We start from the raw sequence: 72,089 nt of genomic DNA, 5'->3' as shown, positions 1-72,089 counted from the left end.
ACGGGCTCCTCTGTGTAGGAGAGATTTCGTTAATAGCCAACCGTCTTCGTTGGCCACCACTTGCACTGTACTTACATGTTGCCTGTTAGTCTCGTTAGTTTTAATAACGGTGCCCTACGGTACGTAAGCAACGGTACTGACGCTGTTCGAGGCAGCGCAGCTGTGCTCCTCATAGTAACCGGAGCGTGATGCCTTTTCTACGCAATGCCTACGAAGTACCTCATTCTATGGTATACGGCAGTCATTGCGAGCACTGGCATCACCGAAGCGTGATGCCTTTTCTACGCAATACCTGCGAAGTACCCCATTCTATGGCAGTCATTGCGAGCACTGGCACCACACCGAAATGTGATGCCTTTTCTGCGCAATGCCTGCGAAGTACCCTATTCTACGGTATAGGCAGTCATTGCGAGCACTGGCTGCTTACTGCTATTATTTGCTGGGCGACCGTCCTGTTCGGCGAGCTGGGGCAAATGATCGCATTTGGTGTGAAGTGCTTGCTTTTATAGCAGCATAGCGCAGCTTTCGTCACCGTAGTGAGGTAAGTTGTGTGCGTAGTCAATGCGGTGAAGTTTAGTACGTATGGTGGAAAGCTCTATGTTGAGGTATGGTGAGGGTATATGATGTACTGTGGAGCGAAGTTGACGTAAATTATTGTAAGGTGGTAAAAGCCACGTTACAAGTTTAAAGAGAGAAAAAATATTACCAGACAATTAGAATTGTAATGTGTATAAATTTTTTTGTGAAAATTTTAAAATTAAATTGAAATAATTTTGAAGACTTAAGTAAGTTTTTTAACATGGAAAACTTATAAATTATTATTACATTATTGCTTACTTATCAGTTTCCAGCTTTTTACGATTAATTTTTTAAACTCTTTCAAAGATGAAAGAGCACAAACATAGAGAAGACCATGGTAACCAACCATTTTGAATCAACTTCGCCGTCATCCATATGATTTCAAATTCGAACGTTAATGGGAATTTTAGACGCAAATCTAAATAGGCATTCGTATAAATAGTTCATATTAATATACTTTGTATCTATTTATAGCGAAAAACAAATATAAAAGTTTATATGAAATTATAGTATCCTGGCTAATATCAACTAAACTCGATCAGGACCCGTCAATCGGCTGTTATTGAAAAAGGTGAGATGCCAGAAGAAAAGCGCTAAAGCGAACTGCCAAAATCAATGCATTGTTGAAAAAAGAGGCAGAAAAAGAAAAAGAAATATAACAGCAAGACGAGTAAGAAATGTACGACGTGCGGCAAGATAGAGCTGAATTAATTTTAATATAAATCGTTTTTCCTTTGTATTCTTGAAATCAATAGTTTTGTTTAATAAACCACATTATTAATTTATTAAGTATAATTAATCTTATTAACATAATTGATCTTGTCCATACTTACATATACTTATGTGCAGGGCCGGATTTAAATTTTTGCCGCTCTTGGGCACTGAAAAAAATGCCGCCCCGTCACTGAAATTTCACTCAAAATTATTTAGATTTGATATTGATATTAACGTATTGCAAATAATTTATTATATGTATAATACATCAGTATAATATAAAAAATATAGCTATAATATATATAACTGTATTACAATAATTTTTTTCACAGGCAAACACCCCTGACTTTTTGAATTGCAAATTGGTCGATTAAATCTTCACAATATAAACATTGAAGTACATCTGATTCGATGCATAGAATGGCTAGCTAAGCTATTGAGTCTATTTCCACTCATTGTAGAACGTAAGTAGTTTTTAACTCTTTTCAAACAAGAAAATAATTGTTCTGCGTTACAGTTTGTTACAGCTAAAGTAATAAATATTCTATATGCAATTTCTAAGTTCGGAAACTCTGTATAAAGGTCGTTTGCACGCAAAAGTTTCAGAATATTGGAAGGTAAATTTTGTTCCATCTTTCTTTTCAGTGCAATAAGCATGAAAGTGCACAAATTCGTCCTCCAATGAGGACTCAAGATCTGAGGAATAAACATTTTGCAAACGTTTAGCTTGGTTACGAATCTCTCTATTATCCAAATTGCGAAATTCAATAATAACTGAGAACTTTTCATGAATCTTTTCATATGCAACACATCTTTTTCGCAATTCAGAATCTAGATTGTCAAGAATGACATTAAAAGTGTTGACTCTAAAGTGGTCTCGACCTGACAGTTGTATATCTCCATCCCGTGGTTCATCAGCATGGATTTCCCTTTCATTTTCTAGAAGCTGTCGTTTTATATTCTTTTATCTCTGAAATATTTAAAGCAGTATTTCATAGATTTCGAATTCATTTCTCGTATCAGCAATAACTTTGATCAAACCACGATAATCGTCGATCACGTCAGCAATGCTACAATCAACTTTCTGCAATCTTTGACTAACAGAATTGAATCGTGAGAGTAAAAAAAGCCAAAGTATCTGCATAAATGCTGTGTTAAGTCGCTCCAATTGAATTCGTAAACCTTTAGCTTTTTGTATTGTAATTGCATTTTCTTCCATATTTTCTTCAATAATAATCAAAGTCGTGATTATTTCGTCGAAATGTTGATTAAGTATTTACATGAACAGCTTCATACCGAGCTGACCATCTAGTTGCAGATAAAGATTGTAACGCAATTCTTTTTCCAGAATAAAATTGTAAAACTTGCCAGCGGTACGTCGATGCAGTAAAGAAGTTATATAAAGCTCACTCTGGCGCTCATTCTACTGCATGAACTCCAACTAAATTCATAGAATGAGCAGCACATGGAGCATGTTCTGCAAGATCATTAATTTCATGAATTCTTGCCTGAAAACCTGAATAAATTCCTGATACATTGTTAGCGTATTCATATGACTGACTTCGACAGTCGGTGAGATCAAGATCAAAAAACTCGAGAATCGATAATACAGCGACTAGAAAATCTTCAGCTTTATGTCCAGAATGTTGGTCAATGAACATCAGAAAACGTTCAACAGGCGTTCCATCTTTTTGCACGTATCTGATAACAAACGAAAGTTGGTAGACATGAGATGTATCAGGTGTGGAATCTACAATAATCGCATAATATTTCGCTGATTTGACTTCTTGAACTATGATAGAAGATACTTTTTCTGATAAAAGTTGTATGAATTCTTCGTTAATAGTTTTTGATAAGTAACTCGTCCTGCCAGATCCTTTTTTTTCCAAATTTTCGAATATGCTCTTCTAGGAATGGGTCAAAAGAAGCAAGAAATTCAATAAGCATTAAAAATTTTCCATTATTTGGTGACCCAAACTATTCATCACTTCCTCAGAATGGAAGTCCTCGAGAAGCTAAAGCTCTAGTAGCAGCGACTACTCTTCTTAAAACATTTCTCCAATAGGAGATTTCTGTCTCTGTTTGAATGACTAAGTCATGGTCTATTCTATCCTTAGTATTCGATCTTTGCTTAAGGATTAAGGAACGCCTGCATGCTTCCAGTAATTAAATCCGTTTTTGCCTTTAAATGAACAGTCTCCGTCAAAAAGAAGACAAGCTGCACAGAATACAGACCCATTTTCAACAGAGTAAATGAGCCATGGGCGTGGAACTTTGTCACCGTTGATAAGTTTTCTTAAAAATAGTGACTTTCATATATAAAAATTATATGCAGAGTCTTTGACGCATTGTAGATATGCGAATCTGTAAGCGTACATTCCTTAACATCGGAAATAGCATAATTTTTCTCATATAACATTGAAAATGCTCAGTTCTTTTCCTGCCCCTGACGTTAAGTGGTGAAACACGCTCATCCAACACAGTAAATATCCCAAAATTAAAATATCGCTAAATTTTCGACATCGTGAACCTTCTCCATAAATATACGTTTTCCGCTATTACTTTTATAAAATAATTTCGATGTTTCACATCTGGCAGCTGTCAACTGACAGCTCACTTTTTTTTCTACTTTCCAAATTTTGCCGCCCTGGGCACTAGCCCCAACTGCTCCTAGTGCAGTGGTCGGCATGAGAGGATCTGTCACTGTGTTGGTGAAAAAAAAGTAGCCCAGTGAGAAATTGGAATTAAAATTAAGCATATAATCTAAATAATTAATAGTATAATGAAAATTAACAAAATGTCTTTTAAGGATATATATGGAATATTATCTTTAAAAGACTTGGAACATAAAAGGCATTGCATGGCACCAAAGGCATTTAGAATCATAAAATATATCTCGCAGGGCATATTTGGTTTTGCGCTATAGTCTTGCGTGATGTTAATTCGTTGCTGGCTCGACAACAACTTAACGATAGAGCGTAAGCGTACGTGTGAAGTTAGTTTGCAAAATTTTGCTAAGAAATGCCGACCACTGCCCTAGTGTAAATCCACCACTGCTTATGTGGGTGATATAGGCCTACCGAGCACCCAAAATTAACTTCGGTAACGTGCCTTTTGCATACTTCAATGATGGTGTGGAAATTGCAAAATTTCTAAATCTTTTAATAATGCCCAATTTATTGAGAGGGGCATCACTGATGAATACTAATGCGCATTTTTACAGCGCTCTCAACAAACAAAGAGTTTCGTGTCATTTTATCTTTGAAGTAGGCAGCATTGTATAAACTTCAAGTAATCAATCCAAAAATGTCCACTAAGAAATATGTAAGGAATTTATGTATGTTTATGGGTTGTGTATTAATTTTCCTTATTTATACGGTAAGGGTTGCCGACTTATATTCCAATTCCAAAATGACCAAATGAACCAAATATGCTATAGTGTTTTGCCCGAATAAAGAGATTCCCAACTCATCTGTGATTGTAAATGAGAAAATAATTGCTAAACGTCAAAAACTGTCAAAGTTCAAGAGGTTTTGACGTTTAGTAATGGAACGACAACCAGAGGATCGGAATGTAAGAAATTTTATAGATACATATCTTATATATAAAAATGAATCGCAAAATGTGTTGCTTAGCGCATAACTCAACAACGCCTTTACCAATTTGGTCAATTCTTTTTTTAAGTGTTCGTGGAAGTTCAAAGATGGTTTTTACGGCGAGAAAAATTTGAATAGTTGCCGGAAAACCCCTAAAACCGGCCCTTTTCTTTTTCCCATACAAACGAATGAATGTTTGTTTGTTAGCAACGCTAATGCTCGAGAACGGCTGACTAATCTTTATGAAATTTCATCAGAGGTTGTTCACTGTGGATCGAGGAAGGTTTAGAAATAAAAAAAGACGTGTGGCACTCGGGGACTGCCGCGGTAAAGCTATTGCATAGCATATCGCATCAACTTATGCAATTATAATTATTTATTTATTTTATTCATGCAGTATCTATTTTTCTTTGATATTAATTCAAGTTACACTTTTTGAGCGTGGTGGCCGATAAGAAAACAAATTTTTCTATATTTTTCCTAATGAGTCATCCTGTATGCACATACTTCCTTTACGGTAGCGCCTTTGTGGTATGCAACATTTTTCGTCACCGCAATTAGTTTTTCACGCTACACAGCGCCACCTGTGTGCGACATTTTGCACAAAATATTTTTCCACATCAGCCATCAAGTATACATACACTTCCTCTTCAGGTAGCGCCTGCGGGGTATGCAAGATTTTTCGGTATTACGCAACCATGCCCGTCGGAGTGGAGAGCGTGAGGTTTTTTCGTTACGGAATTTTTGGATTCGGTCCCGCGCTCAAGGTCCGTGATAGAAACTATGCAATAGCTTAAAAATAACAAGTAAGGAAGGGCTAAGTTCGGGTTTTACCGAAAATTTTATACTCTCGCATGATAAAGTGATGCTGTAAAATTAATTAGATTACTAGTTCCTGAGACATGGTTTTTGTCCATAAGTGGGCGACGCCATGCCCATTTTCAATTAAAAAAAATATTGGGTGCAGCTTTCTTCTGCCATTTCTTCCGTAAAATTAAGTGTTTCTGACGTTTTTTGTTAGTCGGTTAACGCACTTTTAGTGATTTTCAACATAACCTTTGTATGCAAGGTGGGCGTGGTTATTATCCGATTTCTTCCATTTTTGAACTCTATATAGAAATGCTTGAAGGAAACGACTCTATAAAGTTTGGTTGACATAGCTATAGTAGTTTCCGGAATATGTACAAAAAAACTTAGTAGGGGGCGGGTTCACGCCCACTTTTCCAAAAATATTACGTCCAAATATTTTACAGAAAGTATTTTGCTCATGAGTCACCCTGTATCCAGACACTACCGCCTTTGTGGTATGCCACATTTTGCGGGGCAACAATTTATTTTTTAGTAAAAACCAGCGCCACCTGTGTGCAACATATCACGGAAAATGTTTTTCCTAATGAGTCATCCAGTATGCACTCTTCCTTTATGGTAGCACCTTTATGGTATGCAACATTTTTCGTCACCGCAATTTGTTTTTCACGCCACACAGCGCCACCTGTGTGCGACATTTTGAGCGTTAGGTATTTCCTTTCGAGCTTTCAATCTGAACGGACGTGTATTGATGCGTTCCGTAAAAACTTTCTAAATAAACAAAACTAAAAAATAAACAAATAACAAAAAAGTGCATTAAGTGCAAGTGTTAGGCAATAACGCCGAAAGAGTTAATAAAAACATAAAAAACACAAAAAATTATACCTTTTGTAAACAATAAAAAAAAAAAAAAACAAATACATAAGTGCGAAATAAACAATAAAAGAAACAAATAACATGAGCGCAGCGCAGCCCCACCAACAAGGCCGTAGGCATTCTCTGAATGCCTACTTCAGCTTTGTCGAGCCTGCGAATTCAGCTCCTAACAACAAACAAGGCAACGGTGCGAAGGATGAGTCATCGAAGCGAACAACTGAGCAGCCCCATAAGCAGAGCGCAGAGCAAATTACAAAAGCAGCAGAGAACAGCAACCAACAACGGCCAGCAACAAACGTGTCAACACCAACAACTAAGCAGGTACCAGCAAGCACGCAGGCAGCGAAAAATAACATAACGCAAGGTGAGAATGTACCATTAAAAAAAGGCCAGTCCGTGCTAACTGGCATTGACCGCTACGTTAATATAAAAAGGAAATTAAGTCCTTCAAAGTCAGCGGTCAATTCTAAAAAATTTCAAGTCGGCACACCAAATATAAATACAACGGAAGTTTTAAATGGCAACAGATTTGCCTTACTAAGCAAGAGTTCAGACGACGATGCGAAGGGTACCACCACAGTCGTTAATGCAAAACCCCCTCCAATTTATTTGCGTGAGCGTAGCTCAAATGCACTTGTCTCCAAATTAAGCAATTTAATAGGCACAAACAATTTTCATATTGTGCCCTTGAAAAAAGGAAATATTGATGAAACAAAAATTCAAACGTACACTGAAAAAAGTTTCATGGATATTGTAAAGTACTTGTCAAATAATAACAAAAATTACTACTCATACCAACTGAAGAGCTCAAAAGGCCTAGTTGTTGTCATAAAAGGAATTGAGTCTTCGGTAGACTCTATCGATGTGAAAGACGCACTGGAAGAAGGTGGTTTTAGCATCAAATCAGTAGTAAATATTTTTAATAGGAACAAAGTCCCACAACCAATGTTCAAAATAGAACTGATGCCAAATTGTAACCAACTAAAGAAAAATGAAATACACCCGATTTACAATTTAAAATATCTGCTCCATCGCAGAATTACCGTTGAGGAACCACACAAGAGAAATGGTCCAGTACAATGTACAAACTGCCAAGAGTATGGACACACGAAAGCATACTGCACTCTACGCAGTGTCTGTGTGGTGTGTGGTGATCTACACCCTACTTCTAAATGTACTCTTAAAAAAGAGGATTTAAATAAAAAATGCAGCAATTGTGGGGGAAATCACACTGCTAACTACAGAGGTTGCCCCGTATATAAAGATTTGAAATCGAAGTTGTCACAGGGCATTCAAGCTCGTCGTAACCAAATGTTACAGACACCCCGTAATGAAATAATAGCAACCTCGGAAAAAAGTTCAAATCATTCTACTTCTAACAATAATAATATGCAAGGAAGCTATGCAAATGTGGTGAAAGGCAACACTGTGCAAATGCAACTGCCGCAAAATCCTCCAAATGGAGGTATTGAAACTATGATTATAAATCTTACACAGTGTATGACTCAATTTATGTCTACCATGCAAAACATGATCCAAGATTTAATAAAATCACAAAATCAAATGCTGCAAAATTTATTAAGTAAAAAATGAGCTTACTAAATATCTGTATATGGAATGCTAACGGTGTTAACCAACATAAATTAGAGATTATCAGATTTCTGTCTGAAAGGAATATAGATGTAATGCTTATTTCAGAAACTCATCTAACAAATAAAAATAATTTCAATATACCGGGATTTAGACTATACGTTACAAATCATCCGGATGGAAAAGCGCATGGTGGCACGGCAGTGTTGATTAGAAATCGTTTAAACCACTATGCTCTAGAATCTCATGCTACACCACAGTTACAAGCTACAACAATATTACTAAAAAATCGGGGTTGTGACTTAAACCTTACGGCTATATACTGTCCACCTCGTTTTAAAATTACAGAAATCGAATTTAAAGACTTTTTTGGAACACTAGGTCAAAGATTTCTAGCAGGTGGAGATTATAACGCAAAACACACATACTGGGGCTCACGTCTTATTAATCCGAAAGGACGACAGTTGTACTACACTTTTATGAATAAGCATAATAAACTGGATATAATATCTCCTGGTAAGCCGACATACTGGCCCAGTGATAGAAGAAAAATACCAGACTTAATAGATTTTGCTGTAGCCAAAAATATAGATAGATCGCTTATGACAGCTGACACATGTACTGACTTATCATCTGATCATTCTCCTGTACTAATAAAGTTATACGAACAGCCCATGTTATTTGAGCCGAAAGTTTCTCTAACATCACATAAAACTAACTGGTTGAAATATAGAAAGTATATCAGCACCCACATCAATATTGACTGCAAAATAAATACAGGAAGAGACATTGATGAAAATATAAAAGAAATTAATGACGTAATAACTAATGCAGCTGTATTGGCAACACCAAAAAGAAACAACAAACCAGTTGGTTTTAGAAAGATCACCAATAATGAAATAGAGAAACTTGTAAATGAGAAAAGGCGAGCTTGGCAGGAATGGCAGTTAAATCGATCCCCTTCAACTCTGCTTCAACTGAAATCTGCTGTACGAAAGTTAAAAAAAGCGCTTAAACGCGAAGAGGAACACAACACTGAAAATTATATAAAGAAACTGGGTCCAAATTCTCGCAAGCAAAACTCTCTTTGGAAAGCACAAAAGTCTTTCAAGCCACCAGTAGATTCCAACATGCCTCTAAGACAGTTGAATGGTAATTGGGCACGTAGTGATGAGGATAAGGCAAATTGCTTTGCAAATCACCTAGAAAAGGTATTTCAACCCAATTGCCCAAAGAACAACTTTGAGTTGCCAACCTTGCCCAATACCGAAAAAGAGTCGCATGTGTCTATTAGGACTTCTACTTCTGAAGTTACTAGAATAATAAAAGAGCTTAACCCCAAAAAATCACCTGGGCATGATAATATTACCCCAAAAATGCTAATTGAGTTACCAAATATTGCCGTAAGGGTGCTCTCTTTGCTCTTCAATGCAATTCTTAATCTCGGACACTATCCAAATTCGTGGAAAAAGTCGCAGATCATCTTGATAGACAAACCTGGGAAAGACTTAACACAGCCGTCTTCATACAGACCAATCAGTCTTCTACCCTGTCTTTCTAAGATATTTGAAAAATTGTTACTATCAAAGATGACTCCTTTCCTCCACGAAAATAATATAATACCAACGCACCAATTTGGGTTTCGTGAAAAACATAGCACGATTGAGCAAGTAAATAGAATTACTAACGAAATAAGAAGAGCATTTGAGCACAGAGAGTACTGTTCAGCTATATTTCTAGACGTGGCTCAGGCGTTTGATAAGGTATGGCATGAGGGCCTTTTATACAAGATTAAAAATATTCTACCTTCAGAATTATATAAAACATTTGAATCGTATTTAAAAAATAGAAAATTTACGGTAAAAGTGGGAGATTTCATATCTGATGAAAGACAGATAAGGGCTGGTGTACCCCAGGGCAGTGTTCTAGGCCCAACACTATACATCATATATATAGCAGATCTTCCAACAGCTAACAATGTATTAACTTCTACTTTTGCGGACGACTCAGCTATAGTGAGCCGTAACAAATGCCACATAATAGCATCAAGAATATTAGCCGAGCACTTAAGGTTTGTCGAAGAATTGCTAGCCAACTGGCGTATAAAGTTAAATGAACAAAAGTGTAAGCATGTTACATTTTCGCTTAGACCAAAAATGTGTCCGGCAGTAAAAATTAACAATATTTTAGTACCCCAAGCGAATGAAGTAACTTATCTTGGTATTCACCTAGATAGAAGACTTACGTGGAAAAAACATATATCTAGTAAAATAACTTGCATGAAGATAAGAGCTGCAAATTTAAATTGGCTATTAAACAAAAACTCCAAACTTAGCCTAGACAACAAAGTGCTTTTATATAATGCGGTCATAAAGCCGATTTGGATGTATGGCATTCAACTGTGGGGTACGACCTGTGCAACTAATATAGACATAATACAAAGGTTCCAATCAAAAATGCTTAGATCAATCACGTGTTCACCATGGTACATGCGAAATGAAAATATCCATAAAGACCTTGGAATTTCTATGGTAAGGAAAGAAGTAGAAGACAGCAGAATTAAATATATATCTAAACTCCGTGATCACCCAAACCCTTTGGCTAATGCTTTGGTACATTCCTGCGATCAAACACGCCTTAAAAGAAGAGATATGCCCGCGTACTGAGGAGCAATGTAACACCAAAACAGCTCAATCACTTGCTTGAGCGTGTCTAGTTTTTAAATAGGTTTAAGATTTTATTACTTATTGTTAGGCTTTCAAATCAAAAAGCAGATTCAATAAATAAAAAAGATATTGAAAAAAAAAGGTATTTCCGTTACGGAATTTCTGGATTCGGTCCCCGCGCTCAGAAGCCCGCGATAGAAGCTATGCAATTGCTTAGAGCAGTATGCTCTTCGTGACGAAAAGTCGGAAAATTGGAAAATTACAAATAATAACATACATATTTTTTTAAAATTTTTTTGTTTTGTTTTTCAATAATTTGAATTGTTCAAATTTGTCATTTAATTTTTTTATTCCGGCTATTCGAAAAAAAAATTATTGAAAATTATTCAGTGAAAACGTTATGTGTGTTTCACACAAAGTGATCAATTACAGAATAGGTCGCGTTAATATCGATCGGCGTTCTTTTTTCATCAACTCTCAGGATGCGATGACATACGTGCGGAATTATGGATCGCGATCAATCAGCAAGCGATTGTCACGATGTCACAGCACGACTTTTCAAACAACAGTTACAATGTTTGATGGACTTTATCTTGAACCAACGTATATGTGATGCTGTTAGATACTGGATGAAGTCTGTTGAGTGGCAAAAAAGAGGTTTGCCGAACGCACACACTATTCTTTGGATGGTGGTTACACCAGATCAAATTGATGAAATCATTTCTGCGGAAATTCCTGATCCAGAGAAAGATCCCGTATTATACAAAGTGGTGGAAACCAATATGGTTCGTGGACCTTGCGGACAACACAATTTCACTTCGGTTTGTATGTCTGACAATAAATGCACCACGAGCTTTTCTTTCGGAAACACAAACTGGATATGATGGATATATACTCTATCGGCGTCGCTCACCAGATAACAGTGGCAGAACATTCAGCATTCAATTTAAAAGAGTGAATATAGAAGTTAACAACACATGGATCGTACTATATTCCCCACTGTTGTGTAATTCACATTCAAAACTCATATCAATATTGAGTACTGCAGTTTGGTGAAATCTATAAAATGCGTTTGTAAGTACGTCACCAAAGGAAGCAACACGATACGGTCGATACGTAAACTGCAATAAAGCGCTTTGTAGGATATTTACTTTTGCAATTCATGAACGTTTTCCGACTGTTGTGCGTCTCGCATTTGGTTAGGAGAATGGCCAAAGAGTGTATTTCAACCCGGAGAATACAGTACAGCCAGCAGAAACACCGCCAGCAACAAAATTAATATTTACGAGTTTTTTCTCAACTTTCGTCAGTGATCCGTTGCATTGCTCTATTCATAATTACGTTGATATTATACCTGGAATGCATCGTCGAAGAAATAGTTGCGCAGAAAGCAAGGTCAACCAGTAGATGGGCATCCAGGTGTGTTATCAACTAATGAATTAGGACGAATTTACACAATCTACCCGAAAAACGACGATTGTTTCTACCTTCGGTTGCTATTGATTAATGAGCGCGGTTCAACTTCATTTGAGTCATTGCGTACTATGAATGGTACGGTGTCTGCGAATTTTGGAGAAGTAAACCAGCAATTACAATTGCTAGAAAATGTCAATCACTGGAATGCAAATGAAGTTCGCACACTTTTCGCGATAATCATTTCGACGTATCAGCCTTCAAATCCGCACCTATTATGGGATACGAACAAAAATAACATTGCCGAAGACATTTTACATCGTCTTGAAAATGGGTCAATTCCGGTTGATACTTCCGGTGGTTTGATATCAATTCCATTCGCCGCTTAACAATTCACGAAAGATGAACTCATCACGAAGGTTCGGCCATTGCCAAAATATCGTAACTACGATTCTTTAAGTGCACGCGAAATGTTAACTGCCAAAAATACCGATGTTGTTGACTTAAACAGGAAGATTCAAAGTCAAATTCCGGGAGACGTGTGCTCATACAAATCGATCGATCGTTTTGACAATGAAGACGACGCCGTCAATTATCCAGTGGAATTTCAAAATTTCTTGGAGAGGCTTGGTAGTATGCCACCAATAATTTGCGTCTCAAAGTTGGATCTGTCGTTATTATGTTCCGCAATCTCCGCTATCGAATACAAGGGGGAAGAATACTTGATTCTAATAATTCCTTTGAGTTCTAACGATTTGCCATTTCAGTTGAAACGTATTCCGTTTCCAGTGAAAATTGCATTTGCTATCGAATAGAAGGGGGAAGAATACTTGATTCCAATAATTCCTTTGAGTTCTAACGATTTGCCATTTCAGTTCAAACGTATTCCGTTTCCAGTGGAAATTGCATTTGAGATGACAATCAACAGGAAACAACAGGAAATAGTCGCATAGTGTGTAGCATAAATTTGGAAATTCTCTGTCAGATTTACGTGGCGTACTCACGAGTTGGAAAACCATCTTTTCTGTATATCAGAACAAAAACCAAAAAATTTTGTTTATCAAGCTGCGTTACATTGAAAAAAAAAAAAAAATGCAACGTTAAATTTAACTTTCATTTCGAAACACATAATTCAGCTAGTTTAGACCCCGCTGGCGTTGTCCTGCGTGAAATTATAATACTTCAGTATAATATAAAAAATATAGGTTCTTGTTCTTAAAACAACAAATTTTGCACTGAGCTTGACTAATAATTGTATAACAATAATTTTTTTCACAGGCAAACACGCCTGACTTTTTGAATTGCAAATTGGTCGATTAAATCTTCACAATTTAAAATTTCACTTTGAACAAAATATTAAAATTTCATTGAAGTGCAAGGTATTAGTATGGCCACAACGAAATTGTGTACATGCAAAATGGAGAGCTGTGTTATCTTGTGTACGTGCGCTCATGTAGTAGGATGCACAACGCCATTTTCAGTTCACTGTCGTGCTGCCATGTCGTGTCGCGAGCATTGTGTTCAGCATATAACTCTTTTCAAACAAGAAAACGATCGTTCTGCGCTACAGTTTGTTACAGCTAAAGTAATAAATATTCGATTTGCAATTTCTACGTTCGGAAACTCTGTATAAAGTCGTTTGCACGCAAAAGTTTCAGAATATCGGAAGGTGAATTTTGCTCCATCTTTTTTTAGTGCAATAAGCATGTAAGTGCACAAATTCGTCCTCCAATGAGGACTCAAGATCTGAAGAATAAACATTTTGTAAACGTTAAGCTCGGTTACGAATCTCTCTATTATCCAAATTGCCAAATTCATTGATAACTGGAACTTTTCATATGCAACACATCTTTTTCCCAATTCACAATCTAGTTTGTCAAGAATGACATTAAAAGTGTTGACTCTAAAGGGGTCTTGACCTGACAGTTGTACATCTCCATCCCGTGATTCGTCAGCATGGAATTTTCTCTTTCTTTTTCTAGAAACTGTCGTTTTATATTCTTTTATCTCTGAAATATTTAAAGCAGTTTTTTCATAGACTTTCAATTCATTTCTCGTGTCAGAAACAACTTTGATCAAACCACGATAATCGTCGATCACGTCAGCAATGCTACAATCAACTTTCTGCAATCTTTGACTAACATCATTGAATCGTGAGAGTAAAAAAAGCCAAAGTATCTGCATAAATGCTGTTTCAAGTCGCTCCAATTGAATTCGTAAACCTTTAGCTTCTTGTCTTGTAATTGCATTTTCTTCCATATTTTCTTCAATAATAATCAAAGTCGTGATTATTTCGTCGAAATGTTGATTAAGTACATGAACAGCTTCATAACGAGCTTACCATCTGGTTGCAGATAAAGATTGTAACGTAATTCTTTTTCCAGTATGAAATTGTAAAACTTCCCAGCGGTGCGTCGATGCAGTAAAGAAGTTATATAAAGTTTGTATAGTATTAAAAAAAGAAGCAGCTTCTGGCGCTCATTCTAATGCGTAAATTCCAACTAAATTCATAGAATAAGCAGCACAACGAGCATGTTCAGATCATTAATTTCATGAATTCTTGTCTGTAAACCTGAATAAATTCCTGATACATTGTTAGCGTACTCATATGACTGACTTCGACAGTCGGTGAGATCAAGACCAAAAAACTCGAGAATCGATAATACAGCAACTAGAAAATCTTCAGCTTTATGTCCAGAATGTTGGTCAATGAACTTCAGAAAACGTTCAACAGGCGTTCCATCTTTTTGCACGTATCTGATAACAAACGAAAGTTGGTCGACATGAGATGTATCAGGTGTGGAATCTACAATAATCGTATAATATTTCGCTGATTTGACTTCTTGAACTATGATACTAGATACTTTTTCTGATAAAAGCTGTATAAATTCTTCGTAGATAGTTTTTGATAAGTAACTCGTACTGCCAGATCCTTTATTGCCAAATTTTGGAGTATGCTCTTCTAGGAATGGGTCAAAAGAAGCAAAAAATTCAATCAGCATTACAAAATTTAAATTATTTGGTGACCTAAACTTTTCATCACTTCCTCGGAATGGAAGTCCTCGAGAAGCTAAGGCTTTAGTAGCAGCGACAACTCTTCTTAAAACATTTCTCCAATTGGAGATTTCTGTCTCTGTTTGAATGACTAAGTCATGGTCTATTCTATCCTTAGTATCCGATCTTTGCTTAAGGATTAACATACAATTTATATGATGTTTGGAGTTCTCATGCTCACTAACACGCACGCCTGCATGCTTCCAGTCATTCAATCCGTTTTTGCCAAAATGAACAGTCTCCGTCAAAAAGAAGGCAAGCTAAACAGAATACAGACCCATTTTTAACAGAGTAAATGAGCCATGGGCGTGGAACTTTCTCATCGTTGATAAGTTTTCTTACAAATAGTGACTTTGATATATAAATTATATGCGGAGTCTTTGGCGCATTGTAAATATGCGAATCTGTAAGCGTACATTCCTTAACATCGGAAATAGCATAATTTTTCTCATATAACACTGAAAATGCTCAGTTCTGTTATTTTCCTGCCCCTGACGTTAAGTGGTGAAACACGCTCATAACCGTACATATCCTAAAATTAAAATATCCATAAATTTTCGACAACGTGAACCTTCTCTATAAACATACGTTCCCTGATATTACTTTTATAAAATAATTTCGATGTTTCACATCTGCCAGCTGTTAACTGACAGCTTACTTTTTTTCTACTTTCCAAATTTTGCCGCCCTAGGCACTAGCCCCGACTGCCCCTAGTGTAAATCCACTACTGTAAACACCTAATACCAACACATTAATTTGGCTTCCGTGACCACCATTCAACAATTGAGCAGAATCGTTAATTTCGTTGAAAATACAATCGATAAAAAGAACGTTTGTACGGCGGCCTTATTGGACGTGTCTCAAGTTTTTGACAAAGTTTGGCATACGGGTCTACTACTCAAATTGAAATACATGCTACCCAAACAATTTTGTGAAATAATTGCTTCATTCCTACACGATAGATACTTCCGCATTAAACAAAAGGATGCATATTTAACTTGCAACCGATAAAAGCTGGTGTTCCCCTAGGAAGCGTGTTGGGGCCAATGCTTTATTTGCTTTTTACCAGTGAGCTCCCATCTGATTCTTGTTATATGACAGCGACATTTGCGGATGACACAGCTTTGTTTCAGTATCTAGTCGACGAGTGTAAACAGCACTCAACGCAATTACTAAGTGGGCATCTACGTGGCGCATAAAATTAAACGACACCAAAACAATTCATGTCGGCTTTACTTTGAAAAAGCCGGCAAATTGTCCAATTTATATAAATAACATTCCTATACCACATCAGTGCTAAGTACCTAGGTATCACCTTAGATGCTAAGCTACGCTGGAAAGAGCATGTCAAAAAAAAAGAAGCGAGCTTGATATGAAATTTGGCAAACTTTACTACCTAGTTGGCAGGAAATCCAAATTATCAATGCAAAGCAAACTGTTGCTATATAATCAAGTCCTAAAGCCAGTTTGGGGCTACGGAGCCTAACTATGAGTTTGCTCAAGTCAAAGCTGTATTGCCAGCATTCAGCGCTTTCAAAGTAAGGTACTAAGGACTTTGGTTAATGCTCCTTGGTACATTAGATCTGCTGACCTACACCGCGATCTAGGCGTGAATTCAGTGGTAAGTGAAATCTCCAAAATAGCAAAGTCTCACGAACAGAGGCTTGCACTTTAATGAGGAAGCCTCCAGACTCATCGAAACTGCTGGGCGAGAAATCCGGTTGAAACGCAAGAGGTCTTCTGAACTAGTAAGACAACAGTAGCAGCAAATGCATTTCTTATCATTTAGCTTTTAACTATCTCTCCTAATTAATTAGACTAGAATTGTTGTTAGTATTTAATTTTTATATACTAGGTACAATGTAAAATAATAATAAAAAAAAATTCTAGATATAATTTTGCTAAATACTTAATACTTTTACTTTTAGCAAGTGTGAATTCACATGCTTCATCTTCTAACTGATTTACAGCTCCTACTTCACATGAACTATCCGTCGTTGATATCCAAGCCCAATATCAAGGACACTGATAATGATTCTCCGAGTTAGTAGATCATTTATATAAATCTACCTTTCTGCAATAATCATATTACCTATGTATTGAGGTTAATATTTGAAACATCAAGGTCACTCGCTCGCATTTTAATCTCTCATTAGTTTGTTATAAAATTTATTAAGTTGTTCATTCATTTTTTCAAAATTACTACTAACTTCATCTGTTGTCTTCTTATACCCTGAACAGGGTATATTAAGTTTGTAAGGAAGCGTCGGAGACTCTATAAAGTTTATTAATGAATTATCAGTATGTTGAGCCAAGTCGATTTTGCCATATCCGTCTGTCTGTCTGTCCGTCCGTCTGTCTGCATATATACGAACTAGTCCCTCAGTTTTTAAGATATCGTTTTGAAATTTTGTAAACGTCATTTTCTCTTCAAGAAGCTGCTCATTTGTTGGAACTGTCGATATCGACCACTATTACATATAACTGCCATACAAACTAAATAATCGGAATCAAGTTCTTTTATGGAAAACTCTTGTATTTTACAAGATATATTCACGAAATTTGGTATAGATTATTTTCTAGGGCAACAATGTAATCTCCGAAGAAATTGTCCAGATCGATTAACTATAGCATTTAGCTGCTGTGTGGAAAACTTTCGCATTTGACGTGGTATCTTCACGAAATTTGACATGGTTAATATATTTATGGTAGAGTTAATTATAATTTTGCCAAATGATGGGTGGTCGAAAATATTTCTTTGATTTCATATTTCCTTAGTCATCACCACCCATAATTCCAAATTATATGGGAAATTGAATTAACGTTCGAATGGTGCTCTCCTTTTTCAATTTTGTTCATTCACGAACTATTCATTATTAGCTATAAGACAATTATAGCTGCCCTTTAAAGTTTTACAGGCATCTTCATAATCTTATATATAAAAAAAGTTTGGTTTTTGTCTGTTCGCTATAGCTGACTAAACCGTTGCATGCAACGAAGAATGGTCTGAACCACTTTGAAGGGAATCGAATGAGAATGGTTTGTAAAAAAAATCAGAAAATGTTCATTTTTAACCGACTTAGGAGCGTAAATTCAAAAAACTTCATTACTTACTTATAACAGAGCATGTTGTTTAACATTTAGCTAAGCTGCTACACACTGATATTCTTCTTCTTCTTTACTGGCGTAGACACCACTTACGCGGTTATAGCCGAGTTAACAACAGCGCGCCAGCTATTTCTTCTTTGCCCAACGTGGCGCCAATTGGAAATGCCAAGCGAAGCCAGTTCTTCTCCACCTGGTCTTTCCAACAGAGTGGAGGTCTTCCTCTTCCTCTGCTTCCCCCAGTGGGTATTGCGTCGACTACTTTTAAAGCCGGAGTTTTTTCGTCCATACGAACGACATGTCCTATTCAGCGCAGCCGCTGTCTCTTGATTCATACAGCTCATCGTTCCGTCGAATGCGATATTCGCTGTGGCCAACGCGCAAGAGATCATAAATCTTTCGCAGAACCTTTCTCTCGAAAACTCCTAAGGCTGACTCATCAGATGTTGTCATCGTCATGCCTCTGCCCCATATAGCTGGACGGGAATAATCAGTGACTTATAGAGTTTGGTTTTTGTTCGTCGAGAGAGGACTTTACTTCTCAATTGCCTACTTAGTCCGCAGAAACACCTGTTGGCAAGAGTTATTCTGCGTTTGATTTTGAGACTGACGTTGTTGTTGTTCCAAGATAGGCGAAATTATCTTCAACTTCGAAGTTATGACTGTCAACAGTGCCATTGGTGTCTAGTCGCGAGTGCAACGACTGTTTGTTTGATGACAGGAGATATTTCGTCTTGCCCTCGTTCATTACTATACCCATTTGCTTCGCTGCCTTATCCATTCTAGACAAAGCAAAACTAACGGCGCGATTGTTGAAGCCAATGATATCAATACCATCATCATACGCGAGCAGCTGTACACCATTATAGAAGATTGTATCTGCTTGATTATGTTCTGCAGCTCGAATTCTTTTGTCCAAGAGCAGATTGAAGAAGTCGCAGGAAAAGGAGTCGCCTTAACTGAAACCTCCTTTGGTACAGAAGAGCTCGGAGAGGTCCTTCCCGATTTTGAAGGAGCTTTTGGTATTGCTCAACATCAGCTTATACATCCGTATTAGTTTTGTGGGGATACAAAATTCAGACATCGCGGCATAAAGGTAGCTTCTTTCGTGCTGTCAAAAGAAGCTTTGAAATCGACGGAGAGGTGGTTGATTTTCAAGGTCCAAAGTCACACTGATAAGTTCCAATCAGTTTGTTGACAGTGGGCTTCAATCTTTCACACAATTCGCTCGATAGAGCCGTACATGCAATATATAGGAGACATATTCCATTGTAGTTGGCGCAGATTGAGGGGTCTTCACTTTTGTGGATTGAGCAGGACACACTTAAACTCCTATTGCTGGGCATGCTTTCGTTCGACCATATTTTACAAAGAAGTTGATGGATGCTCCTCATCAATTCTTCGCCGCCGTGTTTGAATAGCTAAGCCGGCAACCTATCGGCTCCCGCCGCTTTGGTGTTCTTCAGACGGGAAATTGCTATTCGAGCCTTTTTATGGTCGGGCAATGGAACGTCTGCTCCATTGTCAACGATTGGGGAATCGGGTTCGCCTCCTCCTGACGTTGTACTTTCACTGCCATTCAGCAGGCTGGAGAAATGTGCACTCCATAATTTAATAAGAATATGTTACGGTCTTGAAACGTTCTGTTAATCGCCGCATTTTTTCGTGTAATTTTCGAGCATTTCTTTTTTCTGTCTGCAAATGCGTCTAGCTTGCCTCTTCAACTTTCGGTATCTATTCCATCCCGCACGTTTTGTAGTTGATCGTTACGTTGCGAGGTAGGCGGTCTGTTTTCTCTCCGCTGCGACACGGTACTCCTCATCGTTCCAGTAGTTCTTTTGCATTCTCTGAAAACCACTTTCGGTTGCAGCTGTGCGTAAGGTACTTGAAATGCCGTTCCACAGTTCCCTAATACCGATTTGTTGACGAGTACTCTCAGAGAGCAGGAGTGCAAGTCGAGAAGGAAATCGTTCGGTTGTCTGTTGTAGTTGCAGCTTCTCGACGTCGAACCTTTCGTGTGTTTGTTGACGTGCATTTGCATACGCACATATAAAACACTGGAGACGTGTCTTCCGTCTATCACAACATGATCGATCTGTTTGGTGGTTTTTCGAACTGGAGACAGGTGGCTTGATGAATTTTTATATGCTAGAATCTAGTACTACAGATTTCGGATCCCGGCGAAGTCGATCAGGCTCAACCCATTTGGGGATGTTTCCTCGTGGAGGCTAAATTTACCGACCGTAGTGCCAAACATACCTTCTTTGCCCACCCTGGTATTATAGTCACCAAGCACGATTTTGATATCGTGGCCGGGGCAACTCTTATAAGTTCGCTCTAGGCGCTCATAGAAGACATTTTTGGTCACATCTTCCTTTTCTTCTGTCAGGGCGTCGGTTCAAATCAGCGATATGTTGAAGAACTTCGCTTTTATGCGGATTATTGCTAGACGTTCATCCACCGGGATGAACGACAGTACTCGACGATGTACTCTCTCTCCCACCACGAATCCCACACCCAATTTACGCTTTCTTATATGGCTGTAGTAAATGCCGCAAGGACCTACTCGCCTCAGTCCTTGTCCCGTCCATTGCATTTCTTGGACGGCGGTAATGTCAGCCTTCACTCTAACAAGGACATCAACCTGCTAAGCAGCGGCATCTGTCTAAGAGACCGGAGATTCTAGGTGCATGCATTTAAATCGTTATTCTAAGTGCATTTGCCATAGTCATCATCAAAAAGGGGGTCTATCATCCGAGGCTGTTTACGCTTTTTCAGTGGTAGTGTTTTTACGTGGCCGGTCCCAAACTCAGCGTACAATCCTGTGGATGAGATATTTCGCCTTCTCGCTTTAGCTCGCTTTCAAACGGATGTTTACTGACTACCCGGAAGATACTTGGTCAAAGACCAGAATTAGTGAAGTGCTTGAGCTACTTGTATATAAAATAATCGTTTCTGGCCACTCCCAAATGAATGGCAATCAGAGAGCTTTCCTCATTTTCGTGAACTTCTACACATGACTCCATCCTCCTGGCGATCCTGCCAGGGCGAGTAAATTCTGAAAGGTTCAAGCAATGTTTACAATACCAAGTGAAACATGTTTCTCTTTGTTTAAATTTTTTGGCATTCAGTTCGAACAGATTTGGCACTTCACGTGGATTTACCGTTACATTTGTGATAAAGCGCGGATAATGAGATAACTTACCTAGATTTCAATATGATGCCCACTGGAAATACGAATTAGATGTGGCCTTTTCCCAAAAATGAAGCTCCTTTTTTTTTTTTGTTGCAATATCTTTTTATTTATTGAATCTGCTTTTTGTTTTGAAAGCCTAACAATTAGTAATAAAATCTTAAACCTATTTAAAACTATACACGCTCAAGCAAATGATTGAGCTGTTTTGGTGATACATTGCTCCTCAGTACGCGGGCATATCTCTTCTTTTAAGGCGTGTTTGATTGCAGGAATGTACCAAAGCATTAGCCAAAGGGTTTGGGTGATCACGGAGTTTACATATATATTTAATTCTGCTGTCTTCTACTTCTTTCCTTACCATAGAAATACCAAGGTCTTTATGGATATTCTCATTACGCATGTACCATGGTGAACACGTGATTGATCTAAGCATTTTTGATTGGAACCTTTGTATTATGTCTATATTAGTTGCACAGGTCGTACCCCACAGTTGAATGCCATACATCCAAATCGGCTTTATGACCGCATTATATAAAAGCACTTTGTTGTCTAGGCTAAGTTTGGAGTTTTTATTTAATAGCCAATTTAAATTTGCAGCTCTTATCTTCATGCAAGTTATTTTACTAGATATATGTTTTTTCCACGTAAGTCTTCTATCTAGGTGAATACCAAGATAGGTTACTTCATTCGCTTGTGGTACTAAAATATTGTTAATTTTTATTGCCGGACACATTTTTGGTCTAAGCGAAAATGTAACATGCTTACACTTTTGTTCATTTACCTTTATACGCCAGTTAGCTAGCCATTCTTCGACAAACTTTAAGTGCTCGGCTAATATTCTTGATGCTATTATGTGGCATTTGTTACGGCTCACTATAGCTGTGTCGTCCGCAAAAGTAGAAGTTAATACATTGTTAGCTGTTGGAAGATCTGCTGTATATATAATGTATAGTGTTGGGCCTAGAACACTGCCCTGGGGTACACCAGCCCTTATCTGTCTTTCATCAGATATGAAATCTCCCACTTTTACCGTAAATTTTCTATTTTTTAAATACGATTCAAATGTTTTATATAATTCTGAAGGTAGAATATTTTTAATCTTGTATAAAAGGCCCTCATGCCATACCTTATCAAACGCCTGAGCCACGTCTAGAAATATAGCTGAACAGTACTCTCTGTGCTCAAATGCTCTTCTTATTTCGTTAGTAATTCTATTTACTTGCTCAATCGTGCTATGTTTTTCACGAAACCCAAATTGGTGCGTTGGTATTATATTATTTTCGTGGAGGAAAGGAGTCATCTTTGATAGTAACAATTTTTCAAATATCTTAGAAAGACAGGGTAGAAGACTGATTGGTCTGTATGAAGACGGCTGTGTTAAGTCTTTCCCAGGTTTGTCTATCAAGATGATCTGCGACTTTTTCCACGAATTTGGATAGTGTCCGAGATTAAGAATTGCATTGAAGAGCAAAGAGAGCACCCTTACGGCAATATTTGGTAACTCAATTAGCATTTTTGGGGTAATATTATCATGCCCAGGTGATTTTTTGGGGTTAAGCTCTTTTATTATTCTAGTAACTTCAGAAGTAGAAGTCCTAATAGACACATGCGACTCTTTTTCGGTATTGGGCAAGGTTGGCAACTCAAAGTTGTTCTTTGGGCAATTGGGTTGAAATACCTTTTCTAGGTGATTTGCAAAGCAATTTGCCTTATCCTCATCACTACGTGCCCAATTACCATTCAACTGTCTTAGAGGCATGTTGGAATCTACTGGTGGCTTGAAAGACTTTTGTGCTTTCCAAAGAGAGTTTTGCTTGCGAGAATTCGGACACAGTTTCTTTATATAATTTTCAGTGTTGTGTTCCTCTTCGCATTTAAGCGCTTTTTTTAACTTTCGTACAGCAGATTTCAGTTGAAGCAGAGTTGAAGGGGATCGATTTAACTGCCATTCCCGCCTAGCTCGCCTTTTCTCATTTACAAGTTTCTCTATTTCATTATTGGTGATCTTTCTAAAACCAACTGGTTTGTTATTTCTTTTTGGTGTTGCCAATACAGCTGCATTAGTTATTACGTCATTAATTTTTCTTATATTTTCATCAATGTCTCTTCCTGTATTTATTTTGCAATCAATATTGATGTGGGTGCTGATATACTTTCTATATTTCAACCAGTTAGTTTTATGTTTTCTCTAACATCACATAAAACTAACTGGTTCAAATATCATGAGCTGTTCGTATAACTTTATTAGTACAGGAGAATGATCAGATGATAAGTCTGTACATGTATCAGCTGTCATAAGCGTTCTATCTATATTTTTGACTACAGCAAAATCTATTAAGTCTGGTATTTTTCTTCTATCACTGGGCCAGTATGTCGGCTTACCAGGAGATATTATATCCAGCTTATTATGCTTATTCATAATAGTGTAGTACAACTGTCGTCCTTTCGGATTAATAAGACGCGAGCCCCAGTACGTGTGTTTTGCGTTATAATCTCCACCTGCTAGAAATTTTTGACCTAGTGTTCCAAAAAAGTCTTTAAATTCGATTTCTGTAATTTTAAAACGAGGTGGACAGTATATAGCAGTAAGGTTTAAGTCACAACCCCGATTTTTGAGTGAAATTGTTGTAGCTTGTAACTGTGGAGCTCCTGGGAAGCAAAACATTTTGTTACCAAATTGTACAACCTGAAACATGAAACAGAGAAATAATTTACATGAGCCAACATATATTTAAAGTTTAGAATTTTGTTAGAAATAAACAAGATAATTTAAAAATGGTTTATACCTGTAACGCAGACTCGCTACCAGGAGAAAACAAATTGTATTATATATAGTACTAGCGGGCCCGGTGCCTGCTTCGCACGGCAAAACAAAATAAGAAAAGAAACACACTTGTTTTTAATAAAGTTGGTTTTGTTCCCTATTATTCAACTTTTAATTCTAGTTTCTTACAATCTTAGAGTATGTATCACTTAAACTATCTTAAAGCTCTTTCTTAGAAACATTTTTGGTTTTGCCATGAGTTGTTGTGTAGATTAAGGCTTGCCAACACGTGAGCACGAAACATATAACTGGCCGTGTGAAAAGCCAGGATATTCTAAATCAATTCCACAGAATTCCAACGAATGCCCTTGCGCTTTATTTATTGTAATAGCAAATGCAAGACGTACTGGAAACTGTAGTCTTTTGAATTCAAAAGGTAAATCTGATGGAATCATTGGAATGCGTGGAATCAATACATCTTCACCTTTAATCTTCCTCTTTAAAATTGTTGCTTCGATCAAATTGTTCATGACTTTTTTAACCGCTAATCTTGTCCCATTGCATAATCGTGGTTGATTTATATTACGAAGCATAATAATGGAAGCACCCACTTTCAATTGTAAACGATGAGGTGGAAATCCGGGTAAATCCAATGAATTCAAAAATTCTGTCGGATAATTAACAGCGCCGTCTTGATTCGTAACCGTGCCAACTGATTGATATGTTACAACCACGCCATGAACATGGGTTAAAATGTCTGCATTCGTTTGACCAACGTCTTTATTTTTAGCGGCCAGTATAGCTCTTTCAGCCAACCAATTATGATTGCGATAATTTTCTGCAATATTTGGAAAAACACTTGACAGCAATTCTTCTTTTGTTGGTGCAATATTACAAAAGTTATCTGGTAAAGTGATTAAGCCAGTTTCACGATCAACAGCAAGTGGACCATTGCCTATTGCCAACAGTTCCCTTGAAAATGTGTCGGCCGTTGGATCGTTTTGAATTTGTACTCGCACATTTTTAGTCAAATTGAGTATTTTTACATGTCCCCATAAATAAGATGACTTTAAACATGCTTTTAATTCATCTGCTGGTGTTGAACGGGGAATCACAGGCAATGTCTAACGAAAATCACCAGCCAACAGAATCAAAGCGCCACCACATATCTGTTGATCATTACTACGCAAGTCTTGCAATGTCCTGTATAACGCTTCCACTGATTTCTTATGGGCCATTGTACATTCATTCCACACTTTTAATTTGCATTGTTGCAGACTTTGTCCATTCCCGAATTTTTGGAAACATTACAGGTGGGATTTTCATTTACATTCATATTCAGTGGTAATTTAAGTGCAGAATGGGCTGTCCGACCACCATCTAATAACGTCGCTGCTATTCCAGATGATGCAAGTGCCAATGCTATATTACTCTGTGATCTTATATTCGATAATAGCAAGGAAATCAGAAATGTTTTGCCAGTTCCTCCTGGAGCGTCTAAAAAAACATTCCTCCAGTTTCGTTTCGTACTGATTCCATTATGGTATCAGATGCGTGTCTCTGTTCTGGATTCAATTTACGCAAATTCAAGTTTATAAATGTGGTCAACTCATTCAAATCATATTGTTTTTCACGATTTATTTCTTGATTGAATGCATCATGCATTGGTCGATTTGGAGCTGCCAAACCCAATTGTGTCAATGCTTTATTTGCAATTACCAAACAAATATCTTCAATGATAATCAATGCCTCATTAAACATTTCAAGTGTAATCATTAAATTGTTATTTCCTGCAATTCGGCGCATTCGATGCAAAATGTCTTCAGTCATAAAATCCTTAAAATTTTCCCATAATTTCAGTGGATCAGATTGAAAACATGTTGCAATAATAATAGCAAATAATGTTCGTATTTGATGAGAAGATTAAGTGTCGCATCCCAGTGATTATCATCTTCCAGTAAATGCAATTCCTGACATGCTTGACGAAAAGTGTGACACCGTTACCTCTTTTCAAACTCAAAAAAGATGTAGGCCCACGAACATGAATCAATAGACGCAAATAAAAACATTCAGCATGACTGGGATGCACTGTGTAGAGACGTCCAATGACTGCACTTTCAAAAGTGCCAACCTTGAACTGGTCTTCCTTGCTTACGTCTGTTCCATTTCTTTCCAGATGCATTCCAAGTGTACTTGTGAATAAAGCAATGTTTTAGCAAATTGATCATTTTGACACAATTCGAAACAATTGATGGTGGTCGCTCTACAAATTGCTGTGCAGTATCAACTGCGAAATATACACGTTGTCCCTTTTGCAAATGTACTGACAAATGAATAACTGTCGGATTTCGATCATGAATTGGGAACGATAATATTCTCCAAACTGCCTCATTGCTACGGATATACCTTCCCATTTGATATTGTGTTATTTCATCATTTCGGTTCTCTGCAACACCAAACACAGCCATTTCGCTGCCTTTATTTACATACTTGCAGATATATTAAATCGATTTAGCAGAATTGCAATATTCTATATTGATTTGAGCTTTGAATGCTTTTGATAGTATTGGCGAAAAGGGGACAACTCACCTATTATGAACTGTAATATCTAGATTATTGACTCGTAGATTTATTGATTTGCCATTATCATCTGTTGAGCGTCGGCGATACAGTGGGTAACCGTCTTTTCCATTAATTGTCTCGGAAATGAAATCTCTGGGATACCGCTTCGTGCATTTCCCACCTTTCATACATGGCCAATTAATATTTATAACACCACATGGTCTATGAATCATACTTTTTGTAACAACATCAAATAAACCTGGATCGATTTCCTGATCAGGAATTTCTGCTGAGATGATGTCATCTATTTGATCGCTTGTTATTTTGTGGACTAACCATTACCAAAATATGGTCATGTGGTAATCCTCTCTTTTGTCGAATTCGCCGAAAACTTGATGTTTAACAATAAAATCCATCAATGACTTCAGCTTCTGTCTAAATACTCGTCCAGTTATGTCATGACGGTCTGTAGGAGATTGCCCTTCATATAAATATTGCTTGATTTCGTCCCATTGTGAATTACATGTAAATGTAATAAACAAATCTGGTCGACCATACAAACGAACATAGCAAATGGCATCTTGTGCATATTCATGTATGTGCCTTGGACTGCCTGTGTAACTTGCTGGTAAAATAACAACTTGTCCAACATTGTCAACACTTCCATCATTATTGATTGCATCGGAGAGATGTATATTGATTGATTGAATTGAATAAAGTTCAAACGCTCTGTTTCTATCTTTGCATACATGTCTACGACATATTGATGAAAGAGTCTCCGACATTTCAAAATATGATTTTCCTGATTTTGTCGCATCATAATTCTATGTGCATAACCACAAACTTATGCAAACTGTAATCAATTGCGTGATTATATCTAAATCCAGCACCAACAACAACAAACAACATTAACGTTTTGTGCGGCACGCCTTTGAACATTTTGATTAATACTTGTCGGCCTACGATCTGAACTAGATCTTGCAACACGTTCTCTTGTATTTGCAATCTCTAGTTCTCGCTGTTCTTGCGACTGATTTTCCCTTTCGTTTGATCTATTTTGCGTTCTACGCGACCAACGTCTAATGTCAGCTCTTGCTCTTCGTGGCATTTTTAGAAGAAACTAAACTAAAGATCATAAAGAACTTCAGTAATAAATTGATGAAATCCAGCAAATTCTGGACTCGAAAAGCTGAAAATGTGTCAAAATTCAATTAAAAATTGGCCAAAAAATTGAAATAATTTTTGTCTTACCGTTCGGAAGCGAAAATGAAACGTTCGAGATCGTCAGCACTCGAAAAGCACCATAAAGTGACGAAAAGATACGAAAATCTGCTGAAAATGTGACAAAATTCAATTAAAAATTGGCCAAAAAATCCAAGTAATTTTTAGCTCACTGATCGGATATTAAGCAAAAAAAATTCACTCAATTTTTTTTCACAAAATATCAAATTTGTGATTATGTCACTTGCAACAATCAGAACACTTGTTTAGCAAAACAATCGATTTTTATCTCAGTAATCATTGTTTTTTTTTTAATTTTGTTTAACAAAATATTCAAATTAAAACGATGATTAGAACGAAAATTAATTTATTTTTATCAAAATACTCACCAAAAAATGCGAAGAAATTAATATTTTCAAAAATCGATTATGATAAGATCAATCACCAATGACGTCCAAAGAGAAAAGAGAAATTATAACAAATTGCTATTTGCATCACTCCGTGCAATGGTCTCCAATACACAAACGACCAAAATGTATTCAATACTAATGAATGCTGTATGCGGTACAAAAAAGCCTGCGGCAAAAACACACTCACTTCACAAACGCAGCGCACACACATGCGTTACCGGATTTCAACCAAACTTCATATAAACCATATATGGACCACTGAAATCGCACGACGCGTTTATGATTAGTTCGGCGACGTACATATACGGACTTATTTTTATATATATAGATATTAGAAAATGGTCAACGAGTTTATTTTAATGAATCGAACGCTGCAGAGAGCGGCACGTCCACGTTCACAGTCTATCAAACTGGTGATTTTAACTTTTTTACCGAAGTGATGAACAACGAATAATTAAACAACTGGGTTGAAGTTTGAATCGATAATCAGCCTTCCGTTTTATTTTGTGCTTTCTTAAATACTAATATTTTGCTTGCTTGCAATAACTTAAAAATAAATGCTTGCGTAAAAATTCTTAAGAAATGTTTCTTGTTTAACTGTTGCATTTTCGTTAGCGGAAATGCACTTGAATGAACAATAAATACAAATTATTAAAATTCTTCGGAATTAATGGTACATTTTGTTGATTGTTGCATTTTCGTTAGTGGAATTAATGGTACATTTTATTAACTGTTGCATTTTCGTTGGCGAAAATGCACTTGGACAAAGAATTATTTGGAAAACTCAATAAATTAATATTCTTTATAACACCCCCACCGTTAGTTTGAGGCTCCGACGAAATTATATTATCTTTGCCGGATTGTTTATAGTAGTTTCATTTTTTAATTGTACATTTGGAATATATGTTTTTGTATTCTTAAAGAGGTATATAAAAATAATTAAGATACATATTGATATAATAATTGAGATATCTATACCAAAACTAAGTATTTTTGAGTTCTTATCTGTATATAGTATATTTTTCAGTGTTTCTTCGTATTCTATTTGCTTCAGATATAAAGATTCAATTTTTATGTCTGCTAGTGTTGTATTACTATTGTCTTTAATTTTTGTAATGATATTAGGTAGAATAAACTTGTCTTGTATTTTTATTTTGACATTTGTAAAAGTCTTGTTTAACGCGTTTATTTCACAATTTTCGAATTTGATTAAGTAATTTCCTCAAATGTTTAATTTAGCTTTGTTGCAGTTATGGGATATTGTGCTGTTAAAATGTTTAAGAATTAGTACTCCAGGAATTATTTCGCTTATTTCTTGTGTATTTAATGTTTGCATTTTGCAATTAGCTTCTTCAAAGTTTAGTATTTTGTTTAAACAATCATCGTTAATTTTTATAAGATTTCTTTTTAGATTATTTTTAATATATGTGCTATAAATATTGCTTTCTGAATCTATGAGAACATCAGAGTGGCTAATCTTTATGGACTTATTATTTTTGTCAGGAATGGGTACGAATGTCACCATGGATAGTGAATCTTGCGAATATTGTGGTATAGAGAGAATTATTATAATATTACCTTCGTGAAGTGCTATGGCTACTTTAATATTAGTATAACTGTCGAAGTCTGTGATTAATTTGAGTTCGGTTTGGCTGAGAATATCTGTGGGGATGATTCCCAGTTTCCCGGAGAAAATAATCTGTCCTATGTCGTCTACGTGATGCCGTAGGAGTGAGATGTCGTTGTTAATCTGGTATATGTGCTCTATAAATGTTATCTCGTCCTCTATGGTTGAAATTTTATTCCCTATAATATTCTTGACTTTGTTTAAGTAGTCCCCGATAATGTTTTGCTGATAGTTTATGTGGTTAGTTATATTCTGGATTTGGGAGTTCATGACATCTTATATATAAAATTAAGTGGCAAAACTTCCTGTTCGCATACTCCTCCTAGACGGCTTGCCCGATTTCAATGAAATTTTCAGGGGTGATTGGGGTCTGTTTGGAGGGTGCACATAAGAAATTTAATGTGTGTATCATTGCACGTTTTGCAAAAAAAACAAAAAAAAAAATGATACATCCCGCCTATACAACTTCTAATGAAATAATGTTTTGCCGCAAGATTGGTAGTCCTGTCAAATGCCTTTTACTAATAAACAGAAACAACTGGCGGATGTTTACAACTAATAAAAAACATTGACATCGCATGTTGATCGTATTTGCCTTTTTGTTCTTTCTATTGACATATTTTAAAATTGTGTGTATTTTTCTCTGATTTCAACGTGATTAACATTCTGCGTACAACACAAATCAAGTGAGTATTGTTGTTGTTTCGTATGTGATGCCATGCGGTTCGATTGTCGCTTGAAAATGCGCGGTGTGTGTAAAAAAAAGTGTTTCAACATTGTGTGTTTTTTCCAGATTTAATTCCATCGATTTGTTACATTTATTCGAACCGATTTTGTGTTTTTCTGCTGACCGTGCAACACACACAAAGCACGTGAGTATTGTTATTGTTTCGTTAGTGCGGTTTGCAAATACACTGTTGGTGGGTCTTATTGCATATGCGTGTGTAGTTTAAGATGTAGTTTTAGGTTAATTTTTACATTTTTATTTATGTACTTCAAATATGCATACTCTAGAAAATGCCTCGACTACGCCAACGTAATACGGTTGGCAGGCATACGAGTGATTCACGTCGAATGTCAATATTAAGAAGAAATCAAAACGAAGAGCAGCGCGCTGAAGTGAATGTCCGAGGTAGAGCGGTGTACAGAGAGCGGCGTACACAGATTAGAACTGAATTCGCCGACAATCAACGGCCAAATTACCGTCAAGGCCGAGTTCCGGTCCGCCTTCGCGATCAAATGGAACATGTTGGCTTTCACTACGATCCTGACTGCGACTACAGCCTGCATGGTGCCATTGGAGCAATGGATATTATTTGTACGCATTGCAATGCAGCGAAATTTCGAGGAGAAACAGCTGGCATGTGCTGCTCCAGTGGCAAAGTGAAACTGCCTGCATTTGAACCGCCACCAGGACCATTACATTCCTTGCTCACTGGAGAATCGCCGACGTCTAAGCATTTCTTGCAGAACATACAAGCGTACAATTCATGCTTTCAAATGACTTCTTTTGGTGCCAAAAAGATCATTAGAGATCCATTTATGCCGACGTTCAAGGTGATTACTTTGCATGGAATCTCCAGTGAAACATTTGACATTTTTATTCTGCAGATTCAGGGACAAATATACCATCGAGCAGGCTCGCTCATACCATTTGCCGATGCCGACTATCAATTTTTGCAAATATATTTCATCGTTAATGAAACTGACCAACTAAATCAACTATGTGAAATTGCGACCGGCACAAGGCGAGAAATCGTACTAAATTTGCAAAGATTTCTCCATGAGCACAATGAATTGATTCGATTGTTCAAAATCGCATTGGACCGCATGCCGTCTGATAACCATCGAATCGTCATCAGAGCAGACAAAATGCCGATGGGGCAGCATGCCAGACGATTCAACGCACCAACAATCGATGAGGTGGCAATCGTCATTGTTGGCGAACAGTTTGAATCGCGAGATATTGTACTGCACCGTAGAAACGAACAACTTCAGCGTGTTTCCGAGCTACACCGTTGTTATGATGCATTACAATATCCGATATTATTCTGGAGAGGTGATGACGGCTATCACATCAATATGCGATTGATAAATCCAACTACTGGTAAAAAAGTACAATTTCTGAGAAGAAATGCTACTTACGATTCAATATTTTGTGTATTGTTCATTTATAGGCCAAGAAACACCGAAAAAACTGAGTGCGATGAACTTCTATTCGTACAGAATAATGATTCGTCCGCAAGAAGATAACTACATCCTGAAATGTCGCAAGCTTTTCCATCAGTATTTGGTTGACATGTATGCGAAAATCGAGACCGAACGTGTCAACTTTATTCGATTCAACCAAGCGAAATTGCGTTCTGAAGAGTACATCCATTTGAGAGACGCCGTAATGAATGATGCAAATGTGAATAGCATTGGACGTCTGACAATATTGCCAGCCACATACATCGGCAGTCCGCGCCATATGCACGAGTATGAGCAAGATGCGATGTCGTATGTGCGCCATTACGGCAGACCGGATCTGTTCATAACGTTCACGTGCAATCCCAAGTGGAATGACATCAAAAGCCATTTGTTCCCCGGTCAATCAACAACTGATCGTCACGACTTGACAGCACGTGTATTCAGGGAAAAGCAAAAAGCAATGATGGATTTAATTGTGAAACTTCGTGTTTTTGGAGAAGTTCGATGCTGGATGTACTCGATGGAATGGCAGAAAAGAGGATTACCGCATGCACACATCTTGATTTGGTTAGTTCGCAAAATACGACCAGATCAGATTGACAAAGTCATCTCAGCGGAAATTCCAGATGAAGCAATCGACCCACAATTGTTCGACGTTGTAACAAAAAACATGATCCACGGCCCTTGCGGCGCTATTAATCCAACATCACCATGCATGATTGACAATAAGTGTTCAAAGCGCTATCCTAGAGCTTTAGTTGATGATACAATCACTGGAAATGACGGATATCCATTATATCGGCGTCGATCCGCTGAAGATGGTGGTAATTCAACGGTCATAAAAGTTCGGGATCAAGACGTTGATGTTGATAATCGTTGGGTCGTGCCGTATTCACCATTGTTGTCAAAAATTTTCGAAGCGCACATAAATGTAGAATATTGCAACTCTGTCAAATCGATTAAATACATCTGCAAATACGTAAATAAGGGCAGTGATATGGCAGTTTTTGGAGTAGCTGATTATCAGACAATCGATGAAATTCAGCAATACCAAATGGGCCGTTATATAAGCAGCAACGAAGCGGTATGGCGCATTTTATCGTTTCCAATACACGACCGGCATCCCGTTGTTCTTCATTTGGCAGTTCATCTCGAAAATGGTCAACGCGTTTATTTCACTGCAGACAATGTACAACAGAGCGCAGCACGACCACCGCGGACAACACTAACTACCTTTTTCGAGTTGTGTGAAACCGATGAATTTGCAAGAACATTGCTATATTCCGAAATACCACAATATTTCACTTGGAATCCATCATCGAAAACATTTCAACGACGAAAGTAAGGGGAGCGTGTTGACGGTTATCCAAATGTCCGTAAAACCGATGCCATAGGACGCATTTACACCGTCCATCCGAACAACGCCGAATGTTTCTATTTGCGTCTGCTATTAGTCAACGTGCGCGGACCAAGATCATTTGATGATTTGAAAACTGTTGACGGTTAGTTGTGTGCGACGTATCGTGAAGCATGTCAGCGATTGCATTTGTTAGAAGATGATATGCATTGGGACACCGCACTTCATGACGCATCACTCACATCTCATCCAAAACAAATACGCGTATTATTCGCAATAATAATATCTACATGCCTTCCGTCAAATCCGCAAGAACTGTGGAATAAATACAAAGACTGCATGACCGAGGACTTATTAGTTTTGGCGCGTAATCGAGCATCGGACGCAGACTGGCTATATACATTACAAATGTATAATGATGCTTTGATATTGGTTGAAGATCTGTGCCTTACAATTGCGAATAAGGCATTAGCGCAACTTGGCATAACTGCGCCCAATCGTTCAGTGATTGATATGCTTGACCATGAGCTTCAACGTGAACAACAATACGATTGCAATGAATTGCGTGCTTTCATACAAGCTAACATTACCAAATTAAATATTCAGCAGAAAAATGCTTATGATAAGATTATACAAGCGGTTGACAATAACGCCGGTGGATTTTTCTTTCTGGATGCGCCCGGTGGTACAGGGAAAACGTTTTTGATCTCTTTGATTCTTGCTACTATACGGTCACAGCAGAAAATTGCGCTGGCAATTGCTTCGTCAAGCATCGCTGCTACTCTACTTGATGGCGGCCGAACAGCACATTCTGCGTTGAAATTACCGTTGAACATCCAAGTCGTTGAAACACCAACATGCAACATATCGAGGAATTCAGCAATGGCAAAAGTTTTGCAAGGAGCTGGAATAGTTCTATGGGACGAGTGCCCAATGGCTAACAAAAAGTCATTAGAAGCATTCAATAGAACAATGCAAGATTTACGCCAAAACCAACAACTTTTTGGCGGAGCATTAGTCTTATTATCCGGCGATTTTCGGCAAACTTTGCCAGTCATTCCTCGATCAACTCCTGCCGACGAAATAAACGCATGTTTAAAGTCGTCAGTTTTGTGGAGACATGTTCAAAGGCTGACTCTTACCATCAACATGCGAGTCCAATTGCAAAATGATCGATCCGCAGCGGCGTTTTCGAAGCAGTTGTTGGACATTGGCGAAGGCAAAATACCAATCGATGATACCGGTTTGATCACATTGCCGAACAACTTTTGTACACTTTTACAATCGAAAGAAGAATTGATTGAAAGTGTATTTCCGAATATTGTTGAATGCTATCAACGCCACGATTATTTAAGTGAACGCGCAATATTGGCACCGAAAAATGTACACGTCAACGAAATCAATTTTGCCATTCAAGAAAAACTGCCAGGAGAAGCTACAACATATACATCGATTGAATAGCGTTTTGAATCAAGATGAAGTAGTCAATTATCCAACTGAATTCTTTGGATCCCCCCGGTCTGCCACCGCATCGTTTGGTCCTGAAAGTCGGTTCACCCATTATACTTCTACGAAATCTGAATCCACCGACTTTGTGTAATGGCACAAGGCTTTCAGTCAAAAAATTGTGGCCAAATTTGATTGAAGCAACAATACTAAATGGCAAGGCAGCAGGTGATGTCGTACTCTTACCACGCATTCCCATGATTCCAACGGACTTGCCGTTTGAATTTAAGCGCTTGCAGTTCCCGGTACGTCTTGCCTTTGCGATGACCATCAACAAATCGCAAGGGCAAACGTTTCAAGTGTGCGGCGTCAATTTGGAAGAACCATGCTTCTCCCACGGCCAATTGTTCGTCGCATGCTCGAGAGTGGGAACACCAAGGTGCTTATTCATTTACGCGCCAGGTGGAAAAACCAAGAATGTTGTATATCAATATGTTTTATAAATAAGTAACAGTTTTACAACAATAAATAAAACACAGAGTAAAAAGCCTTAAGAGTTTTAATCGATTTAGGTGTAGCGAGGCACACAGGGTAACAGCTAGTTGTTTATATAAGTTAGTTTGTTCATTTCGTTAGTTAAGTTTTCATCGTTCGTATGTAGTAATTTAAGAGTTTTAGTTATTTGTTCTTCATCGTCACTGTCCATTGTACCTTGCAATAATTTTTAGACCTTTTCCTATAATGTTTAAGAGAGCCCGTTTCCTTCGGAAATGTGGGTTAAGGTTTTCTATTTTTGCTCTTAATAGCATAAAGTTCTTATTTATTGTGTTTATTAATTTTTTTGATTCGCTGCTGGATATCTTTAGGATGTCAATGTTGGTTTTGATTATTTCCATAGTTCGTTCGTATTCTGTGGTGTTTATTATGTGTAGTACCTTTATGTAGTGTTCTACAGTTTTAGTCTCTCCTGTTTTTATCGGTATGTATCCATTATTGTTCGATACGTCCTGTAGGTCGATGGTTTGAGTCTTGAATGTTGGGGTAAGTGTTGCCATCATTATGATCCATTTAATCATCTAAAAAAAATTACATTTATTTAATTGTAGCTTTGATTTTGGGGTTACTCTTGTCTTGGTATTTCTTCTTAGGTCTAACGTGAGCTTTATAATATTTATGTCCAGTTTCTGTTATCTGTAAGTGGTCATCATCTATTTTTTCAGCATTAATTTTCCTGTATTTTCTGTGATTTTTACCCCCTCTTATCTCTCTAATGTAATTTGGTCCGCCTTCTAATTCTATATCCTTCCGGTTTTCATTTAACTTCTGAATGTACTTTTCTTTCTTTGAATTTATAAGATCATGAATTTCTTTGTATCTATCTTCATGTACTTTGCCATTTACAAAATCAATCGGTTTGATGCCGGTCGTGCTATGTATTATATTATTATAAAAACCTATTATTCTTATCATTTTATCTTCTATACTTTCGTCTTATCGTGCCTTAACAAGCGTATGTGCTCATTGATTGTGTTGTGTAGTCTCTCAATGTCGGCGTTAGACGTATGGTTACTATTGGAAGTATAGTGAATATCTATGTTCTCCTTTTTCAAAAATTCTTGCATCGGTATAGCTTTAAAGCCTAGTTCATTATCCACAACAATTTTATTTATTTTCCCATAAGTATTGATTATCAGCAAAAGTTTTGTTTTAAATTCTGTCCAACTCCTACCGTTTATTTGAAATGCTAGCGCGAACTTCGAAAATTTATCAATTGCTGTCATAAAAAGTTTCTTACCTAAAGTATAAAATACGTCTATATGTAATGTTTCCAGAGGTTTGGATGGAGTTTCTGTAATTTTGTAAGGGATCTTCGTGGGTTTCCTATCGTATTTTTCTAAGTTACAAATTTCACAGTTATTTATGAACTGAGTTATCCTTTGTTTTAATTTAGGATTGTAAATTCGCGTAATTAATTCTTTATATACTGCCTGAATTCCTCTATGGTTTTTGTCAAGATGTTCGTTTTTAATAATTTCAGTTAATCGATTTTCGTCTTCTATGTCTTCCGTCATGAGTGTAGATCTAAGTACTTTAAAATTTGGGTTATTTGAAAATAGTTCTTCGTAAACAGTTTTAAACATAGTATAAAATTCGTCTTCGATAAAAATAGCATTCAGTTGTGTTGGATTAAAATGATTCTTTAGTATTGTAATTGCTGTTTCCCTGTCCATTTCCTTCATAGAAATTATTCTTCTTCTATTTTTAAAAACAGATTTATTTTTTATTCTTAATGATCCAGAGGTAGTTTTTATTATAACTACTTGATTTTTAAACATATTAATTGGTGAAGTAGTACTTTTTATCGTTCCCCTGTCGCATTCTAGTGTATTAATGCTGGGTTCAATTTCAATCCTTGACAAAGCGTCGGCATTACTATTCTTTGTTCCTTTCTTGTACCTAATATCATAATCGTATTCAGATAGTCTTAATCTCTACCTAACAAGTTTTGAATTTGGTTCCTTTATAGAAAAGAGCCATGTCAGTGGCTTGTGATCTGTCTCTATTATAAACTTACGACCAAAAAGGTATGGCCAAAAATATTTTGTAGCCCATACGATTGCCAACAATTCTTTCTCTATTGTGCTATAATTTGTTTCATGCGTATTAAGGGTGCGACTGGCGTAGCATATTGGATGATTATCTTGCGAAAGTACCGCTCCCAAAGCGTAATTACTCGCGTCCGTTGTCAATGTAAATGTTTTAGAAAAGTCTGTTTTAGAAAAGTCGTAGTCCGAGTCATTTATATTTATCTGTGAATCTTTCTTTAAGCACCTAGTCATTGGTTTAGCTATAGCCGAGTAGTCCTTTATGAACTTCCTGTAGTAGCCTGTGAGCCCTAAGAATTGCTTGATCTGTTTTGCTGTTTTGGGTATTGGGAAGTTAACAACGCATTCTATCTTTTTAGGATTGGGCTTGACTCCTTCCGTTGTAATTATGAGCCCAAGGAACTCTGTTTCCTTTTTTAGAAATTCTGATTTATCTAACTGCACTTTTAAATTTGCCTCCTGTAATCTTGCGAATATAAGTCTAAGTGAGTTCATATGTTCCTGTAAGGATGTTGAAAATATGATTATATCGTCCAGGTATACTAGGCAGATTTTGTTGATATAATCTTGGAGTAGATTATTCATCAATCTCTGGAACGTTGCAGGGGCTGTTTTTAGTCCGAAAGGCATTCGCAGAAATTCATAGTGCCCTCCTTCGACACTAAACGCAGTTTTGTGGATGTCTTCTTCCTCTATCTCGATTTGGTGGAAACCCTTCGCCAAATCGAGTGTAGTGAAGTACTGGCTTCTTCCCAGTTTTTCAAGAATCTCTTCTATGTTCGGGATGGGAAACTTATCATCGATCGTTACTTCGTTCAGTTTACGATAGTCGATTACAAGTCTCCACTTTGGTTTCCCGCTGGCATCGGCCTTCTTTGGCACGATCCAAATTGGGGCTGAGTAGGGAGAATTGCTATTCCTAATTATCCCGTGTTTTAACATTTCTTGGATTTGATCTGTGACTTCTTTCTTATGTACGTACGGGTACCTATATGACTTAGAAAATATAGGTATGTTGTTTGTAGTTCTAATTCTATGCTTTATTGCTGAAGTAAATGAAAGTCCTTCATTTTCCTGGTAAAAAATATTACGATATTCTTTTATTATTTGCAACAATTGTGACCTTTCCTCGGGGTTCAAGTGCCCTATTCTAATTTGGTCAGCCAATGGTTTAGATTCTTTATTTTCGATTATGTTAAAATTTTCGTGATCTACTTTTTGCGTAGTCACCCGATTGGTTCCAGATAGTAAGTTTATCTTTGCCTCTTGATTTCTTACATTTAGAATTCCTTCTCTTACAATGTTTCCGCCGTTTTCTTTCTTATAATATACTAGGTCAGAGTCATCTGGTACTACTATCTTTCTTTCATTTAAGTTTTCGTTTTCGAAGTGCATAGGGAGTGTTTTGTTACCAATATTTATTTCGTTCTTTCTATAATCGATACAGGCATTTAGTGGTCTCAATATGTCGTTACCTATTAGACCGTCAAAAAAGTTATGAAATTTTATTATATAAAATTCTATTGGTTTATTAGTTCCAATGTCGCTAAATTCTTCGAACATGGGTACTATTGCCTTTTTGTCAACGTAAATTCGATGTTGGAGAGTTTTAATTAAAAGTGGGCTAGTTGGATGAATTCTTTTGGGGTCGCAGATACCCGGATTTAAAATGGAGTTTGTTGCGCCTGTGTCTATTATAAGTCTTATAAAACCTATCTTTGTTTTTATTATTATAAATAGTAATTTATTCTTGAGGCTGATTCCTGAAAATTTTCAGCCACTTCTATTTTTCCTATGTCCATAGGTTCCGGTTGGTTTCTGAAATTTGGTCTCTGGAAGGATGGGTTTATAGGACTGGGGTTTTGTGGGTTTGCTTGTTGGTATGGTTGAAATTGTTGGTAATTTCTTCCGTTATTTTGGGGCATTGGTTGGAAATTCCTTCTGTTGAATAGTTGTTGGGAATTCCCGTACTGTGTTCTATTCCTACTGTCTTTTTTATTGTATTGTGTATAGTTTCTATAGTCAGTATTCCTATTACTTGAATGAGTTTTTAATTTTGTGCTGTTGTTCACGTTATTGTTCCCTGTATGTGCGTACCCGGCTTGGAACAGTATGTCCATAGCATGTTCCAAGTCTTCTGGGTTCCTACAGAAAAGGATTGATTTCATTGGTTCAGGAAGTTTGTTTTTAAAGATATTGAGGGCAGTGCGTTTGTTGTTCATCGCACTCTCTCTAGTTGCTTCGGTTTCTCCTAAAATGGTTACTAATTTGTTATTTAACCTGTGTAACCTGGTTTTCATGTCGTTGTAAAAATCTAAAGTGTTTGTTCTAAAGGTCACGCTTCGTAATTCGTCAAAGAGTTCTTCGCAAGAACGTCTATCCCCGAAATTATTCTGTAGTATGTTTTTAATCTCTGCCCATGAGGTCGCGTGGCAGTTTATTTCTATTGCCTGTCTTGCTCTTCCTTTTAGCTTTGATTTTATTATGTCCGAAAAAACTAGTTGGGCCAGTTCATCATATGTTTGTAGGTGTGGGTGTATTCGGTTAATAAGTGTGGTGAATGTCTGTAGGTCTCTTGAGTCGCCACAGAATTCAGGTAAGTTATTAAGATATTTTAAAGGGTTTATAGTAAGAATGTTTTGAACTGGTACTGCCATTTTATTTCCCTTTTTTTTCTCTTGTTTTCCAGACGTATATAGTAATTTTCTTTCAATTTCTTACTCTATGCTAATTTTTTCAGTTACATACATTTAATAATAATAATAATTATATATAATATAGTTAATCGGATTCTCACTTTCTGATGTTGTTGTTGAGTATTATATTGCTGTCTGTCTGGCTCTGTGTTGGGTTTGAAGTTGATCTGGATGTGTTTCCAAGGATGGAAAAAAAATTTGTCACTATGTTGTGTTTAAAGTTGATTAGGATGTGCAGTTGGTTTCTGGTGTTGTTGTTGAATATTATATTGCTGTCTGTCTGGCTCTGTGTTGGGTTTGAAGTTGATCTGGATGTGTTTCCAAGGATGGAAAAAAATTTGTCACTATGTTGTGTTTAAAGTTGATTAGGATGTGCAGTTGGCTGATGAGTTGTTAATATGGGTATATCTTTATATTTCGGTTGTTGTCTGAAATTATCGTCGATAAGAGTAAATCTTTTTTACCCTTTTCTTCACCCCCTTTTTGTATTATTTTCGAAAAATTTGTACGTTTTAAAGGATTCGTTCTTCAATCTTATGAAGTTCAAATGTCACTTTCACTAAACGTTTTCGCAAAAATATTTTGTGTTTTAAAGGATTCGTTCTTCAATCTTATGAAGTTCAAATGTCACTTTCACTAAACGTTTTCGCAAAAATATTTTGTATGTTTTAAAGGATTCGTTGTTCTTATTTTTTTTCTACCCGTTACGAATATAGAAATATTCAATATCCTTTCTTATGTAACTTGATTTTAAATTTTTACACACAAGGATACACGGGTATCCTACCGACTGCGCCACTTTTTTCACCGAAGTGATGAACAACGAATAATTAAACAACTGGGTTGAAGTTTGAATCGATAATCAGCCTTCCGTTTTATTTTGTGCTTTCTTAAATACTAATATTTTGCTTGCTTGCAATAACTTAAAACAACGAATAATTAAACAACTGGGTTGAAGTTTGAATCGATAATCAGCCTTCCGTTTTATTTTGTGCTTTCTTAAATACTAATATTTTGCTTGCTTGCAATAACTTAAAAATAAATGCTTGCGTAAAAATTCTTAAGAAATGTTTCTTGTTTAACTGTTGCATTTTCGTTAGCGGAAATGCACTTGAATGAACAATAAATACAAATTATTAAAATTCTTCGGAATTAATGGTACATTTTGTTGACTGTTGCATTTTCGTTAGTGGAATTAATGGTACATTTTATTAACTGTTGCATTTTCGTTGACGAAAATGCACTTGGACAAAGAATTATTTGGAAAACATAAATTAATATTCAATAAATTAATATTCTTTATAACAATTTTACTCACACTTTGCTTATAATATATTGGGTTGTCAAAAAAGTCTTGCGGTATTTTCGCTAGTTGGCACTGAAAGCGCGTAGTTCTAGTTTTATTCGTTGCATCGGGTTATGCTATACCTTTTTGGAAAGCTCATTTCACGCGCTAACACGTGTTTGATTGATTGTCGTTTCTTTTGAGTCGTTCGTGAGTTATAGCGTCCCAAACATGGAGCAAAATAAAGAGAAAATACGGCATATTTTACAGTACTACTACGATAAAGGCAAAAATGCATCTCAAGCCGCCAATAAAATTTGTGCAGTTTATGGACCCGATACAGTTTCCATTTCCACCGCACAACGATGGTTTCAACGTTTTCGTTCTGGTGCAGAGGTGGTCGAAGATGCGCCACGCTCCGGAAGGCCTGTCGTCGAAAATTGCGATAAAATCGCTGAATTGGTCGAAAGAGGCCGGCATAGTAGTCATCAAACCGTTATAAACCATTTGAAGAAGCTTGAAGTCACTAAGAAGCTCGATGTATGGGTGCCACACGAATTGATAAATACCGCAAGACTTTTTTCACAACCAATATGTCACGCTATTACACATGGAATGCATCATCGAAATCGTTTCTGCGTCGAAAACAAGGAACACCAGTTGAAGGATATCCAAATGTACTTGCTTTAGATGCTCTGGGTCTCATCTACACAGTACATCTAAATAACGATGAATGTTATTATTTGCGGTTGTTGTTGGTGAATATTCGTTTAAAAAACAGAACAGTAAGTGGCCGGCTGTGTGCGACTTACTGTAAAGCATGTCAACTACTTATTACATTTATTTTATTATTATTATTTATTATTTTATTTAAACGATTCGCACTGGGATGATATGCTCAAGGGTTCTGTAATATCATCATCGCCGCATCAAATTCGTACATTGTTGCGATTATCATATCGACATGTTTCCCCTCGAATCCAAAATATTTGTGGGTTAGCCCTTGGCCAGAATCAGATCACGAAATGATAAATGCATGCCTAAAATCATCAAATTTGTGGCAGTACGTTAAAACACTCTAATTAAAATTTAATATGAGAGTATTTTTGCAACAAGATGAAATTGCAAATGTATTTGTTAAGCAGTTGTTAGAAATTGAAAATAATTAAGTCGCAGTGGACACCTCGACCGGACTCATCACATTTCCCATAGATTTATGTCACATCACAGAACCAAAAGAGGAATTTTTTCAGCGTGTTTGGCGGCAATATGTATTGGCGGCGAAACATAAAAATGTTGAGGATTTCAATGCGGCCATTCAGAATTTTCTTCTAGAACAGCTGGTTTCCTTCAAATCAGTCGACACCGTTATGAGCCAGAATGGCGTAGTCAACTATTCCACAGAAATTCACTGGAATTGCTTGGATTACCACCTCACAATTTGCAGTTAAAAGTAGGACCAGTTGTAAGTAAGAAACATGATCTATCGAAAATAATAATAAAACTTCATACTTCATTAAAAAATGTTTTTTTTAATACGGATTCGTTTTGTTTGCTTTGAAATTAGTTTATAGAATAGTTTCGATCTTTTATCAATCGATTGAGGCAGTACGAAATATGCCGGGTCAGCTAATATGTCAATATTTTGCATTGATGTTCAAGTCTGTTAATAAATTCTTGTATTTTATGTTTCCGATCATTATAAGTATTTAATTCGTAATAACTATACCATATTAAATCCCATTTTGAAATTATTATGTCCATTTTACTAGCCGGATCCAAACATATTGCTGTATTATTTTTCAGCTAAGTCACTTAAGCTCGTGGCTTAGTTGTATCGTTAATGCCTAATGATTTATCTTAATGTTGCAACGTTAAAAACCACATCAATTATTTGCTTTTTCTAGTCGTCTGTTCTGAGTTTGCAGAGGATCGGAATCAAATAATTTCGTATATACATATATTCTATATAAATCATACACTCACTGACAAATTCGTCATAAGATTAGTCAGAAAAACGAAAATCATTATACAAGGTATGTATATGGTAGTTGGAGTAGTATCGACCCGATTTTATCTGTTAACTATTCATGTCACATTCATGTCACATTCTAAAAAAATGTGCAATGGGGTTTCATTAAAGTAGTTAGAAATGAATATGTACATATGTCGGCTGGGTAAAATTTTCGCCCAAATGTATATATTCTAAGCACAAGGATATACTGTTATGAGTAAAACATGTTCAGTAATTTTCATTGACATAACTCAAATGTTGGCCAATATATCCATCATAAAGCCACCTGGAAGTTCGAAAACCTTTATTTAAGGTACAAGGAGCCTTTCAAAGTAAACAGAACAAATGTTTTTTCGGCAACATTTTTTTTTGGTTTTATTCAAAATAGTCCCCTTCTGCTTCAATACAGCTTTTTGCACGGTTCAAAAGCATGTCGAACGAGTGTTTTAGCTCATTTTCGCACCGATAACACAAACTTAATGACACGTAAAACTCAATAACTTCACTTCCAATCTATGAAATGCCATGAAATTCTCAATGGACAATCGATAAGGATAGCATATACAGTCGACATATATGTAGATGGCGCCACCAGGAGGGCCTGGATTCAAAAAGTCCTGTTTACATTGGAACACACCTTGTATGTGAGGGCTGACGGAAGTATTGACCCAATTGAACCCATTTTTGATACTCAGAAAACTGCTTTCTATATGAATGGTTTTACACCTTGAAGTAACTAGTTCCCTAGTTTTGATACTTCAGATAACAATGCACTGCTAGTTTACAACTGTTTAGATTCACATACAAACACACACTTGGTAATCTACTACATATCAGTTGCTGCTTGTGTGTATTAGTATTTGGAGTATGTATGTTTTTTATATTTATATTAGTTTTATGTATGTACAAATTTATGTGTTTTATTCGATAGGCAATGATTTTCACATTTTAATGAACCAGTTTCGTATTACAATTTTGTTGCTTACCATTGCACTTGACATTTAATGAGCTTTATACTCGTAACAAGAAGAATGTTTAGTTTAATGTTGGGTCAAACCATGTCAAGTGGTTAATGAAACTTTCGAAAAATCTCCGATTTTGAAAATTAGCATTTCATAAGGAAGGGCACCAGACGCATACCGTGTGTGCACGGTTTGTTCTGCAGAAATTATTTGACCAAAAATCACATTTTACGTATTCACCTGCGACTTCTTCCTTTTCGGAAAAATGTATTTGCCCATGAAAGGAAAGCGTTATGCAGACGTAGAGGCCATTAAAAAGACTTGCAGCAGCATACTGGCAGTCATACCGGCCAAAGAGCTAAAACACTTGTTCGACATGCTTTCGGACCGTGCAAAAATCTGTATTGAAGCAGAAGGATACTATTTTGAATAAAATAAATTGATTTTTCCACAAAAACCATTTGTTCTCTTTTTTTAAGTCCTGTTTACTTTGGAACGCACCTTGTATTTCAGAAGATGTCCTTTGTTCAAAGTTTCAGCTGCTTCCAAAATGAATTCTTTAATGAAACCTCCATCGAAAAATGAGTGGTTACCTAAAACCATTTTAAGTGCAATCGCATAGCTGACATGAATTGCACCGTAACTATCAACAGAACACTCCTAAGTACAATATTCCAGATATTGCCATATTTGGAATAACTTAATAACTTACAAACCTCTGTTTTAATGTTGCCATACGTTCATAAAAAATCGGTACGGGACTCACTTGTATACCGATGATATTCTTTGTGTTACGCTTCAGAATGTCTTTGAATACTGTATTTCTTCATCTGAACATGATTTTTACATCCTGACTTAAATACTTTCTTCCCATTACACATTAAATGAATTAATTTTTGTTTTTAAATTTTGGACACTGTTTTCACGCGATGATAATTTTTCTGCACATTTAAATTATAATAACTTCAGTTTATGAACTACTATTTCAAACACATACATATGCACAAATGGGCGCTCAGTACACACCTATTAGCGTTTGTATTCTATTTGTATGCTTAGCCACTCTCAATTAATAATGCCATACCGCGCAAATATATTTTTACTTGATGATTTTTTATTTGTTTGAAAATATAGTTTTAATACATTACCAGGGGCAACTTACTCGTAGATCTTTAAAATTTAATAAAACAATTATAGAAAAAAACCTCAGTTCTTATTTTAGTAAAATGATCAAACTGAAAAATATCACAAATCATATATTTATATAAGCATTTTCATTAAATAGAACTGCAATATGTTTAAAGAAAATGTATATTATGGTCACAAGTATCTTTTTGTTTACATATGTATGTATGTAGATACAACTGCCTTGCATATGTACGTAAAAAGCCAAAGAAAATTCGTTGTTTAAATATATTTCTTGAAAGGTTTTGCCATGTGATGCAGGGTAGAATTAATTTTCAGTTACGAATGATTAAAAACATTTATTAATTGAGAAGCCTGTTAGGCTTAATTAACCTTTCTAAGTATTGAAAGATCAAAAGTCAGTTGTCTTAATATACCATAAAATCATAAAAAAGGATTCAAGTAGTTTCGCCATGTACAGAAACTCCCCTTAAAGGCCACTCACACTTTCTTTTAAAAACAAAAATGCACCAATTCCGAAAGATCGTTATAAACTTTTATTCCTTACGAAATGCACTTCTAATTGTTATAACAAAATGTGTTTAATTAAACTGAATTCTTACAAAATGAGATAGTTTAAAAACGTTAAATATATATATATGTTTACAGGAGGTAACTAGCGGAAAGAACCGGGAGGCTGCGAAATCGGAGATGTTTATTGATCGACGTCGTATCGAAAAAAGGTGCGCGAGAACCTTTCTCTTTCCCTTTTTTTCTAATTGGAATGCTGGATGGTGTCACCGTGTTTTGGTGCATGTGTGTGTGTTAATGTATAATATAATGTGATGTCGCGTGATGAGGTGAATGCGTGCTTTTGATTCGGTGTGGTGAACCTATCTAGCCCTGGTTCGTTTCGGCTAAAAATTTGCCCATTACTTGAAACAATGGACTCTAGAGGTATACCTCAGTTGTTTGTACACTAGTAAGAACTGCAAACAGTATTCTTAATAGGGATAAAGAGAGACCCTACTTATTCCAGTGTAAGAGTCCATTATAATTATCTTTTTTTAAAACACTTTGCATTATATTAGTTTTTAGGTATTTACATAAATTAAAACACCCAACATTCATTACGATTAAAAGTTAATATAGGTTGGTCACATAATACATTTTTTTATGATTTAGTGGTATACATATTAATACCACTAACTTTATAAACTACTTAAAAAATTTATTTAAACTTGCAATTGTAAAACGACAAAATATACCCGATCCAGTCAATTGTTAAAGTCGGGTAGGTGAACTGCACTTTCATTTTCAGTGAACAATAATTTGGGCCTCCTTGGCTTCACTGCTATCAGACACAACCAAAATTAAAACAAAAAAATGGTTTCCATAAAAGTAGATATGAAATACATACTTTTTTTCCTTTCCTTGAAACTGAAAAAAAATTAAATTTTGCATTTTAGTTGATGAAATAATAATTTTCAAGATTTTAGCAGGATTTTGGCGGCATATGTATTGTTACGAATTTACTGCTTGCTAGTTTACTTTGTTAGGTTCGTATCTCTGGATTGACAAATAAAATCAACACTGTTTAATTTAATTCAACAACTCTTTATTTCACAACTCGTCTACACTATAGCAGTTTACTCTTAGCACTGACTGATTACGTTGGCGCTGCCACGGCTTATATAGCCACGCACTTCTCGCTAGATGTCGATGTGTCCTTCTAGAATATCGAGTCTGGAAATTACCAGAACATACGGCTATAGCCACGCACTTCTCGCTGATGCCGACGTGTCCTTCTAGAATATCGCGTCTGGAAATTACCAGAACATACGGCTATACGGCGCCAGACGCAAGCAGACAGTCGCGGCGCCAGACTCAGCAATTGTTTAACTAGACGAGCAGACAGTGTGGCGCCAGATGTCTACAACAAGACAAATGCTATTCCATATACCTACAGCTATTGTTCATAATCAGGGATGCATATAGTAATACAAATACAACTTAATACTACTTTTTGTAACACTGCCCTCCACTAAAGCCTAATCGTCCCGATTAGGCACAAATCCTCTTGAACCAAATGGGGCGAGCCTCTCCAAATGTACTACTTTCATTTTACATCGTGCTTTTCCATTTCTTTGTATGCGGTATACCACGTCATTAAGTCGTTTCATCACCATATAGGGTCCTTCCCAGGCTGTCTGCAGTTTCGGGGACAAGCCTTTCTTTCGAAGTGGATTGTACAACAGGACCAGATCACCTTCTTCGAAACCTTTTGAATTTGCCGCTTGATCGAACCGGTCCTTCATCTTATTGCTCATCAGATGCGTATGCTGTCTTACCATTAGATGCAATTCATTCATTTCTTCCTTTAAGGCAGAACAATAATCTCCATCATTTCTTACAGCTGTAGGATTCGTTCCAAACTTAAGATCAGCAGGGAGTCGCAGATCAGATCCGAAAATAATCTTTGCTGGCGTGTAACCAGTTGTCTCGTGCTTCGCTGAACGATACGCCAGCAGGAACATCTGGATGCACTTGTCCCAATTCCGTTGATCTTTATCGACGATTTTCCGCAGATGTTCTTCGAGCGTTCGATTGAATCTCTCTACCATCCCATCTGATTGTGGGTGTAACGCTGTTGTCCGTGTCTTGTGGATGCCCAATAATGTACAGACTTCTTGGAAAATGGAAGATTCGAAATTCCTGCCTTGATCTGAGTGTAATTCGTGGGGCACTCCGAACCTTGTTATCCAATTTTCTACAAACGCTTCGGCTACTGTCTTCGCTTCCTGGTTTGGTAAGGCATATACTTCTGGCCATTTACTGAAATAGTCCATGACAACCAGTAGATATTTGTTTCCGGCCGTACTGGTTGGGAACGGACCTGCAATATCCATTGCGATTCGTTCAAATGGTGATCCCACGTTGTACTGTTGTAGCCTACCGCGACTTTTGGCTTTAGGACCTTTAGCTGCCATGCACTCTACGCAATTACTTATCCATTCTGCTATGGAATCTCGACAACCGATCCAGTAGAACCGTTGTTTAATCTTCTCTATAGTTTTTGTTATTCCAAGGTGCCCTCCACTAGGTCCATTGTGATATTCTTTCAATACTTTTGGGATCATGGACTTCGGTACTATGATCAGCAGACGAGAATGTTTGCCATCTTCGCTTTCCCAGGTACGATGAAGGTATCCATTAACGAGGTTTATGCTGTTCCATTGGGCCCAATATGCTTTTGCAGTTGGACTCTCGCTACTTATTTGTTCCTTTGGTGGTCGTACCCCATTTTCTTTGGCCATTACCAGCTTTGCAAGATCAGGGTCCTCCAGCTGATTGATTCTGATGCGGTGAGGAGTCCAATCATCTTCAGGTTCTATATTCAGTAATCGCACGTCGATTATACCTTCTTTTCCTTCTGATTTGGAGCAATGTTTACATTCCAGTGGACAAGGGCGACGTGATAATGCATCCGCATTTTTGTGGTGAATCCCCTTTCGATGTTCCGTTTCGAAGTCGTAATTCTGTAATCTTTCGATCCATCGTGCAATTTGGCCTTCCGGATTCTTAAACTGTAATAACCATTTTAATGCTGCATGATCAGTCCTCAGCAAGAATCGTTGTCCATACAAATACTTGTGGAAATGTTTTACACATTCCACCACAGCTAGTAGTTCTTTTCGCGTCACACAGTAGTTTTTCTCTGGTTTCCCGAGCACTCTGCTGTAATACCCAATTACTCTTTCTTGTCCGTCGATGAGCTGAGACAGGACACCTCCAATTCCATAAGCGCTCGCATCTGTATCCAGGATGAATTTCTTTCCAGGTATTGGATAAGCCAACATCGGCGCCGTACAAAGTAGTTCCTTAAGCTGCTCAAACGCTTTTTCTTGTTCCAACTGCCATACAAACGGGCGATTCTTCTTTGTTAAATCATGTAAACTTCTAGCCACGTTCGCAAATCCAGGTACGAAACGGCGGTAATACGTGCATAAGCCGAGGAAGCTGCGGAGTTCATGAATGTTGGTGGGTCGAGGCCAATCTTTCACTGCTTTTATTTTTCCTTCCTCGGTGTGAATTCCCTCAGTTGACACTTTATGTCCGAGATATGTGACCTGCTTCTTCCATAATGAACACTTTTTGGGATTCAAGCGTAATCCGGCTGATGCTATTCGCTGAAAGACTTCCTCTAGATTTTTCAGATGATCATCAAAACTTTTTCCCATGATGATAATGTCATCAAGATACACCAAACATGTCTTCCAGTTGAGTCCTTTTAACACATGTTCCATCAGTCGCTCGAAAGTTGCAGGTGCATTACATAACCCAAATGGCATCACAGAGAATTCCCATAACCCGTCGCCCATACTGAAAGCGGTCTTTTCACGGTCACATTCATCAATCTCGACTTGCCAATATCCACTTTGTAGATCTAATGTAGAAAACCATTTCGCTCCAGACAAGGTGTCTAATGTATCGTCGATTCTTGGTAGAGGATAACTGTCTTTCTTTGTGACATCATTCAACTTCCTATAATCTACGCAGAAACGGGTGCTACCATCTTTCTTTTTAACTAAGACGATAGGTGAGCTCCATGGACTTATTGAAGGTTCGATTACACCGTTTTTGTGCATGTCTTCAATAATTTTGTTAGCATCCTCACGTTTTGCTAGTGGAACCCTACGCGGAGCTTGTCGGATTGGTTTAGCGTCTCCAGTATTTATGCGATGTTTGACAATGCCGGTTCTTCCTGTGTTTCCTTCGTTTGCAAATATGGATGCGTATTTTTCTAATAGTTTTTCTGCTTTTAATTTTTCATTTCCATGCAGTTCGTTCAGTAAATTATTTAGGAATGTAGGACTTATCTGCTGTGGCTCAATAGTAGGCTTCTGTTCTGACCGTTCGCATCGTGCTATTGCACTTATATTCTGGCACTGTCCAATTACTGCTCCTTTCTTCAGCCTTATAGGCGTGTTGAATTCATTCACTACTCTGACCGGAATGGTGGCGTCTTCTCTAGTTTTCACAAGCGTTCTTCCTACCAATATGGGTGTATCTATTTTTGTTGGTTCCACAATCCACAACTCTTCAGTCCCACCTCCTCCATTCACTTTAGCCCATACAATCGCCTCAGATTTTGGTGGAATACTCTGATTATCATCAACAATCACCCTCTTACTTTCAACGTTGGTCACATATCCGGTGTTTATAGGCATCTCCATGTTCTGGCAAAACAGCATTTGCTTGTTTAAATCCAAAGTAACCCCGTGATCAATCATGAAATCTACTCCCATTATAATTTCATCCGTGATTTCTGCTACGATGAAGGTGTGATTAACTTCCAGGGTACCAATCATCACTTCGCAAAACACTTTTCCCGCGACAGCTGCTTCCTCTCCGGTGGCCGTTCGAAGCTTGCAACCGACTAATGGTTCAACCGTTCCTCTTACCACATCCGGTCGGATAATTGAATGTGTGGCACCAGTATCCAAAGTAAGCGTTGACAGTCGTCCATTTACGATACCGTTGATAGTAAGATTGTTGTCATGGCGACCTATTTGTGATATCGAGATGGTGGGGCAAATAGTTGTGGGAACCAGCTCACGCCCCTTTGAACTGTTCCGTTTTAGTTTAACGACTTGTGAGATGTAGATGCTCCGTCCTCGTTATCTGTTGGTTGTTTCCGTTTTGATGGGTTTACTTTTATATTGCAATTTCGGGCAAAGTGACCCGCTTTTCCACAGTTGAAACATCTGCCTGTTGTATTTACTCGCGATGCAGCAATTGTCTTCAGAGTCTTCAATATTTCCTCCATCAGCGCCGGTTGTTCCATTTCAACCCTTTGTACTTTGGGTGCTGGTTTACTTAGTAGGGAAGCTGTTTCCTGTGTGAGGGCGTGCGAAACCGTTTCAGCAAACGTTCTTTTTGGCAATGCATATGTGGCGCGTTTGGTGTCCACATCACGAATTCCATTTATGAAACATTGAATTTTTACCCTCTCAATGTAATCCACAGGTGCATCTGCATTTGCCAAATGAGCCAGTCGTTCTATTTCAGTTGCGAACTCTTGCAACGACTCGTTCATCTTCTGACCCCTATTTTGCAGTTCGATCTGGTATATTTGTTTCCGGTGCTCACTACCATAACGTCTTTCTATCGCACTCATCAATGCCTCATAGTTGTCCCGTTCACAGTCTGGAATAGTCTGAAGGATTTCTGCTGCCGGTCCTTTCAATGATACAAACAAGGACGCCACTTTGTCCGCTGCATTCCAGTTATTGGCCGTTGCTGTCTTTTCAAACTGAAGTTTGAAAATTTGAAATGGAATACTTCCATCGAATGTGGGTGCCTTCAATCTTTGATTATTTGTTGATGGTGCAGGGCCATGCAGTTGCAGTTCTCGCACACGATTACTCAGTTGAAGAAATTCTGATCTTAAATTTTCTTCGTCATTTTTTATTGTGCTTAATTCGTCTTCAAATTTTGAAAATTTCTCTTGCACTTGTGTATTATTTTCTGTAATCTGTTGTACCAATCGCTTTTCTAACTGCGTATTATTTTCAGTTATTTGTTGTGTAAGGCGAGACTCTAACTGTGATGTATTTTCAGCTATTTGCGTAATTTGCTGTGCCAGACGATTTTCTGCCTGCACTGCATTTTCTGCATTTTTGGCTATTTGCTGTGCCAGACGATTTTCTGTTTGCACTGCATTTTCTGCCATTTGCTGTGCCAGACGATTTTCTGTTTGCACTACATTTTCTGCCATTTGCTTAATAGCCACTAACAACGTGTTCATGTCTACACTTAATGATGTTCGTTGTTCTTCTACTTTCTCTTCTACCTTTGTAGAAGTTTCTGGCCCAACAAATTCGTACTCGTCCACATTAATTCCATCCGCTTCCATTGCTTCACGTAATCGTGCCTGCAGATCCGCCTTTTGCCCACTTATCGGCAAATTACGCTCCTCCAGTTCCTTTTTTAATTGCTGAATTCTCAATTCTCCGAATTTAACCATCTTGAATTTGGATTATTTGACAATCCCACTTCTGACACCAATTGTTACGAATTTACTGCTTGCTAGTTTACTTTGTTAGGTTCGTATCTCTGGATTGACAAATAAAATCAACACTGTTTAATTTAATTCAACAACTCTTTATTTCACAACTCGTCTACACTATAGCAGTTTACTCTTAGCACTGACTGATTACGTTGGCGCTGCCACGGCTTATATAGCCACGCACTTCTTGCTGATGCCGAGGTGTCCTTCTAGAATATCGAGTCTGGAAATTACCAGAACATACGGCTATAGCCACGCACTTCTCGCTGATGCCGACGTGTCCTTCTAGAATATCGCGTCTGGAAATTACCAGAACATACGGCTATACGGCGCCAGACGCAAGCAGACAGTCGCGGCGCCAGACTCAGCAATTGTTTAACTAGACGAGCAGACAGTGTGGCGCCAGATGTCTACAACAAGACAAATGCTATTCCATATACCTACAGCTATTGTTCATAATCAGGGATGCATATAGTAATACAAATACAACTTAATACTACTTTTTGTAACAGTATGTATGTAAGTTATCTTTGAATATGAATGACACCTCTGGATGACTTTTTCCTAGTGTACCAAAATTTTTTTTATTTTAATTGCTGTTATATTTATATCATACTAGCTGACCCCGCATACGTTGTCCTGCGTGAAATTATGTGTTTTGAAATGAATTCCGGAGCGTAAATGCACAGAGAAGATGGTTTTCCAACTCGGGAACACGCCACGTATAACTGGCACGCACTCTTGCAATCGTAGTTACGATAATTTGCCAAATTTGGCATAAACATTCGTGATGAGTTCATATTTCGTTGAAGTGAATTGACAAAAGGCAGATGGAATTGATATCAAACCACTGGAACCGAAATTTGCCTATTTCCAATTGTTATCGAATACGATGTAAAATGTCTTCGGCAATGTAATTTTGTTCGTATTCCAAAATTGACGCGGATTTGAAGTCTGATGTGTCGAAATGACCATCGCGAAAAGTGTGCGAACTTCAGTGGCATGCGAAGTAGCTATCGAACCGTCCATCGTTTGATTACATTTATTATCATGTTCCAGCAATTGTAATTGCTTGCATGCTTCTCAAAAAGTTACACACACTCTACCATTCACAGTGCGCAATGACTCAAATGAAATTGAACCACGTACATTTATCAATAGCAACCGAAGGTATTGGCAAACGTCGTTTTTCGGGTGGATTATGTAAATTCGTCCTAAGGAATTAGTTAAGAACAGACCTGGATGTCAATCTACTGGTTGGCCTTGCTTTCTGCGTAACTATTTCTTTGACGATGCATTCCATGTATAATATCAAGGCATTTCCGAATAGAGCAATGTTCTCGCAAACGAATCACTGACGCAAGTTGAGAAAAAACTCGTCAATGTCAATGTTGTTGGAAGTGTGTCCGCTGGCTGTACTGTATTCTCTAGGTTGAAAAACACTCTTTAGCCATTCTCCAAATGAACTGCGAGACGCACAACAGTCGAAACACGTTCATGAATTGCAAAAGTAAATACCCTACAAAGCGCTTTATTGCAGTTCACGTATCGACCGTATCGTTCAAGACCAATAACCGCCATATTGGTTCCTTTGGTGACGTACTTACAAACGTATTTTATAGATTACACCAAACTGCAATACTAAACATTGATATGAGTTTTTAATGTGAATTAGACAACAGTGGAGAATATAGTTCGATTCATATGTTGTCAACTTCGATATTCATTACTCTAAGTTGTATGGTTGTCTGATGAGCTACGACGATCATTTCCAGTTTGCGATTCCGAAAGAAAAGCAAGTGTTTCGTGCATTTATTGTTACACATACAAACCGAAGTGGGATTGTGGTGTCCGCAAGGTCCATGAACCATATTGGTGTTCATCACTTCGTTTAATACTGGATCTTTCTCTGCATCACGAATTGGTGGAACCACTATCCACCATCCAAAGAAGAACATCGTAACTGTTGTTTGAAAAGTCGTGCTGTGACAACGTGACAATCGCTTGCTGATTGACCACGATGAATAATTACACACGTATGTCATCGCATCCTGGGAGTACTCGTTCATGTGCCTTGGCGTTGATAGCAAAAATAACACCGACCGATATTAGCGGGACCTCTTCGTGGCTTCGTAACAAATTTCAACCTGTAATTGATCACTTCGTTTGAAACACACAAAAAGTTTCAATACATAATGAACATTAAATTTTAACTAACCACTAAACTCAACCAATGCCTCTTGAGGATCTGTTCCAATGTTTATGGTGTGGTTGTTGGACACCAAGCAACTTTCGCCAAAAATTTCGTCTATTTCGCGCACGCAGAAAGTGCGAACTTTTTCTTCTGCGCATGTAGGAACTCATCCTTCCTCTCATTGTAGCACTTCACGAATAGGGAAATGTCTCGGCCTTCGTCCAAACTTTTCTTTTGCTGTATATAAACGAAATAAATAATTATTTAGTTTGTGAAAAGTTTGTTTACAAATTTAAAAGTTCAAATTTACCTTTTCTCCATGTCAAACATTTCGTTGCAATAAATTGAGTAACAGTTGATTGTTATTGCCCGCGTTGCCAACATAATGCATATTTAAGCGAAAATGTGAAATAAGCTAAATGCGTTTTTTGTCCATGCTTTAGCTGTTAACTTATGATGGTCAAATAAAACACGGCTAATAATGCATATGTGCTTTTGTATAGTCATAGCTACATCAGGTATGGGGTATCTATCTGTAATAGTTTGAGCGTTTAGCTTTTAAAAGTCTACAACCATTCTGCGACTGTCCAAATGGGTAAATTGTACGGACTTTTACTAGGTTGGATTATTTCACTTTCTAAAAGTTTAATTATTTCTTTGGTAATAAAGTCATTATGAGATATAGGGTACGGATATTGTTTTGTCCAGATAGGATCAGGATAGTAAATGGTAATATTGAGTTAGTACTTTCATTTTGTTGCATTATTTTTTCAATTTCAGATCTATATTTTTCATTGATTACTGTATAATTAATTTTTTGCAAAATTTATCTTTCTTTCTTGTCACTATATTTATAACTGAGCTTATACTCGAAAAGGTTAATCTCGGCATTAAGTGTTCTGAGCCCCTGTTCGCCCAGAAGCATATCAAATTCTTCAAATGCATCAGTTTCAAGAAATGTAAGGAAATCATCTAACACTGATATTATTTTTTTGATTTTGATATTGAAAAACCATGAAGAGTTTTTACTTTTGTGGGTTTGATTGGAATAGACTCACCGATATTACATTTGGTACTTATGTAATTGTATGTTGCTCCAGTGTCGTTGAGGATATTAACTGCTTTGCCTGTATCCCTGCACGGCAATGGATTCACCTGCTTGAGAAAAACAAAGCCTGTCTTATATTCATAATCGTCACTTTGTTTTGTAGCAGGTGGTCGTAATTCATCGTCGCCATGTTGTGGCGTGAGAGAGCCTAGTTGGTTTACTCGTTGTATCTTCTCTGGTGCGTTGTAGTTGCAAGATGAAGGATTTTGGTGCCTCTTCTGTGTATCTCCTCGAAATGGGTTATTTGGAGGTAATCCTTGCATTTGACGACTGTAGTTGTTTTGTAAAGGTGCAGCGTTGAATTTGGTGGGTCTTCTGTATTGCCGTGAAGAATCTACGTCCATTGGTTGGCACTGTGGGGTGGGTGCACTCTATGTATATTGCGCTTGCACGTTTGGTCTATATCTTCGCTGATCATCGCGGTATCTTCTGTTTTGAAAGGGTTGATGTTGCATATTGTATTTTCTGTAGTCATCGTACTGAGGAAAATCGAATTGCAATTTCTCGTTGTCGTGGTATATCGTACTTGCGATGGCGTAGGCTGTTTCTAAGTTCTTTGGATTATGGCTGTAGAGAGTGCCGCTTGTATGCTTGCTGTTCAAGCCATGAATGAACGTTATGATGGCTTCTTGATTCGCATACTTTTGCATTTCTGATGGGCTGCTTCTCCTTGAATTTTCGAATGCAATATCGAAAGTGCGGTATAATTCATGGCATATTCTTTTATGTTTTCCATGTGCGTCCAAGTTGATACTCATTGTGACAAGCATGATATCATCCACAAATATCACGTCACCTGATCACGCACTCAGCGCATGGACTGAGTACAAAGTCCAAATATCACGCCACATGCTTATCAGTAACAAATGTGTAAGTAATACAATTCCTTTAGAATTTGTTTTTAGAAAATTTTATTTCCCTTGGTAGTTCCAAGGGCAGCCGGTCTCTGCGGAAGAGTTGAAATAACTGGCGACATAAGAGCGACGTTAGCGTCTAAATACCTACACTACTTTGCCCTAACTTTAGTTGCTGCACGTTATTGGCCGCGTGACTTCTTAGTTGCTTATACTAGCAACTGTTTACCCAATTCTTTGCTGTCTTGCGTTTATTTTGTTGTTGTCACGCGCAAGGCTAAAAGTGTTCGATCAGTATAATGCCCGGATGCATACTTAATGCGGTATTCAGTTCTTATTAACGTGTAAAGTTGCATACGCGCCGTCAGCGAATTCGGTGCAAGTGATATTTTTGCCGGATGTTTGGTTACCTGTGCTAACTTACATGCAAAGCAATCATATAAATACTAGTTCCATGTCTTTTGTTATACAGCATCCATAGAATTCAGTCCAATAAAGGAAAGTTCTGATATAAGCGATAACACTCAAGTACAGAACTATAAAATATATATTTTTTTGTATTCCCAATACCGAAGAATATTAATTGGCGCCCAACGTGGGGCTACACAACAAAAGGATTCAGATATAAAATCCTTACAGTGTAGTCAAAGGGATATATGTAAGTCTCATACGAAAACATAAAGGAATATTAATTCCTTTAAAGTGAAAATACAAGTGAATAAAAAATGACACAAAACGAAATAACAGCTCTAAATGAAGTCGTACAGAACCTCCAGAGGAAACTGGTGCTAATGGAAACAAGCCAAGGAACTGAAGTCATACACGAATACCAGGATTTATGTTCATACAACAATCCTGGAGAAGTAGACTTAAATATATTTAAAACGTTACCAATGTTTAGTGGAGACTACCACGATTTCCGAAATTGGAGAAAGATGGCTACAACATTAATGTCCAATATATCTAAATTTCAAGCATTTAATATATATACTGAAGCACTTATCATGGTTAGGGGTAAAATCACGGGGAAAGCAGCCCAGATATTAATTAATAACAACACTAGGCAAAACTTCTACGCAATAATTGAAAGATTAGATGATTCATACGCAGACCAGAGACCACTCTACGTTCTGAAAGAGGAGATGATGAAGATTCGACAGGAAAATTTATGTACCTCTATACGTATATTCTTCTTCTTCTTTACTGGCGTAGACACCGCTTACGCGATTATAGCCGAGTCAACAACAGCGCGCCAGTCGTTTCTTCTCTTCGCTACGTGGCGCCAATTGGATATTCCAAGCGAAGCCAGGTCCTTCTCCACTTGGTCCTTCCAACGGAGTGGAGGTCTTCCTCTTCCTCTGCTTCCCGCGGCGGGTACTGCGTCGAATACTTTCAGAGCTGGAGTGTTTTCATCCATCCGGACAACATGACCTAGCCAGCGTAGCCGCTGTCTTTTAATTCGCTGAATTATGTCAATGTCGTCGTATATCTCGTACAGCTCATCGTTCCATCGAATGCGATATTCGCCGTGGCCAACGCGCAAAGGACCATAAATCTTTCGCAGAACTTTTCTCTCGAAAACTCGCAACGTCGACTCATCGGTTGTTGTCATCGTCCAAGCCTCTGCACCATATAGCAGGACGGCAATTATGAGCGACTTATAGAGTTTGGTTTTTGTTCATCGAGAGAGGACTTTACTTTTCAATTGCCTACTCAGTCCGAAGTAGCACCTGTTGGCAAGAGTTATCCTGCGTTGGATTTCTGGGCTGACATTGTTGGTGGTGTTTACGCTGGTTCCAAGATAGACGAAATTATCTACAACTTCAAAGTTATGACTGTCAACAGTGACGTGAGTGCCAAGTCGCGAGTGCGACGACTGTTTGTTTGATGACAGGAGATATTTCGTCTTGCCCTCGTTCACTGCCAGACCCATTTGCGTTGCTTCCTTGTTCAGACTAGAGAAAGCAGAACTAACAGCGCGGGTGTTGAGACCGATGATATCAATATCATCGGCAAATTATTTTTAGGCACTTGTGTGCTTTATTCAGGCTCGATCAGAACTGACTTTAAAAACATTCTTATTCTTAATTCTAAGCCTACTGCCGTCGCCGTCGTCGCTGTCGTTGCTATGTTTTGTCAAATGCAGTGTCAGCGAATCCCACGATTACGCCGACTTGCGTGTAGTGTGAGTCGTTGTTTGTTTGCGCTATATTTGTGCTGCGCCAGCGGATCCCACGGCTACGGTAGTTTGTGAGTATCGCTTGTTGTTGCTTGTCGTTGGATCATAACTCGGGCCGTTGGTCATGGATTGGTGTAGTGTTAATGTTCAGCATTGCCTGAAACGGATGTTAGACAGACAATGCTGACTTGGTATTTTGGTGGTTTGCGTTTCGAGTTAACTCCTCCCTTCCTAAGTGGGAATCGTCCACGATTCTCTCGGTGACCTCTCTTACTAAGACATTCATTGCCTTTTTCGCGGTGTGTTTTTTATATTTGCTTAGGGCAAGTCGCAAGATTACTAGGATAAAATTGATGCTATCGTTACTATAAAAAGCAATGTTGTTTAGTTGACTTCTCCTCGAAGAGCGCCAATATGGTTGATATTTTCCGCATTCATTTCATGAAGATAGTTCAAACTCAGTGTCTCTATATGTCCTAAAAGATTGACTCTTTGAGCCGTTGGAGTGTCAGGAGTACGAGTAGGAGTATGATTTCGATTGTTATACTCGGTCCCATTTACCTTTACCGACTGATCGAAAGTCAAAAGGTAAGTACCGCTGATGGTTCTGCTATCTCCTTTTTCAACCTCTATCGTTGCTGTGGCATTGTTGATAATGACAATGCCGTCATCGATTTCTTTGATGCCCTTATCATGATTGGTAGTAGTTGAACAATTTGCTACAGCACCTGTGAATAGCTGCTGACAACAAGTAGGGGTTGTTTGCTTCTTGCAAAAAGTTGCAAAAGTTGATTTTTCACATTTAACAGCATATGCTTCGTTTCCGCACTCAGCGACGGTATTAGTATCCCCAAAGTGTAGGACTCGTCCTTCGTGAGGCACGGCGAATAAACTATATTTTTTACAAACAATTTGAGGAGTTGGAGACTTAACTACAATGTACAAATTATTCTTATTTTGTAAAGCCTTAATGCTAGACATTCCTATTATTTCTATTATGGTTATGTTAGTCGAGTGCTCATTGATAATATTATTGATATCACTATTATCTAATATTATTGGGTTCACTAGGTTCAACTTAGCTAGGGTTATTGAGATTGTGATTGATTGCAGTTCGAGGATTATAACTCTATTTCTTGCAAGTATTGTTTCGTAAAGATGACCTGTGTCTATTGCTTCCTTTCTTGTTGAGTTTATAATTGTGTTTATTGTTTGCGTAATTTCCAAGATTTTTTGCTGAATATGCGTATTAATTTTGTACTGTCTGTTATTAGAGTCAATGAGCATATCCTGTCTTAGTTGTAGTCTTTGGAAATCGTCAAAGTCAGGGGTGCCGGCGACGACTTTTAGTGCCGTACCTAAAAAGTTTAAGCTTCGTGCCTGTCGATGGTGAATGTCAACGGTTCGAAGTAAAGTCTCGATGTATTTTATGTCTGCTTCTACCATTTTCTTCATGTGTGTCAATGGGAAAAGGTCCATAAATCCTGCCGTCTCGTCGTTCAATGTTGCAGTGTCAAGTTGGTAAAGTGCGTCAAATAACCGTAATGTTCCCATACTATTGCGTTTCCGTCCAAAATTGGGATGTAGTTGGAGTTGGTGTAGTCAGTTAGCTTTTGTGTTAAAGTGGTCGTCAATAGGAATGCCGATATTATCCTGTAATTTAAAATACAAGACTTGAAGTAATAAAGTGATTAATTAAGGTGGACGAAGGTTGTCTAACCCTCCTCCCCTTTATAAGAACGGTGGTGCCTAGGTCCTGTTCGACTACTTCTTCTGTAAATAGTGTTGAGAGTTTATTGCCTAGCCTTCGATTAACTTTCACTAGGACCTTGTCGCCAACGTTATACGTCACATTCTGACGACCCTTATTATGGTATTCGCGATCACTAGCCTGTGCTTTTTCGATACGATTTCGAACTAGTTCCGTAATGTTAGCTGAGCTGGGATGAAGGATTTCTATTGGTTTTTGGTGGGTTGTTGAATGAATTGTCTTATTATATTCTATGGTGGCAAGCAAAATCAAGTCAACAGTGTCATCGAGATTTCTTTCTAGTTTTAGACACCTAGCTATTTCAGTTAAGGTACTGTGGAAACGCTCCACTTGCCCGTTTGAGGTGCTATGCAGTGGAGGGGCGTTGGCGATTTCAACATTGTTGTAATTTAGCAAAGTTGATTTTATAGCATTTGAGTTAAGTGACTTTTCGTTGTCACAGTATATAGTTTTAACGTTTGGAAAAATGTTTGTTAGCTGTAGTATAGGTGGTTTTACGTCTATGATGGTTCTAGACGCGATTTTCTGCACTATAGCAAATTTAGAAAACTTATCGACGCAAGTTAGAAAATATTTCTGGTCCGTGGAGACGTGTAATATTTCACCAGGACTACATGGAACCGGCGTTGCCGCAATAACATGCTTCTTTGGATGTGTAATGTATTTAGACTTTGAACATATTCGGCAATTTGCTACTACTTCCCTTGCCTTTTTATTCATCTTCGGGAAAAAATAGTCAGCCAAGATCTGCTTAACATTTTCTTGCGCTGCCCTATGAGCTCTGTTGTGTTCAGCAAATATAATTTCTTGTTGATCACTTTCGCTGAAGATGTCCGTAACCATCTTTTCGGTATGACGGAATGTTACGTTGGGGTGAAGTTCTACCAGTCGGTGTTGAATTTTTGCCAACACTGGTAGGCTGCAATGTATTGCGTTAACTACGCCATCATTAATGACTTCCTGCAGCGTTTTTAGTAATGACTCTACGTCGCAAAATGAAATTACATGTCTGCTTTTTGAACCAAATATTATAAAGGTCTGTTTTGTCTGGCTTTCGCTTTCTTGAAGAATTATCTGGTTTCTATAGCAATTTACGGGTTTATCCACCGTCTCTATAGTGTAGGTCAGTGACTCCTCACTGTGCATGGTGGCGCAGTCGGAGCTTGCCTCCATTTCAATTCCTACCATATTCATGTGCTGTCTGGACAACGCGTCAGCGACATGGTTTTCCTTTCCTGGTTTATAGAAAATTTTTGCGTTGAAGCTTTCTATTAGAGACTTCCATCGTTTGATTTTTGCGTTCGGGTTTTTATCAGAAACTGCGAACGTCAAAGGCTGGTGGTCAGTGTAAATATTCAACTGGTTAACACCGTAGAGGTAGTTCCTCAAAGTGTTAAGAGCCCATACGATCGCCAAGAGTTCTCTTTCATTTGTTGCCAAATGCTTTTCTCTATCTCTGAGTGTTCTTGAGATCATGGTAATGGGTTTTTTCTCTTGTGAAAGGACGGCCCCCAAGCCCCTTGAGGATGCATCGGTTGTTAAGTCAAAAGGTTTAGTGAAGTCGGGATATGCTAACGTGACATCTTCTGATGCCAGAATTTCTCTAAGTTTATTAAATGCATCTATACCTTCTGGTGCTAGTTGAATTTTAATTTTTTTGGACTGTGTGGCACTTACTTTGCCATTTTCTCCCTTTAGCATATCAGTCAGAGGTTTTGCAAGGCTGGCAAAATCTTTAATGAAACATCGATAGTAGCTAGCCAATCCAAGAAAGGAACGAAGTCCTCGAAGAGTGGTTGGCTGCTCATAACATTTAATTCCATTGACTTTATCGGGGCTTGTTTTCACACCTCCCTTTGAGACAACAAATCCTAGGTATTCTACCTCGGTCTTGAAGAATTTCGATTTTTCGGCGGATATTCTCATATTTGCTTCATAGAGACTCCGCAGCACCCATTCGATATCTTTCAAATGGTCTTCTGCCATTTTTGAATAGACAATTACGTCGTCAACGTAAACGTGGCAGGTTTTGCCAATTTGCTCCCTGAGGACGTCGTCGATTGCTCTCTGGAAGATGCTTGGGGCGTTTCTTAGCCCAAAAGGTAAACGACAGAATTCGTATTTACCGTTGTTAACGGATAAAGCGGTTTTCTCCCTGTCTCTTTCCGCTAACTCGATCTGGTGAAACCCAGATTTAAGATCGAGGGTGGTAAAATATTGTGCACCTCTTAAGTTTGACAAGATTACCATTGCGTTTGGCATAGGGTATTTACAGCTATGGACAGAGATTTAGCGCACTTTCTTAATGTGAAATATGATACTTAATAATGTTATATTTAAAGAAAGTAGAATCGTTATAATGTAAAAAAACTATTTATTACTTCACTAAAAACTAAAATAGTCCAAAATTTCTTAGTTTTCTATAATAAAAATACAACGTTTTGTTCAGTTTACATTATTAAGTCAAACTTGGCTTGGACAAGTATTTAGCGCACTTTAAAAGATCAGTACGGAAAAATAAATATTATTAACACGTGGCGTGAAATTTCTCTGATATTATATGTAACTTGGTTAATACTTAGTGGAATAACCGTTATTAGTTATCACCGCATCACATCTGCGTGGCAAGCTCTCTATTAACCTTTGGCATCTGTCCAAAGGAATAGAGTTCCACGCTTCCTGTACTCCTGCCCAAAGCTCGTCGCAATTTTTAAATTTTCTTTGCCCAACTTTTTCTTTGACATCATTCCACAAGTTCTCGATCGGGTTTAGATCAGGACTTTGCGCTGGCCAATCGAGAAGTGGAATTTTTTCTTGCGCAAGCCAGTTTTTTACCACATTTGCTGTATGTTTGGGATCGTTGTCGTGCATAAAGATCCAGTTTACAGGCATAATATCATAGGAATATGGCTCCATTGTATTCCTCAGTATATTAAGGTATGTAAATTTATCCATATTCCCTTCAATCTTTACTAGGGGTCCAACTCCACGCCATGAAAACGATCCCCATACTTTTAAATTTCCTCCCCCATGCTTTACGGTCTTTTTGGTGTACCTTGGATTGACTGCTTGGTTTTTTTCACGATGTACAAATGTTTTACCATCAGGACCAATACGGTTTATTTTAGTTTCGTCCGTAAAAAGTATCCTTTTCCAAAAATTTAAATCTTTTGATCTATGGCTATGAGCGAATGACAAACGCGCTTTAATATTTTTTTTCGACAATAGCGGTTTTTTTCTGCTCACACGTCCATACAAATTATTTTCATTTAAACGTCTTCGTACTAGTCTACTTGACACATTTAAGTCCAATTCGGCATTGACTTCGGCCATAATCGCGCGTGAGGATTTGAAAGGATCAGCTTTACACTTTCTAAGAATTATTTTATCCTCGCGGGGAGTTGTTTTGCGAGGTGGAGCCTTACGAACTTTGTTTTGTTTCAACAAATTTGGATCACTCTTAACATTTTTGATGGCATTGTACACCATTTTTCTTGAACATTTTACTATTTGAGCAATTTTTACTTGATTTGTACCGTTTTTGTAAAGGTCCCAAATAATTTTTCTTTTTTCAATCGAACAGTATTTCCCTCTAGCCATTTTATTAAAATTTGTAATATTACTAAAAATATTGAATACAAATTCACAACTGAGATTAATTCTTTGTTGGACCAAACACGACTAATGACCGAAAACTATAAGTGCGCTAAATCATTGTCCAACGAATTTATGAGGAAATGTAACAAAAACAAATTAACGGTATCTGAGGGGAAATGATAACGGTTATTTTCCACGCATTTAAAGAGGCGACAGAAGCAGTATTGATCTACCAATAACAAATTCATGAAAATATCGCTCTCTTAAAAGTAACGGTAATATTTCTAATTATGAATGCAAGTGCGCTAAATCTCTGTCCATAGCTGTATCTTCGACTGTGACCTCATTCAGTTTCCTGAAATCAATCACAAGACGTTTCTTCTTATTTCCCGTTTGATCTACTCCCTTCTTATCAACGACCCAAATTGGGTTATTGTAAGGGGACCTTGAGGGTCGAATGATACCTTTGACGAGAAGTTCAGCCACTTCTTTGTTTACAAAGTCGGCTACACCCATAGGATATGGATAAAGTCTCGAGTAAACCGGTTCATCGGTTTTTGTTCTGATTGTACCAATTATATTAGTGTTGAAGGGTAGTGACTCGTTAGGGTCAGCAAACGCCTTATTTCTACTTTTGATAATTTCACAAAATTGCTCACGAACTGAAGATGGAATTTCTTCACTTTTTATGTCGATAAAGTTTACATTTTTACATTCATGGAACAAGAGCTTCTCAGTTCCAGAATCGTGCTTTATTGTACTCGTACTGAGGTCTATTTGGGCGTTTACCTGATTGAGCAAATCCAGCCCAATTATGCCGTCGAATGTTGTTATATTTGGTAGTATAAAGAAATCTGCAGTTACGCCAAACATCTTAATTCTACACTTTTGTGTTACAGGACTATTGCCGTGCAAAGACTTTACTATAAATGGTGTGGACGCTGGAATTATATTTTTTAGCTCAGGTATTGGCTTGATATAATTTTTCGAAGCTCCTGTGTCCAATAATAATTTAATTTTTTTTCCTCGATAACCTACTCCTCGCTCAATCCACGGGAGTAGGGACTTCCCCCTAAAAAATTCAATTGCTCCTCCTCGAGATCTTCAGTTTCATCTTCGGCTTCCTGATTATAAGTTACCTCACTAACCTTTTCTTGATTTAAGGTATTGATGCGTTGCATCTTTGGTCCAGTAACCCTATCTGAATCTGTCTGTCGTTTTCCCTGCTGTTGATTTGAACTATAACCCTGTCTACTATTACTTTGATTCTGTTGTTGGTATTGGTTGGCTCTCTGTGATGGTTCCCTACGCCAATTTACATTTTGTCTTAGTCTTGAAACCGATGGGTCAACGTCCATGGGGGTCACTTGTTCTTGCTTGTTGGTCCTAGTATCATTTGTTCTGTGCTGTTTATTTGTAAAATGCGGATTTTTTTGTTGCTGTTGCATCTTTTTCTCCGAATTATTGTTTATTCCTAGTTTATATTGGTCTTCAATAGACGTTGCGAAGTTTGAAGCAAATAAGTACCTTTCCCTATTTGACTCCACCTCCTGGGCTAATGCCAGAGCGCTAGGTAGGTCTTTAGGGCGAGAGGCAAATAGTATGTCACATAAAGGTCTTTTAAGGCCTGATATAAAAACTCTTAAAGCGTCCGCTCTATATTTTTCGCAAATTGATTCTGATACTTGACCCTCATGGGTCATTATGGTTTTATTCATGAGAAGAGTTAATATTTTCTCAACCTCGTCGAAATATCGAAGCACAGATAGGTTACCCTGACGTAAGGTGGATAATTGCTGTTCAATTAAATATATCGGTCGCTTGTCTGCGTACGCAAAGTCTAGTCTCGCGATTATTGCGCCGAAATTCAAAACAGTGTTGAAGGATGCCAAAATGGCATCAGCAGAAGCTTTTATTTTATTCCTAATTATACCAACTGCTTGGTAGTGTCTAGAGCTTCCCTGGTAACTTCTGAAAACTTCATAAGATGTATGGGCAGCTTGTCGCCAAGACACATATGTACTGATTTGTCCGTCAAATTCTGGTAATGATTTTACCAGATCAAGTGGTTCGTCACACCTTACGTTCGGTAATATTTTTACCGGTTGGTATACTTTTGGCGTTTGACCAGTGGTCAATGTAGTCAATTGCTTCGTTAATCGTTGGAGCTTAACCTCGAAAGTCTGTCTTTGTTGTTCAAGAGCGCTTGAGACGGCTGCTTGAACCACTGCGGTTACCTGATTTGAATCCATTTTACTGGTCACCTGTAGTCTTATAATTCTTTCTAAGAGGTTTTCTAATTCTGAGTCACTCATAAACTTGGAAATTAAAATTGAATAGAACTTGAAACCGTTCTTATAGTCGAATCAATCAATCACACTCTTTTGTTGATATGGCTAGAAAATTTCAGTTATTTATTACAATTTTCTTCACAAATTCTGTTTCTAAACACAATGCTTTTTGAGAAAAGATTACACTGTTTCTTCAATCAATCACACTCTTTTGTTGATATGGCTAGATAATTTCAGTTATTTATTACAATTTTCTTCAAAAATTCTGTTTCCTTTTTATTAAACTCTGGAAAATTTGTTTCACAAAATTTTATGATTAGCTTCTTATATTTCTAAAATAAATTCCTTTCCGTCTATTTTGAAAACTTAGTTTTAATTCAAAGGAAATTATAATGTTTTTATTTTAATGAGCACTCTACTTACAATATTCGAAACATGATTTTATTATAAACTGCTTTCTGATGAATCCTCGGATCCTTGGAGTCCTTGTAGGATTGTAGCGATTCTCTGTGAGTCCTTGTAGGATACGTTTTTAAAGATTGTAGCGATTCTTTGTGAGTCCTTGGGTTCTTTGAAGTCATTAAAGGCACTCCACCGCAAAATACCTTGGTGATTTTTACTTTCTGGAGAATCCTTCGTATCTTCTTTACCCGGTTGGGCGCCAATTATTTTTAGGCACTTGTGTGCTTTATTCAGGCTCGATCAGAACTGACTTTAAAAACATTCTTATTCTTAATTCTAAGCCTAAGCCGTCCTCACTGCCGCTGCCGTCGTCGCTGTCGTTGCTATGTTTTGTCAAATGCAGTGTCAGCGAATCCCACGATTACGCCGACTTGCGTGTAGCGTGAGTCGTTGTTTGTTTCCGCTATATTTGTGCTGCGCCAGCGGATCCCACGGCTACGGTAGTTTGTGAGTATCGCTTGTTGTTGCTTGTCGTTGGATCATAACTCGGGCCGTTGGTCATGGATTGGTGTAGTGTTAATGTTCAGCATTGCCTGAAACGGATGTTAGACAGACAATGCTGACTTGGTATTTTGGTGGTTTGCGTTTCGAGTTAACTGGCATACGTCAGCAGCTGTACACTCTTATAAAAAATTGTACCTGCTCGATTAAGTTCTGCAGCTCGAACTATTTTCTCCAGTAGCAGGTTGAAAAAGTCGCACGATAGGGAATCGCCTTGTCTGAAACCTCGTTTGGTATCGAATGGCTCGGAGAGGTCATTCCCGATCCTGACGGAGCTTTTGGTGCTGCTCAACGTCAGTTTACACAGCCGTATTAGTTTTGCGGGGATACCAAATTCAGACATCGCGGCATAAAGGCAGCTCCTTTTCGTGCTGTCGAAAGCAGCTTTGAAATCGACGAAGAGGTGGTGTGTGTCGATTTTCCTTTCACGGGTCTTTTCCAAGATTTGGCGCATGGTGAATATCTGGTCGGTTGTTGATTTGCCAGGTCTAAAGCCACACTGATAAGGTCCAATCAGTTTGTTGACGGTGGGCTTTAATCTTTCACACAATACGCTCGACAGCACCTTATATGCGATGTTGAGGAGGCTTATCCCACGGTAGTTGGCGCAGATTGTGGGGTCTCCTTTTTTATGGATTGGGCATAGCACACTTAAATTCCAATCGTTGGGCATGCTTCCATCCGACCATATTTTACAAAGAAGCTGATGCATGCTCCTTATCAGTTTTTCGCCACCGTGTTTGAATAGCTCGGCCGGCAATCCATCGGCCCCTGCCGCTTTGTTGTTTTTCAGGCGGGCAATTGCTATTCGAACTTCTTCATGGTTGGGCAATGGAACGTCTGCTCCATCGTCATCGATTGGGGAATCGAGTTCGCCTTCTCCTGGCGTTTTACGTTCACTGCCATTCAGCAGCCTGGAGAAGTGTTCCCTCATAATTTAAGTATGATTTTGGCATCGGTGACTAGATCACCCCTGTCAGCCAGCTTATCAAGCTCCTCGTACTCACGCATTTCGGCCTCTTTCTTTTTCTGTCTTCAAATGCGTCTCGCTTCCCTCTTCAACTCTCGGTATCTATCCCATCCCGCACGTGTTGTGGTCGATCGTAACGTTGCGAGGTAGGCAGCCTGTTTTCTCTCCGCTGCGACACGGCACTCCTCGTCGTACCAGCTGTTCTTTTGCACTTTCCAAAAACGAATGGTTTCGGTTGCAGCTGTACGTAAGGAGTTTGAAATGCCGTCCCACAGTTCCCTTATACCGAGTTGTTGACGAGTGCTCTCAGAGAGCAGGAGTGCGAGCCGAGTAGAAAATCGTTCGGCTGTCTGTTGTGATTGCAGCTTCTCGACGTCGAACCTTCCTTGTGTTTGTTGGCGTGCGTTTTTTGCTGCACAGAGGCGGGTGCGAATTTTGGCTGCAACAATATAGTGGTCCGAGTCGATGTTAAGACCTCGGAGCGCACGCACATCTAAAACACTGGAGACGTGTCTTCCGTCTATCACAACATGATCGATCTGGTTGGTGGTTTTTCGATCCGGAGACAGCCAGGTAGCTTGATGTATTTTCTTATGCTGGAATCTAGTACTAAAGATAGTCATATTTCGAGCCCCGGCGAAGTCGATCAGCCTCAACCCATTTGTGGATGTTTCCTCGTGGAGGCTGAATTTACCGACCGTAGTCCTCAGTCATTGTCCCGTCCAACGCATTTCTTGGACGGTGGTGATGTCAGCCTTCACTCTAACGAGGACATCAATTAGCTGGGAACCGGCACCTTTCCAATTCAGGGACCTAACATTCCAGGTGCGTGCCCTCAAATCATAGTCCTTAATTCGTTTGCAATGGTCGTCATAAAAAGGGGGGTCACTCAACCGAGGCTTGTTGTTTCCTTTCATTAGGGGTGTTTTTTTACGTGGCGGGTCCCAAACCCAGCGCACAACCCTAAGTAGGGAATATTTCGCCTTCTCACTTTAGCTCGCCTTTAAACGGATGTTCTTATGCTACCCAGAGGATATTTGGTGAAAGACCGGAAGTCGTGAGCTGCTTGAGTCATATGTAAAAGAATGGATTCCGGTCACTCCCAAGTGAATGGCGATCAGAGAACTTTCCTCACTTGCGTGAAATTCTACACATGACTCCATCCTCCAATCGTCCTCTGATATTATTGGTGTAAATAGTAGTATTACTAGTGAGACCATACAGATAAATCCCAAACGATTACTAACATTTCTTTTTCATTTGTTGAGTAATTTTGTACAGTTCGCGTTAATGGCTTTCTTGCATTGTGACAATACAGAGCCAATCGCATGGTTTCTTGCATCTGCAGTCAAATCAAATCCTTTTCCAAAATCTGGTTGGAATAATTCTATTTGTTCTTTTAGTTTATTTGTTAGTGTTTCAATTGCTTTAAGGGCTTCGTCAAATAATTTCACATGTACTGGGCTACTTTTATTCTTTGAAATATTACCATTCTCTCCTCGTAGGTAGAGTGTTATTGGTTTTGTTATGGATGTAAATCCTTTTATAAATTTTCTATAATATGAGGTCATTCCCAAGAAATATCTTAAGTCTTTTAAATTTGTAGTGGTTTTGTACCTATGTATAGCTTTTATTTTTCCTGGATCTACTGTTATTCTACCGTTTTTAATTATATGTCCTAAAAATGCTGTCTGTCTTTGAAAAAATTTTGACTTTTCATCCGAGATTTTCATGTTGGCTGCGTGTAAAGTGTGTATTATATTGGTGATGTCTTTCATAGGTTGTTCAGGGTTAGCTGAATATATTAGAACATACTCTATATGTACGCATGCGCATACTCCTATGAATCGTCTGAGGATGTCGACGACGCATCTTTCAAAGATCGACAGAATCTAACGTCGAGAAGTACTCAGTTCTTTTCATTAATTAATTTATTTCTGTTTTATACCTTTCTTCTCCTATCATATAATTTATTTTTGTTAGTTTATTACTTTTTACAATTAATACATTCTTTTCTGTATCTATCATTGCTTTCATTTGCTTTAAACCTTTAATTCCTATCAAGAAATCGAAATCTTGTAAAGTATCGAATTCTAAAAATTCCAGGCTGAATCCTATTATGTTCACTTTCTTTTTATATTTAATTAATGATTTGCCGTGTAAAGTAGCTGTTTGTTTTTTCTACTTCTATCCTTTTGGATTTACATAATTTTCTTCTCCACAACTATCAATTAAAATATGCAATGAGTTACCTTCTTCTGTGGTCCTTACAAGCGTTGGTAACCCATGCCTTAGAATAAAAAAATATTATTCCTGTTCATATTCTATGTGTGATTGTTGATCGTGTATAATTTACTTGATCCGTTGATTCTTCGGTTGTATATTAGCATGACTTGTATTATCTCATTCTCGTTTGTATCCCAGTGCTCCTGCTACTTTCTTAAATGGATTTTGATAATTCTGTCGAGGCTGCGGATTTCGTGGTGGTTGTTGCTGATTTTCGTGGTAATCACCATTAAATTGTGTTATTCATTCAAACATATTCAGATCCACTTCTTCTGGTCTGGTGTAGGAACATATTTGTTCTGTTCGTTGTGGAATGGTTGCCCTTCTTCCTAATTGTAGTTCGGATAACTGTCGTTGCAGGTCGGCGACTGCGTTGGTTAATGCAATTAAATTTGCTGGTTCAGTCATTTTGCTGATTTATTTGTTTATTTATTTTATTAAAAATCGGTCTCCAGTTGTATTCTTGGATCGCTGCTTGATATGGTATTCTTTCTATGAAAGCGTTTTGTTTGCCAAGGATGGTATATTGATCCTTTACCTGCAATTTGTTGTCGTGTTAGGATTGACGTTGTGTGGGATGACGCACTGGTAAACTTCTTGGATGGTTTAAATGAATCCTTTATTTGTTTCCAGGGACTAGGTTCTTCCATTTCAGGCAGACTGACAAAAGATATTATTGAAGAACCTTTTTTTATTGCTGCCCCACGTTGGGCGCCCGTTAATTTATTTACTCGGGATAGATATAAAATAAATATAATTTTAAGTCAATCAATGAGATTCCTACTGCCTGATCCTTTATTCGTATAATAATTCACAGTATACACATGTACTTAAGTATTGAATATATTAAACTTAACCGTACCTTTACAAGTGGTATACAGAACTTGTTACTCGGCAGTCGATAATGATAAAGTGACTTAGAGGCTATTGTTCCTGTGGTTTA

The 72,089-nt window shown here is 37.7% G+C and overlaps 1 protein-coding gene across 1 annotated transcript; it reads left to right on the top strand.

Annotated features, from left to right (window-relative positions):
* The first annotated feature begins 28,752 nt into the window (after positions 1–28,752).
* LOC125779104 (uncharacterized) lies at positions 28,753–33,721 on the top strand. The gene is made up of 3 exons (XM_049459632.1): positions 28,753–31,737; positions 31,792–32,287; positions 32,358–33,721. The coding sequence occupies exons 1-3, from the start codon at positions 31,198–31,200 to the stop codon at positions 33,713–33,715; spliced, it is 2,394 nt and encodes a 797-aa protein (XP_049315589.1). The 5' UTR covers positions 28,753–31,197; the 3' UTR covers positions 33,716–33,721.
* The last annotated feature ends 38,368 nt before the right edge of the window (positions 33,722–72,089 follow it).

The sequence above is a fragment of the Bactrocera dorsalis genome, chromosome 6 (assembly GCF_023373825.1).
Source record: "Bactrocera dorsalis isolate Fly_Bdor chromosome 6, ASM2337382v1, whole genome shotgun sequence".
Taxonomy (NCBI): domain Eukaryota; kingdom Metazoa; phylum Arthropoda; class Insecta; order Diptera; family Tephritidae; genus Bactrocera; species Bactrocera dorsalis.
Note: the sequence above shows the minus strand (reverse complement) of the source record. Positions and strands in the feature narration are given on the sequence as shown.

Coding starts and splice junctions, on each gene's coding strand:
- LOC125779104 (XM_049459632.1), top strand. CDS start 31,198: ATGCCTCGACTACGCCAACGTAATACGGTTGGCAGGCATACGAGTGAT. Junction 31,738..31,791: donor CATTTATGCCGACGTTCAAG/GTGATTACTTTG, acceptor TTTATTCTGCAG/ATTCAGGGACAAATATACCA. Junction 32,288..32,357: donor ATTGATAAATCCAACTACTG/GTAAAAAAGTAC, acceptor GTTCATTTATAG/GCCAAGAAACACCGAAAAAA.